A 72089-nucleotide genomic window follows, 5' to 3' on the forward strand; every position below is an offset into this window, starting at 1 on the left:
CTGGTGCTCATGGTAGTCTCTCGAGGTTAGATCATATATTATTGCCCTCGGCCCATGCATCCCTCATACGGGAAGTTAAACATCTGGCAAGGGGTATCTCGGACCATTCTCCGCTTTGGCTGGTGGTTGATGCACGGCGGGGTTCGGCGGGCCGAGTGGCTCCGATTAACCCCTGGTATTTGAAGGACCCCAGGGTCAGGGCTGAGCTGATCAAAACACACGATTGTTATTTTGCGGAAAATGTGGGCTCTGTTTCCTCCCCAAGTTTACTTTGGGAAGCTTACAAGACTGTCATTCGTGGCCAGGCCCTCTCGTTGTTTGGTAGCGTGAAGTTGGCCAACCGTGCTGAGATGGTTCGCCTGGAGGGGGAGGTCACAGCCCTGGAGGGGTGCTTGGAATCTGGGGTCACCGCTGAGGGGTTACATCTATTGGAGTTGAAACAACATGAATACAGGGCTCTGGTCACGGAAGCTGCTAAGGAAATGGGAAGGGAACAGCAGGGCCGCCTGTATGATGTGGGTGATAAGGCTGGGAAATTACTTGCTTGGCTGGATAAGAGGGAGAATGCAAGTCGTGTCGTCCCTGTGATTGTTGCGGAGAATGGAGAGTGTTGTACTGACCCTGCTGATATTGTTACATGTTTTGCCGATTACTTCCGCGAGGTGTATTCCCAGGTGTCTGATCGATCTGAGCAGGACTCCCACCTGCTATTGCGGGATATTGCACTTCCCCGATTGCCTGACATTGATAGGGATGCTCTGGATGTGCCGCCTACTGTGGACGAGATTGCCGCTGCTGTCCGTTCGGTCCGATCCGGCAAGGCTTCGGGCCCTAATGGGCTCCCCATTGAGCTATATAAACTACGCCCGGACACGCTAGCTCCGCATCTGCGCTCTATGTTTCTCGAGTCTTTGGAGGTGGGCTCCCTCCCACCAGACCAGAGACTGGCCACTATAGTCGTCATCCACAAAGATGGTAAACCTCGGGATCGCTGTGCCTCTTTTAGACCCATTTTGTTGATTAATGCGGAGCCTAAAATCTTGGCCAGGCTGCTGGCGACACGTTTGGCGACTGTCATTGGGGACCTGGTTCACCCTGATCAATCCGGCTTTATACCGCATCGCAACACGGCGCTTAACCTCCGACGGTTGCATGGCGTCTTGGCACGAGCCGAGACGCTGCGTGAGCCTGCCATCTTGGCGTCCTTGGACGCTACGATGGCGTTTGATACAATAGAATGGCCGTATTTGTGGGCGGTTCTTGCCAAGTTTGGTTTCGGTCCGGAGTTCGTTCGGTGGGTCAAATTGCTTTACGCCGGTCCCATGGCTCAGGTGGTGGTCAATGGTCGGGTCTCTGCACCCTTTGCACTGGGCAGGGGCACGCGACAGGGCTGTCCCCTGTCCCCCTTGTTGTTTGCTCTCGCCTTGGAACCGCTGGCGGCCTGGTTGAGGTGGGAGCCGTCCCTGAAGGGCATTAGATGGAATTCGGAGTTTGAGGACCGTGTATCTCGCTATGCTGATGATATTCTGCTGTATCTCACATCTCCCCGTAAATCCCTCATTGTATTGTTCGATGTCTTAACGTCCTTTCGCAAAAACTCGGGTCTTGTCATCAATTGGTCGAAGTCCTGTGTATACGTCCTGTCGGGAGACGCCCCTCTTCGGCCAAGTGGTTGTCCTATTGCGATTGTGAGAGATGTATTTAAATACCTAGGCATTTTTATCACTCTGAAACCTGAACTGCGGTTTGACCGGAACTTGCTGCCCCCTCTTCAGCGCCTTCAGGCAGATGTTGTTGCTTGGGGGAAACTCCCTCTCTCTCCCCTGGGTAGAGCGGCATTGTTTAAGATGATGTCACTGCCCCGCTTCCTCTACGCATTGCAAAACACACTTGACGTTGTCCCGGCTAAATATTTCCGTGAGGTTGAGAGTTTACAGAGACAACTGGTGTGGGGGGGTAGGCCCCGGATCGCCATCGCTAAACTGTCGCTCCCGTGGTACGACGGTGGAATTGCTTTGCCTGATATCCATCGCTATTATTGGGCGTCTCAATTGGGGGCAATAAATCATTGCATGTATGGCCCTTGGCCGAATCCGGCCTTCGAGATGGACAAATGGTTGTTGCCGGGGGGTGACTATAATAGAGCCCTCTACTCGAGACTCACCCCTCGAAACGTAACGGGCCCCACTAGGACGGCTGTCCAGGTGTGGAGACATGCTTCCATGGCGCTTGGGTGGACTGATAAATTAACTCGTGCCACCCCACTGTATGCATCCGATAGACTTGGCTCTCTCTGGCAGTCAAAGGGGTTTGATAGGTGGGACTTGATAGGTATCAGCAGGATTGATGATGTTTGGACTAAGGGGAGAATGAAGACGTTTGAGGAATTGAAAACTGAGTACGCTCTGAGCGATCGCGAATTTTTTCGCTATGCGCAGGTCCGCCACGCGGTGCTCTCGGTCTTCCCTTCGGGTGTGGAGATTCCGGAGTCGTCCCCGCTTGAAGACAGGGTACTGGACGGACATGTTCCTGATAGTACGATTTCGCTTATTTATAAAAAGTTGATCAACTCCAGGTCTGATCTCCTGTTTCGCCTTAGAGAGGTCTGGATTGGTGATGGGCTGGAGCTGGACGATGAGGACTGGCAGGCGGCGATCTCCTCCCCTAAAGAGGTGGCCATCCAGGCGCGCCTTAGATTTGTGCAACTTAAAATCCTGCATAGAGTGTATGTGACTGGTCCCCGTTTGGTGCACATGGGCTTTTCTGTGGATGGTTTGTGTCGGCGTGGATGCGGTCTCCTGGGCACCTTTTTCCATATCATTTGGGAGTGCCCTGAGGTAGTGCGATTCTGGACCCGTGTGCACGAGGTGATGAGTGAGGTTACGGGGGTGCGATCGATGCCGGAGGCTAGGAGATGCTTGCTGAATGTATGGGAACCGAACGACTACTCCGTTTTGCAGCTTCGATGGGTGACCTTGGGCAATATGATCGCCAAAAGAGACATTGCGCAACTGTGGGGCGCTCAGGGACCACCCGGGATTCGGAAATGGAAACAAAACATGGACTGGTGCATGTTCAGGGAAAAAACTGTATATATCTCTCGGGGTACCCCCAGAAAATGGGGGAAGATATGGACTCAGTGGAACACTTACCGTGGCGATATATGTTCCCCCCCTCTCCCTGACCCAGATGTTGCACCTACGTCCCCGTAACCCGAGGGTTCCTCCACTTACTACTGTGTATTGGATACATTTTGTTCCTTCTGCCCCCCCCCCCCATGCGAGGCTCTTTCTTGATAGAACATACGCTCATTGGTTGACCTTCCCGCTCCCACACCATGTAATGCAACGTTGTTTATATTGCTGTCTTCTCTTTCTCTTTTCCTTGCAAATTGTTTGTGTTTGTATTTATAAAATTAATAAAAAGTTTCAAAAAAAAAAAAAAAAGAAACCACTGAGTACGGAACCAAAATAGTCAAAGGCAACAGAAGCACCAACCTGAAGCCGGCAACAAGAAAAGAAGGCATGAGGTGAAGCCCAAGGGGCCGTCCTGCAAACACCCATGGAAACAACCTGAAAGGCGGTCCAAGAAACAGCAACAAAATGAGGAGAACGCCCCGAATCGGACAAGAGGGAACCACCTACTGAAACAGACACCAAAAAGAGAGCCGCCCAAATCCATCGACTGAGAGCAGAAGAGATGGCAACAGACCCAACGGGGCAGCCAAAAAGACAAACAATAGGCCACCACAGAAAAAGCAGCTGTGCGTGGCAAATAATACACCAAGGCACGCTACACAACCAAAAATGTGCAAAGAGGTCAACAGAAAGCATCACCTCCGCCAACCGACTAAAAAAGAGCACAAGCAGGCACAAAAGAAGGAAGAGCACGCAAGAGCACCCAAACCTTCATAACGTCAAAAACAGCAAGTCCCCCTACATCAACTGACCAAAGGGAACCCTGTGCAACGCACTCAACACCACGGAAGGTTCCCCAGGGAGGAGACAACACAGGACAAGGGTGTATAAGTGCCAGAGATGCGAAAAGATGAGTCTTCAAAGGCCCCACAAACACAAAAGGGAGACCAAGAAAAAAACACCAAAGGCAGTCCCCCCGAACATGGAGGTCAGAAAGGGCCAAGCCCAACCAACACCGACCCCCTAAAAAATATCCAGGACCCGATCATGAGCCAAACCCTAGCGCAGGCACTAAATAGCAAAAGAGACCCAATGCATAGTGACAACAAAGCAGAGGGGCGCCCGCACAGCAGGATAAGACCCGCAACCCCAAATAAACAATCATTCAGGAACAGGGAAGACAGCACAAGAGCCAACCCAGAAGGAACACAGACCGAAAAACTGGAAGAGGAACCAGAGGGCCCATGAAATGGATACAAAAGGAATGGCAACGTCCAACCTGGACGCAATGCCGCCACCAACAACAGAGGAAACCACGGGGGGTGATGTCAACCCGGAACCACCAGAGGCACCAATGCCCCATCACACCTAAACCCCAGCACAATCGCCGGAATCAGGGGAACCAGAGGAAGGCAGCCAACAGGCCCCTCGGCCACTGGAAAGACATCGCATCCATCTCCAAGCCCATGGAAAAGGCATAAAAGAGTAGAAACAACGGAACGTGCCAAGGACCGAAGAAGCAAACAAGCCCACCACCGGACACTTAAAACACCACATCAATGGCTGGAATATCATCTGGAACAGATAAAAAGACCCCAAGGAGGGAAAGATCCGACACAGATAGTCCGCCAACACATTCCCCCGGTTCGGGAGAGAAACTGTAGACAGTGAGGCCAACCACGACCCTGGCCTGGAACCCTGGAGTCGAAGAAGGAAACGGAGGGAACGAAAAACGTAACCCTCCCTATGGAGAAAAGCAGAACATGATAACATGAGAGTCTGTCCGGACACCAACGCGCCGAACCTCCAACAAGGCCGGGAAACATCCAGCGACCCAACTGAACAGCCTTCAGTGCCATGCAGCGGGGAACAAGAAAGCAGAGCCACCGACCAGCAGCCCGCATCAAAGATCCATCCAGACTAGCCCCCCCCCCCAGGTTAACAGACAGGCACTCGCAGTGACCATTCGAGAGGGAACAAACAAAAACAGACGACATCGTAACAGATGACTGACACCCAGCCACCAACACCAACTGCCCTCACTAGGGCAGGCACATGAACCCCCAAATCGAAATCCAGACCATAGGGGTTAATGAGAAAAACAATACAACTTACCATAAGAGACAAAGGGAGAGGAGCCCAAGGCACCACCAACAAGTAGGCGGACAGAATACCCGGACCCCCAACCAAAGTCACACTGGAGGGCAAGACCCCGACACCAGGGACCGAAAACAGATGTCAGAGGCAATGTCAGTGCATGATGCATGAACACCAAACCAACAGCCACCCAAGTGAGCCCCAACGAACATTTGATCCAGAGAAGGAACCAGGAATCAAGAGAATCTGTGACCCACAAGGACTAGGCAACCCTCACGGACATGGAGCATTGCCCCAGATAAAAAAATAAGAAGACTCAACCAAACAACCATGAGGAGGAAGAGCACAAACCCCCTCTCATGGAAAAGCCCAACCAGAGGTGCGAGAACCGTAGCAAAGACACGGGGGAGGAACACAGGCCAAAGGGCAAATCAATACGAGAGGTCAAAAGGACAGGGAAATGGAGAGAAGCATCCCGCAGACCGAAGGAATACATAAACCCATTAAATGAGCAGAGGCAGGAACACCTGCAAGGACACCAACAGGAATTTGACGGGATCAAAACATCAAACCATCCAAGGCAGATCCACCACCGGACACAGGTCCTGTGAGATATCCCACCAGGAAGAGAACAAAGAATACACCTAGCCCCCGCTGACCTACAGGCATCGGAACAAAGAGCCATATTCCACAAGGCAGCGTAGGCCCCCAACAGTGCCACCAAACATAGAGTGACCCGGGGGCAAGGGGTGACTGGAACCCGTCTGGGGGAGACAGTAGGAAAACAAGGAAAAAACCTGTCAACACCAACAGGAGAGCTCAGTGGACCGACACAGTCTGCATCCAGCCGACCACAAGCGAGACAGCGACCACCCACAGGACCCACATCTGAAGCTACCCGAGGCAGCAGAAGAGGAGGAATAGGTGGCAGGGAACGGGGACCAGACAGAGTAAGAACTACCCCGGCCACGCCCAAGACCACGAAAAGGTCGGAGGAGCCCGCCCATGACGAGCAGGAGCAAGTGCAGAATTACTCATCAGAACCACCAAGTGAGCACCAAAAGGCAAACACCAGAAAGAGAAATGCACAGAATCAAAACTCCCAGCGCAGCAATGGCCCCCAAGACCAGAATCACAACAGGCGTTAGCCCACAGCACCTGGTACCACCAGGAGGCCGCCCGACCAGGCACTAACGCGGCGCGACCAGTAACTTCCGAGAGCAATCTAGATCAGGTGTGGATAAGGGCAGATGGGGCATAGGCCTAAGGTATGAAAGAAAGAAACTGCCCCCATTATTGCATCAGGGTGAGAGTGGGAAAACGACCACACCCAGTGAACAGAAGCAGGAAAATCAGCTGCAAAGTCCTGCAAGGGATAAAGTGTACTCAGAAACCGGGGTAAAATAACATTAACAACATCATTCCATTCAGCCTCCAACACCCTTAAAACAGATGAGTAGAGAGGCAACGACACTGGCTCTGTACATCGAAATTGCGCAAAGAAAGAGAGACAATCACATCCACTACGGACTCGGGAAACAACAGTGTGGAACGAATGTGCAGAAGAATATCTCCAAAACCTGACCCCCCCCACACAAAACGACCCATAAGAACCACATCCTCGCCCTTATAAGTCAAGTGAGAAACCAGGGTCACATCCGGCCGCAGTAGAGGGAGAAACCCAGGCCACATCATTCAAAACGGCAGTCACCGCAGAATGAAACAGTAGCCAGAGCAAGGCAAGCAAAGGGGCCGCATCCAGAGACCTAGAAGACCCTTGAGCGGCAGCAGAATCCAACACGGCACCTGCCACCATTAAAGCACACACAAAAATGACATGCAAAACACCCACGGTAAGCAAGAGCGCTGAAAAAACGCTTTATATCCAAGGAAACTGGGGAAAACAAATAAACAAATAAAGAAATGCCAATGGCCGGCCATCGGCTCGCCCAAAGTAATGACGCCACATCCTTTAAAGAAGGTACAGACAGACTAGTATTCAATGACTCAAACAAGACAACTCTGCAAAAATGTGTAACAGGACTACACATCCATCGGATCCTGAAATGATTATGCAATAGGAGTACATTTCCATAAACCAAGTTGCCTGAACAGGGACTCAAACCCTGGGACCTCAGAATAAAAGTCGGACGCACGACTGACTGAGCAAACCAGGCTCTACCATGAACCCCCTGAATTGCGTCTAAACCAGTGCGCCCATCTGTATCCAGACGGCACGAAGCCACACCCCCTCCCAGTCGACAAACGCGACTCCAGAGTGAAGCTGCTGGAGACGCGGAAGCTGACAACCACCGGGAAGGAGGGAGATCGCGAGCGACCCAGCCTCACCGGGAGGCAGGAATCAAGTAAGACATGCCGAGTCTGCTAAAGCAGGACTCTGCAATGCATCAGTCACACCAGGAGGCAGCAAAAATAGCACACGCCGAGTCTGCTAAGCAGGACTAGGCAGCACAAACAAGTGAGACACCACGATGGAGGAGGAAGCCCGCCTGCATAGGGCCAGCCCCCACCCCGGGATTCAGGAAAACAAGGAAGACACGCCGAGTCCGGTAATCAGGACTCGGTGGCAAAATCAAACCCAGACACGCATGTAAACTCCCATGGTCCGCAAGTGCAGGACAGAGGAGAACACCCAAACAAGAGGGGGGAGTAACAATAACACACGCAGTTAGGAATAATCTCCCCCCCCCCCCCCCCCCCGGAACAGGGCCCATGAGTTCGCAAAGCAAGACTCGGCGGGACAAATTCAGAGAGGCACAGCAACACCTAAAAGTCTGCTAGAGCAGGACAAAGGAGAATGCACTAAAGTGCCCAATAAAGGGGGGGGGACACTGTGAAACACACATCTAGATAACAATAACCCCCCCGTCATGGAACGGGGCACAAGAGTCCGCTAAAGCAGGACCGCCGCTCCCAACTTACCTGAACAAACAGGAACATGAACAGCACTCGGAGTAGTGCAGAAACAAAAAAACAGGTCGTGGTGAAGATCTTGTATCCTTTTATGTGAGTGGTGGTTGCCACTGGGGGCCATATTGGAGGGATAGGGAGACTAGTATGTTAACTTTTGCTTGGAGTGTCTGTAGGAGCAGAATGCTCATTAGTAATTACATTGGCGAGGAAGACGGACAAGGAGGTAATGCATATACAATGCCGCATAGATACCTGCTGAAGTTAATCCTAAATCCTCCCCTGTCTGCAGCCAGTGAAGTATGGTTCAACTTAAATAACACAGCCACCTCAACCAGCTTCTGTACTGGCCATGCCAATCTCTGTAAATTCTCCCAGAACTCCACAATATTTTGGTTGCATTGAGGGCCTCATCTCTTACTTTGCTTTCCTTTATAATCTCTGTGCTGATGACAGACAGATCATTCTTCTTATCTTCTCACCTCTCTACCAAACAAAAGACTGTGAACCTAGGACCTGCCTATATCAACCATCGACTGAACTCCCACCAGCCCTCCAGACACCTTTGCTCCTCTTCACTTGTGCTCCCACACACTCCCCGCATCTGTTGCAGCCGCAGCGGTGGCCGCTCGTTCCCCTATATCGCTGCCAAGACATGGAACAAACAACCTTCCCTTTAAACTCCAAACAGCCTTCTCGCTGGCAGACTTTGGAAGGAGACTCAAGACCTGGCTCTTTGATGGAGAAACAGCACCCAGATACCCCCAGGGCCACAGTGCTGCTCTTTAAAAATGGCTGATTGATTGACTATTTACCTCCAGTTTCAAACTGCTACCAGCGCAAGTCTTCAAAAACTGAAATGATGTCTCTGCAGTGCTACTCTGGCCGTATGGTCATCTTCTCTCTGATCACTTTACGGCCAGACACCATGTCACCTTCCACATGAGCCAAAACTTGGGGTAAACTTGAACTGCAAGATGTGCCTCAAATCCTTCACTTTCTCTACTGGCTATGCAACTCTGACAGAACTCCTCGCCCCTGACAGTAGATTCCTAATTCAAAAAACTGGTCATCAGTAAGATGGACCTCAACAAAGGTGTATTCATTTGTGCTCCCCTGAATACACTCTCATTTTGAAAAAGATTTACTGGCAGATGCATCAAAGTTATGTTTTGCGAGTCCTTAATAGCGAATCTTAAGGAATCGCTATTAAAGACTCGCAAAACGGGATGCATGTAGGAATCGCAATGTTATTAGCGATTCCTACAGATTCCTAAAGGCCCATAGGAATGAATGGGAAAGCCATTCCTTATTAGTGATTAGCTATTACCGAATCGCTAATGTTCCGCTATTTCAAGGGTGCCAGAGTGTCCAAAGGACACCCTGTTACACCCCTGCCCTAAGGGCATGTGTGTGCGCAACATGTAACTTTGAAAAATGCACTAAAGTGCATTTTTCCAAGTTTTAACAAATTACCACGAAGTTCAACTTCATGGTAATTTTCTCCCCCTATTAGCGAATTCGCTATTTATTTGGGTTTCATGCATTGCATTTAAGGAATCTCATTTTGGGATTCCTTAAATGCAAGAGCAATTTAAGGAATCGCTATTTAGAGATTCCTTAAATTGCGATTTCTGCATTTGGGATGATGCATCCCAAATGCAAAAATACCGGGAGCAAACGGCCAGATTCTCAGAATCTGGCCGTTTGCTCCCGGTATTTTCTTTGATGCATCTGCCTTACAGCCTGATTCATGTACGGGCCGTTTTGCGTGGCCCTAATAGCGAATCATAGCGACTCGCTATTGAGGACACGCAAAACGGCATTCATGTAGGAATTGCTAAATCAATAGCGATTCCTACATGTTCTCTATTTGCGAGTAGCAATTTGCTACTCGCAAAAAAAGGAATGACTCCCCATTCATTCCTATGGGCCAAAAGGCCCATAGGAATGAATGGGGAGTATCCCTCATTTGCGAGTAGCAATTTGCTACTCGCAAATCAGATAGCGATTGGAAGGGTGCCAGGGGTGTCCAAAGGACACCCTGTAGCACCCCTAAAATGCACATTTGAACAGGTGTTGCGCACACACATGTCCAAAGGACATGTGTGTGTGCAACATGCAACTTAGAAAAATGCTTTTAAAAGCATTTTTCTGAGTTTTTGCTATTTACCGAGAGGTCTGACCTCTCGGTAAATAGCGGCCCAAAAGTGTAAAATCGCAATTTTTTTTTGTGTCATGAATAGCATTTGAGGAATCTCTATTAGAGATTCCTTAAATGCCATTCCTCGCAAATATGCGAATTCTTAAATAGCGATTTTTGCATTTGGGATTGTGAATACCAAATGCAAAAATCGCACTCGCAAAGGGCCAGATTCTCAGAATCTGGCCCTTTTGCGAGCGCTATTAGCTATATGAATCAGGCTGTTAGTTCACAACAAAGACGCTATTCCCCCACCACTTTAAACTGGCAGAGTCCTCTAACAAACTTATGGTATCCTTGGGCAATGAGGTCACTCAATATTCTGATATTAAGTAAATGGAAAAGATAATAGTTTTTCAGAAGAGCAATTCCTCAAACTCTAAGCTAGCAACATTAAAAAGGGTGCGTGGGAAACTTTTCTGACCACTGAATGAAAGATCATATGGATTTAGATAGGTTTTCACTTGGTAATTTCTAATACTACTTTGAATCTTGTTATGGCCGTTGCTTGCAAATTGTATATATTTATTTAGTATGTTAAATGTTTGAGAGACAAACGCTCGGGTGCAAAAAAATGAAAGGGGACACTTGCTTTTATTTTACTTCAACGAACATATGATCACCTGTACGCCACTAGATGGTGGTGTTGCTGTAACTTTGAAACCTAACTCAGTTAATTATTACATTATTACATTTATTTGAACCTGTTTCAGGTCTGGTCTGGTCAGAGACAGTTTTAGCTGTTTTGAAGGGCTTCTGTACAAGGGCCGTAGCCACGGGAGTAGGGGGGGGGGTCCCACCGTCTCAGAGTGGCAGGGCCCCTCTTTATTTCTCATTCACCCCTAAACTATCAGGCTTCCTGTTGTGTAATTTGGAAAGTGGACCGAACTAAAAATTTACTTTCTGAACAGTTTCAGCCACCTCGCGGCACCCACATTATCTGATAGAAACAATTAAACTGTTGCATCGGGCTGTGTATTTATCATACCCCAGCCGCTGCCGTATATTAAATGCGTGTCGTTTCCGTCCTTCTTTACTTGATTTAACTGCGCAAGCACAGCATGTTTACTATAAGAAGACAAGTGCATCCAAGTGTCTGGGCGGCTCTTCTGCTAAGGCAAGGTAGTTGTGGTGGTCACCGGGGGGGGGGAGGAGGAGGGACAGGGGGGAGGGGGGGAGGGGGGAGGGACAAGGAAGATCTAGGCCGCAGGTTTGGGCCTTTATTAAATCAATGGACACACGGAGACACAGTTAGCTATTCTGGGCCGAAGACCCGGAGCGGTCTCGCGCCCATTTATTTATACCCTTCGGCGAGCCTGCCCTCGGGGTGTGTGTGTGCGTGTTGTGTGAGTGGACAGGCCGGGTGGCTCCGTCATTACATCCTTCCAATCTTTCGGATGCATAAACTCTCCTCCTGGGGGAACTCAGATCTTGCGCGCACACCATGCAAAGTCTTTCAGTCTCTGGCTTGGGGTCGGATTCGGCCAGAGGCCTTACTTCTGGCTCTGGGTGTTCTTGCTTGCTTCCGACCCTGCCGGGTCCTCTGCGGGTGCGGTCTCACACTCCGCGGGACCTTTCCTGGGTGCTGTTGTTTCTGGTTCTCTTGAAGGTTGCGTTTGCGTTTCCTCCTGTTGGCTCGGTGAGGTCTCTGCGGAGATCGTTTCTTCTCCCCACCCTTGCTCTTCGGTCGGTAAGTCAACAGCCCCCCCGATCCCTGGGGACTCTCTTGAACCAGGATGTATTCCGTGTGACCACCCGGGTGCCTCTCCTCGCCGACGCCATGGTTCCTTGGGTGTTGACCACTTCCCACACTTCCGGCTCATATGCAGTGCGATATTTCCAGTTTGGGTGACGATCCTTCATTATTACTCTGTCCCCAACTACAATGTTCATTGGTTGAGCCCTTCGAGCCTGACTCGCTTTGTCGTTAGACTGCTACCTTCTTCCTTGTGTGGCATTCTGGTCTAGTTCCGGGGGACTCCAGGACAGGTCAGCCGGTATACAGTCTCTGGGGGCTTTTCGGAACAACAGGTGTGCTGGGGCACAACGGGTGGTACAATGTGGAGTTTGGCGATAGGCACTGAGGAATTGTGAGAGGCATTGTTCGGCGGCGTCTCCCTTCTCCACCCCGATTCGGAGGGCCCGGTTCAAAGTTTGCATGAACCGCTCCACCTCTCCATTTGCCTATGGCCACCCTGGGGTAATCTTCCTGTGCTTGATGCCATGGGAGGCCAGATAGGTCTGGAAGTCTCGCCCCTGGAAGGGTGGCCCATTGTCTGACCAGATTTCTTCGGACAGACCCATCATTGCGAATGTGCGATCCAGTATCGCTTAGACATGGGTGAACACCGTCGAGGGCACCACTTCCACCACAGGAAATCGTGAGTGAGAGTCGATGAGCACCAGGGTGTTCCGTCCATCTGGGAATGATCCGAAATCAATAATCAGTTTGGACCATGGGTCCGGACACGAGTCTTCGGTGATTACTGGGTGTGGCACTGGGTCTCCGCTTGTGATGTTGCACGAGTGGCAGTTGCGCACCACCTCCTCCACCATGGCGTCCATCCCGGGGAACCACAATTTGCATCTGAGTCTGGCTTTGGTTTTGGATGCATCTTGGTGGCCCTGATGCGCCAGACGGATCACTTCTTCCTGCAGGCTAGTCGGGATCACGAGGGAGGTTCCTCGGAGTATCACCCCGTGAGGGCCTTCGCTGAGCTCACTCTGAGCTTTCCATACTTGCTGTTGAAAGCATTGTTCCTTTGCTGTGAGGGAGCTGAAGCCATCCAGGAAATGTCTCCAGTTTTGGTTGGTCAGCGTACTCTTTACTCTTGTGAGACATTCATCGGACTCTGTGGCCTTCCCTACGTCTTCTAGCATGAGAGCGACAGGACGGGCTTCCTGTGAGATCATCTGCACGAACTCTTCGACCTCGTCAACATCAAGCTACGTGAGAGATGGCATGGGCGCGCCCGGATGATGCAACAGGAAATCAGCCGGATTGTTGGCCCCTGGTCGGAAGTGTACCTCGAAACGGTACGTCTGCAGCTGTACAGCCCATCTCTCAATCCGGGGGGGGGGGTGCAAGTCTGGCGGTTCCAGCGAATAGCAGGACAAGGGGATTGTGGTCCGTGATCACCCGAAACTCATGGCCGTAGAGGTATAGATGGAAGTGTTGGCACGCCCACTTTATGGCCAGTGTCTCTCGCTCTATTTGAGCATACCGCATTTTTGTGGCAGTCAGCACCCGACTGGCGTATGCAGTGGGTACCCAGTCTCTCGACTCCGTTTCTTGCATGAGGACAGCTCACAGGCTGACGGGGCTAGCGTCCACCACGACCTCTATGCGCCTGTTCGGGCAGAAGTATGCCATTACCCGATCGTCGATGAGGGCATCTTTGACCGCTTGAAACGCCGTGTCTTCCTTGGCTGATCAGGTCCATGGTTGTCTTGCCTTAGTTAGGACCCGAAGTGGTTCGGAGAGGGACGCGAGGTTGGGGATGAACCGGCCACAATATGTGGCCATCCCCAAGAAACTTCAGACTTCAGTAGCTGTCGTCGGTCTTGGTGCTGTACGGATGGCCTCCGCCTTTCTTGGGTCGATGCGCAAACCAACCCCGGAGAAGATGTAGCCGAAGAAGTCTACCGACTCCTGGTAAAAGGAGCACTTTGCTCGTTGCAGGGTAAGTCGATTGTCCGCCAGATGTTGCAGGGTCACCCTGAGGTGTGTGTGGTGGTCCTCGAGGGTCTTGGAGAATACGAGTATGTCGTCGCTTAAGTTGATTACACCAGACAGTCCGAAGAGCGTCTCCCTTTTGGCATTTTGGAACACCTCCGCTGCCGATGAGATGCAGAAACTTAGCCTTTTGTAGCAACATTGGCCGACGTGTGTGGAAAACGTGGTGATGTTGTGGCTGTCGGGGTGGAGTTCCAGTTGGTGGTATCCCTCATTGAGGTCCAACTTGGTGAACCATCTGGCACCATTTAAGTCTGCGACGATGTCATCCATTGTAGGTGTGATATGACGCTCTCGTTTCACGGCCTTGTTTGGTAGGCGCACGTCGACGCACAGTCGAATGGCTCCTGGTTGTTTAGGTTTTGGGGTGACGACGAGGGGTGAGACCTACGGGGTAGGCCCGACACATTTTCAATGACCCCCAAGTCGTCAAGCTTTCGGAGTTCTTCTTCCACCTGCGGCCGCAGGTGGAACGGCACCCTCCGGTGCCTCAACGCCATGGGCCTGACCGTGTGGTCCACATGCAGTTTGAAAGTCTTCCCCTTGAGGCAGCCTAAGCCCTGAAACAGCATGGGGAAATCCTTGAGCATTTCTTGTGCGTGCAACTCATGTACTTGGTTGGCGAAGAACACCAGCTCTAAGTCTTCTGCCATGTGGCAACTGAGGAGGGTCCCTCTCTTCCCTTCCGTGACGTGGAATCTCGTTTTCAGGCTCTGGCCATTGCTGGTGACCTCCATCTCCATGACCCCTCGCAGAGGGAGTGGCTCATCGCTGTCGTACGTGTATATCTTCGCTCTGGACGGTTGGAGGGGTGGGCGAGGTGCCAGCTACTCATATTGGATGATGTCCATCACATTGATGTCGCACATTGGAGGTGGTCGTCTTCTGGAACCTTCTCTGCCAACAAACGACATGAAGAATACATTATCGTCATCCTCTTCGAGGTTGAAATTTGATCATGAGTTGTCGCTGCAGGGGCCTGGATCCTCCAAAGTCAATTGTCGCCCTCCTTGTGCAAGTCCGCGCGGGCCTGGGGCTTTGCGCCGCCCACCACCGCTCTGGCAAACTTTAGCAAAATGGTTGAGCTTGCCGCACTGTGAGCACGTTTTTCCTCTCGCAAGATATTTTCCACCCGGGGGATGATCCATAGTTGCCGCACATGGAGGTCTACGGAGCCCTCGCTCCTCCTCTGGACTGTTGAGGCCGCCTGCGGATCACATCTACCTTCTCCTCCTTGATTGTGGGTGTCCGTGGCGCCGCTGAAGGACAATTCAGGGCCACCTCATCTCGTCAGCCCGAGCGTTGGACAGCTCGTGAGACCTGGCGAGAACTAGTATTTCGTCGAGGGAAATGCGTGGCTGCCGGAGAATGAGACGTCTCAGCTGGACTGAGCAGCAGCCTTGAATGAGTCTCTGATCAGGCAGTTCACATGAGGTGGCAAGTTTCCTCAAGCGGGCATAGTAGACATCCACGGTTTCCGCTTTCCCCTGCCGCGCTTGCTGTAGTTTAAACCACTCGTAGTTCGGGTTGATCTGGGGATCAAAGTGACGATTCAGAGCTGCAACCGCCCGGCGTAGTCGTTATCTTCGCCTCTGTCCGCCAATGTCTCAAACAGATCATATAGTTCTGCTCCGCCATAGCACATGAGGACCGACCTCTTCACCCTTCCATCTGTCTCCCTGATGCCTACGAAATAGTGATCGAGGCGACTGATCCAGGAGCGCCATCTCGCCGCACTGGTGGATGGGTCCGAGAGCTCACTGAATGGCGGCAGCGGGGCGGCTATTCAGTGGCCGGGGGGGTGTGAACGTGTTGGGTTGCCTGAGCTGGAGCAGAAGCTTAGTGGGCTGCATGTTGTGGAGCGGGGGCCTTGAGCGCGGCCTGTGGAGGCACTAGCGCTGTCGAAGGGGCACTGACAGTGGCCGGACCACTCATCTTTCTTGGTTGCAGGCGGTGCTGGCGCAGTCCCCACGATGTTGCAGGTGTCGGCTGCGCGCGGGCGTGCACATGTGAGACCTTCCCCCTTCAGTGGTTACTCCTGGGCTGGGCCACGTGTCTGTGCGCGGCTGCCGGCACGTCTGGGCCCCAGCCGGGTGAGGACCACCAGAGCAGGACTTGCTGTGCCCTCTGGGACCCACGAGTCCTTGGGTCAGAGGGGCCTTGGTGCAGAGCCCAATGTCTTGGGAGGAGGGGCTCAAACTAGCCGAGCGGCGTGGACCCACCTGCAGATTTGGTAGGCCAGGAGCTACAGCACAAGAGTCTTCACCCCTGCGTCGAGGCGAGTGGTGCTGGCCAGCAGGGGGCTTCACGTGAGGGGCGGTGGGGGCGCACGCTGTTAGGCAGGCCCTAGCTCGCGGGGGTCGACTACTCCCCCCGTGCGAGCGCACCGAGTGAAGCACGTACGCTCGACCGCCGGCACCACCACGTGGGGCGGGAGTGCGATCGACCGCAGAGTAGAGCGGACCCCACAGCCTGATGCGGCGCAGCGTGGGGAGAGCAGCGTGCTCGGCCGACCGTCTCCGCCTGTGTAGGCCTCACCTCAGCGCCGGTCCTGGCGCGATGGGCTGCTCTTCACTTCGCCTTGCACCCGGCGGGGCGCAGGCAGCGGCTGCAAGCGGGGTAGGCACCCGCGACCGTGTCCCGGTAGCAGATCAAGCGCAGACAGCGCGAGCACGAGCCTCCTTGCTTTTCTGTAAAAATGAATATATTTGGATGAAGTAATTCAGATAAAATGCAAAGTGGATATGCATACATTGTGTTGTTGGGATTATTCTACATAACATTTCTTATGTGTCTAGGCGTGTGTATCTTTCAGGCCCTGTGAATATTTGGGTCAAGCGCTTTTTGTTGATAAGAGGGTTCTGGGCTCCTGCCGCCCTGTTTGGCCTCCTTCCCCCCCCGAGACCTGGGGACTGCTAAATGGTGACCTCCACTGCGTCCCGTCCATGGGCCTGACGTCTCTGCCCCAACGGCCCGCTGGTCCTGCGTCCCTCCCTGCTGAAAGATCACAGTTGTGGCTGGACTGGACCTGCTTGCTGCCTTTCCCGACTATGGTCCGTCCTAGGGTTGCGGCCTCCCCCGGCACCTCCTTCCTGCGGCACGCCGCAGCTGGGGAGCGCGAAAGCCTGCTCCCTTCCCCCTCCTGACCAGCCCGAGAAGAGACGAGTGGAAGGTGAGGTCTGGCCGCCTTGGAAATTCCCTTTTGGACCCCAGGCGGAGACTTAAGCGATGACCTGCTGACTCCCAGAGAGGCCCGGTCCTGAGTCTGTGCGGAAGCGACTACCCGGTGAGTGGGGCTGTGCAGGGATTGGCTACCATTGTCGGGTAGCAGTGCGGGGGACCGATGGCGGCCCTCCCGCCCCTCCCTCCCCCTCACTGACCTGTTCCTCCCACCATCATGCTGGCGATCCTCCTCCGGGACAGACCATTCCCTGTGGCTGGAGGCGAGGACTCCGGGGACCTGTGGAGTCGCCCTGGCCCCCCAGACGTTGTGTCCCACCTCCCGCTGTGCTGAGGCAGTGAAAACTAACCTCACCGCAGCCTATCGCTGCACATGGCATCTTCCTTTAAGGCCTGTCGGAGCCACACCATTAATGCAGCGACAGCGAGCCCAGCCCTGCCTAGGCCTCTACCCATCGAAGGCCGCTCTGGTGCTGTATCTCACCTCAGCGCTTATACCTCGCCATCAGGGGACAACAGGGGTGGCTGCCGTGTCAGGTGGCAGTGCGTGGGGCCGGTGTTGGCACTCCCGCCTCCCCTCTCTACCCTCGCTGACCTGCCCTGCTTTCCCCCATGCCACAGATCCTACCTGGAGACGCCTGCTTGTTTATGATTGACTGTCGGCGCGAGGAGGGCCTATCTAGCCACCCTGCCAGCATTGGGATCCACGTGGGACTGGGATTTTGAACTGCGGCTTCGCCCCCTTTCACTATCCGGGGGTGCCTTCCTTCCCCCCCTTTGTACTCCTGCATTGGTCGGCAGGACTCTCCGGCTAGGGGGGTGATTTCGGCCACCTCTGTCGGGCGGCGCGGGACCTTGGTCACGGCCTCCCCCCCATTGCTCACCTGCCTGGGTCCCTGATCTGCCCTTGTGACCGAGGCTCTTTGTCCGCCTTCGGCCGCAGCCATCGAGCGGCTCCGGTGCCCGGTACTCTGCGGGTTCGGGGTGGAGAGAGTTGGTCTTGGCTGGCTGCGACAAGGAGCCGCAGACTGGCTCCCCCTGCTCTCCCCCTCTGCGACCCAGTGACACCCATTCCAGGCCGGAAGGTGATGCTTCCCTACCATCAGCCGTCATATCGGACGGAGGAGAGAAAGGTTTTGGTTGGTCCATCTGGACCGAGGGGACCTGGGAGGGGCGGCCTTGGCACCCGGGCCCGAGTATTGAAGACTTGAGTGCTGGCCCCCTCCCTGCCTGCTGACCGCGTGATCACCCCCCTGCCAACTGGATGCAAGGGACCTGTATCCATGGTCGAGATGGGCAGGGAGCGTGCCCTGAAGACACCGGCTCCACAGACCCAAACCAAAATGGACCAATACACCACCAACGACTGAGATCCTGGAAGGGAGGCGTCGGGTTCCCCTCTCTCATGCTGGAGGGGACCTCTCCACCATTCTCCAGGCAATTGGCACCTCACAGGCTTCGGTGGAGGGCAAGATTGGCGAGGTACGGGTGGATATGGCCCTTATCTGCCAGGACCTGCGTAATGCCGCAGCCCGGATCTCGGACGCAGAATCGCGCTTCACCACAGCCGAGGATGAGAAAGGCCAACCGAAGACCCACGTGGCCCACCTCCAGACTCAGACCTCGGAACTGCACCATCGGGCCGAGGACGCAGAAAGAAGAGCTAGGCAGAATAACCTGCGCCTCATAGGCTTCCCTCAGGAGGTCAAACAATGCCGGGCAGACACATTCGTAGAGACCTGGGTGAGATCCTGGATACCCAAAGATGCTCTCTCTCCGTGGTTTGCGGTCGAGAGCGCCCACCGCTCCCTAGCGCCCAGGCCTCCCCCTGGGGCTCCACCTCGGCCCATCATTATAAAGATCCTCAATATCTGAGACAGGGATGCCATCCTCAAGGCGGCATGGATGCAAGGCCCTGTGAAATACCGAAACAACAAGATTATGCTTTTCCTGGACCATACAGTAGAAGTGCAGGCCCAACGGCGAACATACGATGACGTCAAGCAGAAGCTCTGTAACGTAGGTCTGCGCTATGGTCTCCTTTTTCCGGCCCGTCTCAGAGTTGTATCCCAGGACAAAACAATCTTTTTTGACACCCCACAGGCGGCCTGGACTTGGCTCACGGAAGAGCGCCCCCTTAAGACTCGTCCCAGTTCTCCCCCTGACTAACGGGTATCTATACAACCGCAGCCATCTCTTCCCAAGCCACAGCAGCGCTGCACTCGGTCACGCAAGAAGGGTGACCGACAGAATGGGCAGTCACGATGACCTGATGCAGTGCCCCAGTTGCTAATTTCATCGGAACTTCCCCGGGTCTCTGGGAACCACAGCGGGACTGGTTCCCTGATCGATCTGAGCTGCGTCCCTGGCCCCTCCGAGACACTGTGCCCTGCCATATCTGATTCTGACTTATCTAGGAGTCCCGCACTTCGGGGATCCAGAGAGGATGATGGAGTCTGACCCTGCTAAACGTTTTAGCTTAGCACTTAGACTAGTTTTTCGTGATTGTTATTATTTTTTTTTAAACTTTTCCTTTTCAGGGCGACAGATGCTTAATTTCCGGATGTATAGGGTGGCGATGTTGGTGGGATTGGGGGGGTTGGGAGAGCCATTGCCTTCTGGACTCATTTCTTCTTGGCCTCGTTCGGGCCACAGTTTTTTGTTTTCCATGACAGCTCATTGCATGCATACGCCATTGCCGGTGACATGAAACCTACCACAACATGCAAGCCATACCCTTATATTCTAGCTCTGGCTTGTCACCTCCCCTGGGACCCGGGGCCCTTCGCACTTGCCCACCCGTGCGCCACCCAATCCTCTGATGCCGCCTACTGGTAGACCCCTCCACATTCTGTCGTGGAATGTCAATGGCTTACTAGTCCATATTAAACAAGCCTCAGTCCTTCGGATTGTTCAATGCCAAGCGCCCGACATCCTTCTCCTACAGGAAATGCACCTCCTAGGAACTCATTGCACCTTTCTCGCTTGATACGGGTTTGACAGGGTCTGGCACTCTGGTGTCACGCGGGGCTCCCAGGGAAAAGCCATACTGATTCGTAGGGGTCTCCCCTTCACTCTGGTGCACGTGGTGACTGATGCACAGGGACAATGCTTGGCCTTGACTGGTAGGATCGAGAGTCAACTTCTCAGTCTTCTATGTGCATACATCCCTACCCCCACATTGCCCTCTGCCCTTCAACACCTCACGGCGATAATTTCTACTTTCCCTCAGGGTCAGAAGATAATTGGGGGTGATTTTAATGCGGTTATGCAGCCTTCTCTTGACACAACAGGTGTTCCCTCCGAGTCCCGCCTTACCTCTGCCAAACGCCTTTTTGACTGGTCTCCTGCCCTGGGTCTATGCGACGCTTGGAGGGTCTGGAACACTCCCTCCCTCCCCCCCCCCGAGAACAAAACACAATCACACCTCCGCGGCCCATCATACCCACTCCTATATTGCCCCCGGTGGGGTAACCACGATCTGGCGAATGAACGCATGGTTCTTACAAGATGTTGAGATCAATGAGGCCCGCGGGAGGGAACTGAAGCAATACTTATTAATCAACAAGGGATCGGTCCCCTCCCCAGGAACACTGTGGGCGGCTTGCAAGGCTACCATGTAGGGTGTGGCTAGAGGTGTGGTCCATGCGAAACGAGCGTCTCAAACCACCCGCCTGATGCAGTTCGAGGCTCAGGCCAAACAGTTGAAATCGATTCCTGCCGCTGCAGAGGGTGCTCACTCCAAGGGACAGCTTGCGCTGCTCCGAGAGGAGATCTGTCAGATCTACCTAGACTCGGCTAAAATGTTATGGCATTCCTCGGTGGCATGTGTATACGAATGGGGGGATATGAACGGAAAACTGCTCCATAATTTGGTCTCCAATCTCAAAGCCAACCCCATAATCCCCGAGGTCTGCGACGCGGCCGACACCCCCATTATTTATTTATTTATTTATTTATAGTATTTATAAAGCGCTCTGCATCCCTACGGGCATCCTGGCGCTGTGATAGTATAGCTGGAACGATGTGCATCATGGGTAGAATGGGTGGTCATTTGATTCTGGGGCAGTTAGACTTTAGGGAAGAGCCATGTCTTTACCTTTTTTCGAAATGCCATCAGTTCGTCTGTTTTCCTGATAGCAATAGGGAGGCTATTCCAGAGATGGGCTGCCGCTATACTAAAGGCTCTGCCGCCATGCGTAGCTTTCCTGATCCTGGGTATGCTAATGAGGTTAGTGGAGGAGGATCGGAGGGTCCGAGTGGGTTCATACCATTTAAATTTGTTTTGTAGTGGTAAGGGGCCCATCCCATGCACTGCCTTAAAGACAGTGCATAGGGATTTGAAAAGGAACCTCTGTTGTACGGGCAGGCAGTGTAGTTCGGCCAGTGCAAAAGTGGTGGAGGATCTTCGTCCTCGGGAAAGTGCCATTTTGGCTGCTGCCGCCTGGATGCTCTGAAGTCTGGAGATCAAGTAAGCAGGAGATTCCAGTAACAGAGCGTTACAATAGTCCAGGCGGCTGAGAATAGTGCTCCTGACTATGGTGGCTCTAACCTGTGCTGGTAAAAGGGGCAGCAGCTTTCGAAGGCCTCGCATTAAGGCGAAGCAGCTGCTTACCTGCTTGTTGACATTGGTCTCTAGACTCAGACTGTCATTAAAGTTGAACCCTAAGTTCCTCACTGATTTTACTGGAGTTAGTAGCTCCCCTGGCTCCAGAGGCCAAAAGTCGGCAGGCAGGCTTCTAGTGACTCTACCTACTTTGCAGTGCATTATCTCGGTTTTGTCACTATTAAACTGTAGTGAGTTCTTATTTAACCAAGATGCCATTTCCAGCATGCAGGTGTGGAAGGTCTCGAGTGAATCTGCCTGAACACCATCAAGAGAAATCATCAGCTGTGTGTCATCCGCATAGTTGATCACGCTAATGCCGTGAGCCTTGATGATGCCCATCAGGGGTTGCATGTATACATTAAAAAGTATCGTACTGATTGCAGACCCCTGTGGGACCCCGTGTGGGACAGTAGCAAACTCATACTGGTATGGAGGGAGTGCTACTGCCTGCCATCTGTCCATCAGATAAGAGCGGAACCACTCGAGCGCAACTCCCCCAACTCCAAGGCTTTTCAGTCTTGTCAGCAGAATGTCGTGACTCACCGTATCGAATGCGGCGGACAGGTCCAGCAGAATTAAGATTGCTGATTCTCCCATGTCCGCCCTCATTCGCAGGTTGTCCAGGACCATCAGCAGAGCTGACTCGGTTCCATGGGCTGGTCTGAAACCGAATTGCTCCTCTTCAAGGATGTTGTTAGTTTCCAGGAAGAGGGACAATGATCTGCTGACCAGCCGTTCCATGATCTTGATTGGATACGGCAGGAGCGATATAGGTCGGTAGTTTTTATGGCAATTGGGGTCCAAATATGATTTCTTCAATAGGGGGGTGACAACTGCCAATTTCCAATCTTTTGGTACAATACCTGTTTCGAGGGATTGATTACACAGCTGACGAAGTACTGGAAAGAGTTCATCCCCAAACTCCTTTACTATTTTGTGGGGTAGAGAGTCCAGTGGGGATCCCGATGTTATATTGAGGGCTATTTGAGCAAACTCTTGTTCTGTCGGAGTCTCGAATTTATCCAAGATAGCCTTTGGTATGGAGTGTCTTTCCTTTCCTTCGCTCTTCTTCCCGTTCTCTATGTTGCTATTACGCTGCGCTAGGGAGGTGGGGGCATCCTTCATGCCCTCAATGATCTTGGTAATTTTTTCCTGGAAAAAGGATGCCAGACTGTCGCATAGTTCCTGTGAGGGCTTGATTTTGCTATTAGCACATTCAGGATGGGACAGCTCTTTTACTATCCTAAAGATGTCGCGTGACTTGTTGGAGCTTTTTAAGATTAAGTCTGCAAAATAGTTTTCTTTGGCTGTGGTAATCTCTTTCTTGTACTGAATAATTGTCTGCCTCCAGAGTAGTCTATCCTGCTCTAAATAGTTTTTCCTCCAGTGCCTCTCCGCCTTTTTACAGACGTTTTTCAGCTCTTTCAATGTTTCCGTGTACCAGGGCGCGGAAGGGTTGCCTCTTTTTCTGATTGCTTTCAGCGGTGCAATGTGATCCAGTTTTCTAGTTCCCTCATTACATAGTAGGCGATAGTTCGTGGTAATATCGTTCTCTGGGTTAAACAAGTTTCCCACTTGAAAGAGGTCAGACTTCTCTTCCTCTTTTCTTTTTAGTAGACCCTTCCAGTCGCGGCTAGTGAAGGTCCTGGTCTGCGTGTTTGCCAGTCCTATATTAACCAGAGTGTGGATATTGAATGTTAGGAGATGGTGATCTGACCATCCTACTGGTTGTATTGTTCCCACGGTTATAAGATCTTCTGCAGCGAATATTAGATCCAGAATGTTTCCTTCCCTATGTGTGGGGGTAGTTATCCATTGTTTTAATCCTAAATTGGTACAGGATTGTGTGATGTTATGAAAGGCCGTGTCCAGTTGGCCGTTGGTCCACAGGTTAAAATCTCCCAGTACCAATAGTCTGCTATGTGAGATTGACAGGTTGTTAATAACAGCGATCAGTTCCTGCTGTTGTATGGCAGTGATGTGCCCCGGTGGCCTGTAGCAGATTAGGCCCGTGAGGCAATGGTTGAGTCATGCCTGATTGATATCCCGAGAACTTCAGCACATGAGATCGTATCAATGTCCAACGTTACAATATTCAAATCTTCCCTGAAAATGATTCCTGTTCCTCCCCCTCGTCCCACGGTCCTAGGTTTGTGGACAATCTTATACCCTACTGGGCATGCCGGCCCCAGCTCTGACTCTAGTCCGGCCACCGTCCATGTTTCGGTTAGAAACAGAATATCCAGGTTACTGGATTCGATCAGTAGCTGTATCTCGGTGGCATGTTTTGGGAGGGATCTAACATTTAGTAACCCACTGATTAACTCTCCCTTAGGTGTATGTCTTTGTTCTGCATACAATGTCTTGTTTAGCGGGATATGCCTGTTGCCTGAGGTCTGATCAGATTTAGATAGTAGGTCGAGTGGGAGGGGGTTGATATGTGGCAGGCAAATTAGGCAGTTAGGGCAGAGATTCTTGTCCTTGGATGTTGTATTAGGGGCTAGTCGTGGGCAGGTTGCTTTGCCGGTCAGTGGATTCAGCATTATCAGGGCTTCCCTACTATATCTATGGGTCTCAATATCTGGTGTGAGTCGGGCAAGGGGGGTTACCCTATGCCCGGTCTCGGCGCGGACGAGCGCAGACGAGCTTGCCTTAAGTGCGCCTTCGGCGCGCAAACGACGCGCCTGCTGCGCTCGTCCGCTGTGCTTCCGGTAAATACACATCCTTTATGGAAGTGGGGTAGATGTAAAGAGGGGGCGTGGCCAGTACAAGTGGACGTGTCTTGTAATTCCGGCAAATGGCGTCCGGACTGACAAAACACCCGCCCGCGTCAGCGATCAATCCGCTGTGCGGGGATGTTTGTGCCTGAGAGATTTAAGTGCCCAGGGTAGCGGTAAGTCTTGGATTTTTAAAAAACACAGTATTACAAAGTAAAATCACCAATTGTCACTACTCCCGGCTGTGCCTCAGGAGGTTCTAGCTATAACGCCGCGCTAGCATTCAGCGCGCGTTTTGTACCTGGTGAGGGGGCGTGGCCAGTACAAGTGGGCGTGTCTTGTAATTCCGGCAAATGGCGTCCGGACTGAAAAAAACACCCGCCCGCGTCAGCGATCAATCCGCTGTGCGGGGATGTTTGTGCCTGAGAGATTTAAGTGCCCAGGGTAGCGGTAAGTCTTGGATTTTTAAAAAACACAGTATTACAAAGTAAAATCACCAATTGTCACTACTCCCGGCTGTGCCTCAGGAGGTTCCAGCTATAACGCCGCGCTAGCATTCAGCGCGCGTTTTGTACCTGGTGAGGGGGCGTGGCCAGTACAAGTGGGCGTGTCTTGTAATTCCGGCAAATGGCGTCCGGACTGAAAAAACACCCGCCCGCGTCAGCGATCAATCCGCTGTGCGGGGATGTTTGTGCCTGAGAGATTTAAGTGCCCAGGGTAGTGGTAAGTCTTGGATTTTTAAAAAACACAGTATTACAAAGTAAAATCACCAATTGTCACTACTCCCGGCTGTGCCTCAGGAGGTTCCAGCTATAGCCATTACACCTCGCATGCCATTGCCCAAGCTTTTGCGGGCTATTATGCCCAGCTTTACACGGCTCGGCCTCCCGAGGCCTCTCTGGTGGGTCTGTTGGAGGGGGCTGAGTTTCAGTTACCCCATCTTGCCCAGACTGCCTCAAAGGATCTAGACCTCCCCCTTACCCCGGAGGAGATACATGGGGCCATTTCCCTCTGACAGTCCGGTAAGATGCCAGGGCCTGATTGCCTCCCACAGGAATAGTACCTGGCCTACCGTTACTTACTGGTTCCCCATCTAATCGATCTCTTCCGACACGTGGTAGCGATGGGGTCTATGCCCCGGAGACTGACGTGGCCACTATCGTGGTTATCGGTATGACCCAGCCACCCTCCCTCTCCTGCGCGTACTACCTCCCAATCTCGCTCATCAACACCGAGATGAAAATCTTTGTCACTGCCTTGGCCCAACGCCTCCGCCCCTCCTGCATGAATTGGTCCACCTGGACAAATGTGGTTTTCATGCCAGCCCGCGGTACCCGGCACTGCATACGCTGCCTCCATCTCGCCCTCGCACACCGCCACCAGCTCACCCCGTACCTGCCCTTTTTTTTTTCAGCGACTTTGAAAAGGCCTTCAATATGGATGACTGGAGTCATTTGGAGGCTGTGCTTGATACGATGGGATTTGGCCTCCCATTCAGGCATTTTATTTGAGCCCTGTACTCCAGCCCTAAGGCACGTGTGCTGACCAATGGTGCACTCTCGGAGGCGTTTTTGATCCGGAGGGGCACCTGTCAGGGTTGTGCCCTCTCACCGCTCTTATTTACGCTGGCGAAGGAGCCCCTGGCCTGCCTCATTAGCAATGATCCCCTCATCGGTGGATGGACTTGGGACCCTTATCACGTAGACAAAGTCACCCTATACGCGGACGATATCCTCCTTTTCCTGACGGACCCCGAGGACTCTGACCCACGTTATTTGAAGTCCTCCATGCCTTTGAGTGGGTCTCCAGCCTGCGGCTCAAACCGGCAAAATCTACCCTGGTCCCCCTCCACCCATTTTTGACTGGGAGACAACCATCCCTTTGCGCAGACAATCATTGAGATATTTAGGAGTTTGGGTGACCTTGCTCCCGGAGCTTGAATGGGCCCTCAACCTTACACCGAGGGTTACAAAGGCTAAGACAGACCTCAAATGTTGGCAATCCCTTCCTCTCAATCCTCTTAGCAGAAGTGCGCTCTTTAAGATGATGATTCGCCCCCGCTTTCTATACATTCTCCAACACATAACCTTTCATCTCCCAGGGAGTTGGTTCCGCGAAATTGATGGTCTGCTCACCCGGTTCTTGTGGAAGGGTGGGAGGCCACGTATGGCCCTGGCTCACTGTCAGATACCCCCCTATGACGGTGGCATGGGTGTGACTAATCTCCATCTTTATTATTTGGCCACTAGATTTATTGTTGTTCATGACTGGTTTGCTGTCGGCTGGTCCGATCCGGCGTACCGGGTTGAACTCCGGACTATGGACTTTCCAAAGCTCCAGGCCTATTTGTACGGGGCCCCCATACCACAAGTCCTCCCCCCTGTCACTAAGACAGTCTTACTGGCTTGGCGCACTGTCTTGCATCACACGAGATGGGATAGGAAGCTCACCCAACACACACCCTTATGGCATGGTACCTGGCTGTGCGAGACTTCGACCCTCCAAGACTTTTGTCAGTGGGACCAAATCGGGATTTCGCTCCTTGGTGACGTCTGGGTTGGGGACCATATCAGAGCCTTTTCGGACTTGCAGCAGCGCTACTCCCTTCATGCCTCCCAGTTCCACAAGTATGTGCAGCTTCGTCACGCCCTCACTGTGCACATTCCGTCAGCCACCTCCCTTCCCGAATTCAGTCCCCTAGATGCCCAGGGTAGGATGGGGAACTTAGGTAGAGGTGGGGTGTCACGGATCTATCGCTCCCTTGTGAACAATGGCCCTGCAACCCTGGACTCACTGCACGCTCTCTGGGAGGGTTGGCATGGTCCCCTGGAGGATGCAGACTGGCGGGACGCTCTCATGGCTCCCAAAACTTTGACGACCTCCTCCAAATTACGCCTAATCCAACTCTTCTATCTACACACGGCATATCTTACTCCTGTGCATCTGTACAGAGCTCGGTTGTGCCCCTCCCCACCTTGTGCACGGTGCAAACATGCCCCAGCTGATTTTTATCATGTGGTCTGGCAGTGCCCTGCCCTTGAGTCATTATGGGCGGGTGTGGAACTGGAGCTTACACAGACCTTGGGTTGGGCGGTCTCTCATAACCCACTACGTCTCCTCCTGGGAGTGTTCGATGGATTGGATGGCTCTCAGGACGATAAACGTTTCCTTGGGACCGTGGTTGTGGTGGCTAAACGAGACATTGTGGCGGCCTGGTCTCAGGCCAAACCTCCTACTATACGGAAATGGCGAAGGGGGGTGGATTGGTGCGCGACCCAGGAGGACCCCTCTTTGAGGCCCGAGGATGCCCTAAAATTGTTTGAAAGGATCTGGAGTAAATGGCTCAACCTGTTGTTTTAATCACTGTGTGTACCCATGTTTATCCTGTTAGACTCATACAGTGACCTACTTTAGGGCCCGGTGCTCAGGTTGATGTCATCACCTTTATTGTTAATGGTCTCGGATATACTATGCATGATTTTACTGTCATTGTGAATTTCTGTTCTCACTTAAAAATCAGTAAACTTGATTATCCCCCCCAAAAAATATTCAGAAGCTTCCCATGTTGAACGAAGCGGGACGCTAGGTATAAACAGCTTTGTGTTCGTTTGCAAGTTGTGCCTGCCACTGAGAAAAGACAAGCATAAGTCCCTAAGTACATAACTTGTGTGTTGCCGTTGTTTGTACGCATGAAAGATATTTAAATATTCTTCTTGGAAGAGCTGAATGACTATATATTGTTTTTTTCCAGCAGTGCACAGTAAACAATTTAGTGATGTTTTGCATAGTTCTATTTTGCCAGTGTATCCACATTTAATTAAAATGTATTACTGGTGGATCATGTCAACACTGTAATATAGTTTTGTTATCACTGATTTTTTTCGGAAAATTGCTACTCTTATGTTTCCTGACAGAAATGTATAGGTGAAGTTTGTTTAAAAAACATGATTTGTTTTGTGACGCCACTTTTATTTTAAAGAAACTTCACTATTACTGTCATATAACTCGAGGATGATAAAAAATTCCAGAGATAGCAAACCTTGTTGCAGCCTAGACACACATCAAATAAACAGTTTAATTCAATGTGAAGGCAGCTTTTTGAGACCCCCAAGTAATAAGCTTCAATCTTGCATGCCAACTCATCCTTCCATCTTTATGAGGTCAGTTAGTTTATTATATATAAATTGGGTACCATGCCTACCTTCCTGAACGTATTTCCTACAACTTTACTTTAGAATAGTGTTGAACAAAACCCCTGTTTGGCTTATTTTTTCAAAACTGTGTGGGGGTTGGGGGAAGATATCCTGATACACAGTACTGGCAATCAGTTGCATGTGATTTCATACAAAAACGATCTCAAGGAATACCATTACTGTGAAACCATTTCAGCTAAACTTTAATGGAATATTTTTGGCTGCAGCGTTCCGTGACTTTTTTGTAAATCTGGGCCTGAGTCTCACATGCCTCCTGTGCTTGCACTGGGCTGCAGACTGACACACCCAAAGTGCATTATAACAGCACAAAATAGCGATAGCTACCGGATAACACTTTCTTTGGTGTATCTTGTTTGCAGTATGGGGTTGTTCAGGGAAACCTTGCGAATGACATTAGTGGCTGGCTGGCTGCCTGACGTCTTACAGGAAGAGTCAGTCCAAGGACTGGCTCTCCTTAAAATAGCAAAGTGACTGATGGTAAATGTACCTGAGCTTCTAGTCTGTGCAGGTCCACACCGCTGGAGTGACATGGACAAAAACAGTAGATCTGATGGGCAGCAGTCTAGATGATCACACATTCAGGATTTGTGTTGTTTGGAGTGCTGATGCACTGGTGCTCTGTAAAAGACAGGGGCCCAAAAACATGGCACTTTAAAGCCAGTGACAGACTTTTGGCACGCTTGCAGTGTGTTGCACAGGTCAGAGCCTGTAACAAGCAGTCATTTTGCTGCTAACTCCACATGGCGATAGACTGTGTTTCCGGCACTGAGCTGCCAATCACAGTGTAACCATGACAAAACGTCTGCCAAGCAGTAGGAAGTGAATGTAAGGGAACGAACCAGTTGACTTTCACAGTGGGGTTTGGTGATTGAGTATATAAAAAGCCCTGAACGCTGTTGGTGTGTGTGCTTGTAAGAGCATACGTGCATGTATCCATGGGTACATGCAGAATTTATGATGTGCCCACCCTTCTAAGGCCAGTTGATGCTCACCCGTATAATATTATTGACCCTAACATAATGACACAGATCCCCACACACACACAGAGCCCCACAGACACACACAGAGCCCCACACGCACACACACAGAGCCCCACACACACACACAGAGCCCCACACACACACACAGAGCCCCCCACACACAGAGCCCCCCACACACAGAGCCCCCCACACACAGAGTCCCCCACACACAGAGCCCCCCACACACAGAGCCCCCCACACACAGAGCCCCCCACACACAGAGCCCCCCACACACCCAGAGCCACACATGCACAGGAGAACAAGCACAGATAGGGGGCAGGGGAGCAAGCACAGCCAGGGGGCAGGGGAGCAAGCACGGCCAGGAGGCAGGGGAGCAAGCACAGCCAGGAGACAGGGGAGCAAGCACAGCCAGGGGGCAGGGGAGCAAGCACAGCCAGGGGGCAGGGAAGCAAGCAAAGCCAGAGGCAGGGAAGCAAGCACAGCCAGAGGGCAGGGGAGCAAGTACAGGCAGGGGGCAGGGGAGCAAGCACAGCCAGGGGGCAGGGGAGCAAGCACAGCCAGGGGGCAGGGGAGCAAGCACAGCCAGGGGGCAGGGAAGCAAGCACAGCCAGGGGGCAGGGATGCAAGCACAGCCAGGGAGCAGGGGAGCAAGCACAGCCAGGGGGCAGGGGAGCAAGCACAGCCAGGGGGCAGGGGGGCAGGGGAGCAAGCACAGCCAGGGGGCAGGGGAGCAAGCACAGCCAGGGGAGCAAGCACAGGGCATGGGGTACTGCTGTTTCTAACGGGGTCTTGTACTTCGGGTTGGGAAGGCAAATGAACTTAGGTGCCGCTAGCACCTTAGTGTAGCCTAGATGAACTGTGGTGCCACTAGCACCTTAGTGTAGCCTATCTCTGTAGATAGATGGTGCCATGAGGATTCAGTCAGTGTTGATGAGAAAGCTATCTGCTTTGAGTCTGTTTAGTTGCGATTTTCCACTAGGAACTGTTGAAGACCTTTGAGGAGGGCGGGGTGACGCTGAGGTCTCCGTGCCAGATATGGAGCACTTTTTTTTACGAATTCTTTTGGGATCGTGGTGTGGATCGATAACAGGAGGCTATGGAAGCGATTGCTGAAGAGTAAGGTGATTGGGGCGGAGGGAGGGTGGTTGTGGCAGTGGCGGTTACTCCGGGAATTTGGGATCTGGGTTAAGAGATGTCCTAAGGGAGCATCGGTTCTCTGTTTCGAACGAGAAGACGGAGGGAACTCTAAACTATGGTCAAAATGTCCAAGGCTGGATAAGTTGTACAGCTTACACATACCTTTAGCTCCGCAGTTGGCACACGTCCAATTTTCTTCCTCCTGTAATAGGGTGGTACCTCTCCACGTCCCGCCCGCATTTTCCAGTCATGGCTGTACAAATAGGGCACGGCAACCTCCAGTCACGGGTGTCCTTTCACTGTCTTACTCTTTAAACTGAAACTGGTGTCTTCGGACTAACTGCGCCTAAAGTCCTCCCGGCGCTCTTGTCTTCAAACGATAAAGGATTAAGCTCCACTCCAGCAGCTGACACCTCTACTTCCTGCATCCGGGTCCCGTTTCCCTCAGCTCACTGACTGCAGGAGATGAACGTTAGTAGTGCGCGTTCGAAGCCCAGTGTATGTGTACAGACAGCTGAGGGCACAATCGGAGAGGGGGCAAGATCGATCAGCAGAACGCACTGACTGGCACTGGGATTTCTCGGTTCTAACCCGCATGCTTTGAAAAGAAAAAAGAAAAAAATGCCGAGGCAGCATGGCCGCTGGAGAAGGAGGGAGGGGTGGGGGCCCGGGGAGCGGCAGAGGGAAGGGGGGACGAGCCGAGAGCGGGATGCCGGAGAGCTGCAGCAGAGGGTGTGGGGGCGAGAGCGGGACGGAGGAGAGCTGCACAGTCTTAATTAAATGAAAAGTGCAACCCTACCTCAGCAGAAGGGAAGGGGGGGGAGGCGAGCGGAGCCGAGCAGCTCCAGAAACACCACCACGTTTCTCCGAGGCATTAGCAGGAATGCCTCGGAGAAAGCACGGTCATTTTCGCATTCGGGGGCGTGGTTTGCTTTCGCTCCTCTTCCCATTGGCTGGAAGGTAAAATTACAGCCAATGGGAAGAGGAGAGAAAGAAAGTAAAAACACACCCCCGAATCTGAAAAAGACGGGGCTTGAACGGAGTGACGCCCCTCTCCTCCAATGGCTGGCCTCCGTTTAGGAAGCCAGCCCATGGAGAAGAGGGGCGGGTTCAAGCCCCTACTAAGAAACATTAAATCTCGGAGCTCCGCCCACACTGCTACGCAGTGCGATGCAGCCCTTGACCTAAAAAGGGAGGTACTTTAAAAAACATATAGAGCATGGTCAGGTAGTGTGACGCAAAGTTGACCGCAAGATGACCAGCTTGCCTATGGTGGATCTAATCTACCTTCTTTTGAGAGGTTCTCCCAGAGCAACAGTATAATCTTACTGAAGAGCTCATAACGAACGTCAATACAGTGGGGAGCCCTTCAGACAGATTCTGCGGGGGATCTGACTGTTAGCTAAAATAGCCATTCAGCAGCTAAGTTAGGCACACATCTATACTTTTTAAAAAAAATAACATTTCAGCAAATTAGTCTTATTAAGCAATTAAATAATTCCATCCAAAAAAGGGCTTACAAAATATGGCTATTAAACAGTTTTGAATATATAAATGAGCAAAAAGCATACATATCGGGACATCTCCTACAGACAATGCAAAGGGTAAATGCAAATAAAGATGAATGACAGAAGCATGACCCATTTTCTTTAAACTCATAATCTACCCTCTCTAGTATTATACAAGATTTCATAAAAAATACCCACAAGTATCCTAGCATTTAACACACTGATCTTATGTGCAGTGATATGCTTTTTCTTTTGACACAGTTTGCTTTTTTTTTTTAGCTGACAACTCTCACCTTGGAGTGTACTGTGGGTTTCAATTTTGAACCAAGATTAAGTGGAGAGCGAGAGAAATAAAAAAATAATAAATTCTCACAAGGACACCCATAAACTGATGTTACTCCCAACTACAACCAAGCTGAGCTACACACGGGTCTGGCTTGATCTAACTCACGAAGAATTGAAAATACAATAGACTAAAACCATTGCAACTTGTGGCAGCTCCAAGGGACATATACCTAATCCATTGCTCCCTAACACCATCTAATACTTTTATTAGTTTTCTTTAAACCTACACTATACGAATTTGGGCCGCTCAGAACAACAAAAATGCAAATATCCTGTAAATAATATTTATGAAACACCTTTCATTTGTACCCCTGAAGTCAATTGTGTGGTTAAGGGCATTCATATACTGATGTCTATAATTCCAAAAATAATTCCACTCCTTCAAACTTATCATTGGGTAGATTTCACAAGCACCTTAGACATGGTCCACTTGGACTACTGCAATATAACCTACAACAGGTTCCTCAAAAACGTTCCTGCAAAGATACTGAAACCTGGAGGCCAGAATGTGCTGAAACACAGAAATGAGCATTCATGTAAGACCAGCCCAGAAGGACAGTTCAGTGGTTCCCAGAGGAGTTAAGATGGAGCAATTGTAGATTTTGTTTCCAAATGGTAATATGAGGAAATTAGTGGTCTTCTACCCTAGATTGATCTGACATAATTGCTGGCCACTACTCATTCACTGATGGTTTCAGGCGGTCTTATCTCGGATGTGTCTTCAATGTACCATCAGTCCATCCACTACATACACATGTTGTGTATTTATGATATGACCTGCCTATGAATGGAATGTCCAACTATTCCACACCCCACATGACCCCTGGAGACCACTAAGGAAGTTCCAAATGGCTGCCCTCATTACATGAGCAACAAAAAAGACTAGGGTCCATATTTACTAAGATTTTCCTTCAGGGTTTCATCACTTACTTGACACAGCCCTACCACAAAATTAATTTTGCTATTTACTAAGACACTCAAAGCCTGATTTGTGTGGCTTCGTAAAAAAAAAAAGAAAAATAGATAAAGCAGAGCATTGCGCTGCCTTGCATTACCTAGCATAAGGCGTGGTACCTCATTCGTGGAGCATGGGCATTCCCACGCATCCACCAATGTATTTTGATGAAACCCATTTTTACTAAAGTCAGTTAATATGGGTTTGAGCCATAAGGGTGAACTTTCCCAAGACTGGCATAACGAAGAGAAATATCTCTATTTCGCCTCATTAGTTCCTCTTTGCATATGTCCTGCAGTCTGTTAAAAAGAAGGAAAAGTCCTCAAAGAATGGGTTTTCTGGAGGAAGGTATCCCTTCTGGCACAAAAACTATTCTGAACTTAATGCAGGTGCCTTTGTTCTATGGCGCAGGGGTACATGCATTGGCGCTAGGCAGCTCAAAGTGCACTGTGATGTATTCCTATAGGTTCTGTATCGATCCCCCTATTCCTGACCCTATTCTGGTTAACGAGTTAACTAGCAGCCATCCCATGATGCAGAAACCGTTATCTGATTACGCCAGACCACGGCACAGGAGCGCGTTATCTGATTAGGTCATAACGCTTGCCATCTAATTAGGCAAGCAATATTCCTCCAGCCCCTGATAAGGCATACGGAGTTCTCAAAACAAATCAAACCTATGACAACCTGGGAAAAACCCTGCGGCCATTGTTTTCATTTCACCGAGAACTTCAGTAAAAGAATGCGCTAACGACCAGCTCGTATGACATCCTTATTGACGTATCTATGTCCATCCTTACGTCAATCTCGGCACCTTACAGGTATAAATATTACCGATATTGCCTTAAGCAAACACACGCGGTGGTGACGAGATCGGAGCAGCGAGACTTCCCGAAGCCCAGCAGAGAGCGAAGCCCACTAGCTGCCCCGCCTTCCTGACGCGCTGAGAACGAGACGCTGCCTTTCTCCTGCCGAGAAATCCAGCTCCGGCGCTTCCGAGCAGCCCTTGCAGGCAGCTTGGAATATCGAGACCTCAGACGAGAGATACTATCCCTCAACCATCCTAGACCTCAGGTACGGAACTGAATAACCCCTTGCAGAGAATTCTTGAATCAGTCACTTGGCAAAACAAACTTAACTTAGACTGCTACTTTCTATCCCCGCCCACGTATTAGGCTTAGGTCAGGTACACTGGGGTAGGCGTGGTTAGAAGCACCAGTTGAGTACGATTAGTCAAATGTTTATATGTATGTATCTATTTTATCCATTTTAAACCACCATATGGCTTAGAAACCATATAAATGTTTTTACAGTATTATGTTATACTTCTGCTTTTATTGTATGCACTTTACTTAACCATAAGTATTGCAATAATATCGATTCATTTCTCTTGTACGAGAAAAGAGACTGATCAATAAATAACATCTTTTATTGAACACGCCCGTCTCTTCTTTTTCTCTACAATCTGGTGAAACTAAGAATGCACGTACTCACTGAGGAAAATAAGTTGTCTTTTGTTTTCACACGACTCTAGAGATACACTCTTGATTAGGGGAGAGCAAAGTTGTCATGTTCTATGGTTGTCAGAAAATAAATCCCTTCTTGTCTATCCAGGGAGGTTCAACTCCTCCTTGTCTATTCGAGAAAGTTTCTAGTGAACTCTGAGCTAGCTGGCAAACCCAAAACTTTAAGTCTAATATCGACAGTAGAAGACCTAGTTAACGTCTGGTCTAGGTCTATACTATTGGAGGTATTATTCCAATGCGCAGAGCCTATTGGGATAATAGGAACTACACTACATGGCGCCCAACGTATTTGGATAGGCGATAAAACTAACGCAAGACTTTAGAGTAACTCAGTCGTGCTTTTTCACTCAGACCCCTTTTTCCCATAATACTCCAAAGACGTCTGGAGTGGGTGAGAGGTAAAATCCGCCAAACCTCGCAGGAGGGAACTCCTATGTATGGTTCTTGGTTTAATCAACGTTGAAGGATACACTGTTCCAAAATATTGTGCATCTCATCTTTGTTTCCATAAGAAACCTGATCTGCAAACAAACAGAATAACCATCCTGACAGTAAAATGCCAGACAGTGATGATGAAAGAGAGAGAGCTAGAGTAGCAGCTGAAGTAATAGCAGCTGATAATACTATGCAAGAAGCAGACCCGGATATAATACTCATCCCGGTCAACATAAGAAGATCTATAACGTTAAAACTTATAGAAAATGGACTGACACCAAGAGGTGGTACAGTCATATTCGTAATTGAGGCACACGAATATCGGCAGACAGAGGTATTCTATTCATGGATAAACTTTCCAGCAGCAAATGCTGTAACAAAGGAGTTCCACTGTTATAAAATAGAGGAACCTCCGGATACCTACACTCCTTTCGAGGAAGTGGAAGTACCACTCAAATTCCAAGAGCATCTGCTCTTGTTTAATGGCGCCTGTTAGATCTGGGGGTCTCTAGTTGGCAGAGGTAGGTACCACTGTCCAAATAGGGACCCTTGCTTCTAGTCAGGGCAAGGAGATAACCTTCTGAGATAACCCCTGCTCACCCTCTAGGTAGCTTGGCACGAGCAGTCTAGGCTAACCAGAGGCAATGCGTAAAGTATTTGTACCAACACTCACAGTAACACAGTGAAAACACCACAAACTGACTCCACAACAGTTTAGAAAAATAAAGGTATTTTAATCTAAACTACACAAGACCAAAACGACAAAAATCCAACATACACAGTTCAAGAATATGGTTTCAAAAAGAGTTCTTAAGGTTGCGTTAGAATTCTCTACGTTGCGATCGAATTCTCTACTGATGCGTGAAAAGTTCACAGTTGCGTCACGTTTACTCACAGTACCTTTAGTTGCAACAAAGTTCCAAAAGCAGAAGCTGGTGCAGTGGAAAACAAGCGATGCGTTGCTCCTGAGACCCTGGGGAGGCGATGCGACAGCCCCGCTGCAGCAGCGGGCGTGTTGCGACGAATCCGGTCTGTATGGGGAGGAAGGCCACTTGTATGGATTCCGGTGCGTAGGTTCCGTAGGAAGTCTGTTCTCGCAAAGGCACGATGCGACGATCTCGTAGGGGCTGCGACGATCTCCGGGGCGACGATGCGCGGTCCAGCGGGGATCCTCTCTCTCGCAGTTCCTCGATGCGTTGATTCTGCGACGACACTCGCAGCGACGTGATGCGACCCGCAAGCAAGCGGTGCGGCGATCTCACCCAGCGACGACAGGCTCTGCGACGATACTCGCAGCGATGTTCGATTCTCCCGCACCGGTCTGGTGCGTCCCGCAAACGAAAGATGCGACGTCTCTGGCAGCGGCGTCAGGCGCTGCGACGATCTCGACCTCCGTAGCGGCGGGAAACTTCTCGCACTGTCGGGGATGCGCTCCGCAAGCGAGCGATGCGACACTTTTCAGATTCAGAAAGTCTCTCAAGCTTAGTTTCAAGCTTCCCAGCACAGGTACAACCTCCAGAGGCCCCACAACTGGATCAAGCACTCTAGGAGGGACAGAACTCTTTCAGCAGAGTTCAGGGAAGCTGGGGGTGAAGTCCTTTTGTTCCTGGGACTTCAAAACAGGGAGCCAGCTCTTCTCAGGCCCTTGGAGATTCCTTCAAGCAAGGGGACACAGCACAGCAGCAAAGTCCTTCCCCTCTACTTGGCAGCAAAGCAACAGGTCAGTCCAGCAGAGCAACAGCAGGACAATCTTCCTTCTTCAGTTTCAGCTTTCTCCTTGGCAGAGGTTCCTTCTTGATTTCCAGGATGATCTAATTTTCTGTTGTCAGGGGTCCTGTACTTATACCCCTAAAGTCTTTGTTCTCTCTGTGCATGTGGGCCCTGAGCCCGGTCTGAACCAGTTCAGGGTGTTTCCTGAGTACTTTGTTTTGCTGGCTGCTTCTTTCCTTTCAGAGTGAGGGGCAGGGTCCTCAGCCGCCCAGCAGGAGGTGGAGCCAGCATTGTGGGGGGAAAGCCCAGCCCTGGAGCACTTTGTTGACATGATTCCTTCTCTCCTTTCACAGTGCAGGGCAGAGACATCAGACGCACCACAGGGGGTGGAGCCAGCACTGTGGGGGGCGGGCACAGTCCTATTCAGGCCCAGGTGCTAACTCCTCCCACCACTCAAGTTGCAAATGCAGTCATTCAGCTTAGGGCTGACTCAGCCAGCCTTCTGGGGAATTCCCCAGCCCCTGTCACTCTCAATCCAGACAGTCAATACACAAACAGGCCCAGGCACACAGAAGGGTCAGACAAGAGAACAGCAACTTTCTAAAAGTGCTGTTCTCAAACACAGGATTTAAAAACAACCTTTCCTAAAAGATGTGTTATTAAATTCTGAGTTCAGGGATACTAGATACTTATGTCCTATCTTGTTCCTATGGGAAGAAATGCTGTTAGCCACTGTAGCCAGCGTCCCCCATGTTAATCTATGGAGCAAGATAGCCTTACAATAGTGAAAAACGAAAATGGCTGTAATTCACTACCAGAACATGTTACCTGCACCAGTACATGCTCTACCTTTCACATACACTGCACCCTGCCCAGGGGGGTACCTTGGGCCTTCCTTAGGGGTGACTGATGTGCACAAAAAGGGAAGGGTTAGGCCTGGTCAGTGGGGACACTGACCAGGAGGACATGGCAGTTCTAAACTGCACACAGGCACTGCAGTGTCAGGCCTGAGACATCATTTTAGGGCTACTCCTGTGGGTGGCACAATCAGTGCTGCAGGCCCACTAGTAGCATTTGTCATCACCAGCCCTGGCACACCCAGTGCACTTTACTAGGGACTTCATGGTGATACAAATATGCCAAACATGTATATCCAATTAGAATAACACTTTACATAGAGAGCATATGCACTTTAGCACTGATCAGCAGTGGTAAAGTGTGCAGAGTCCTATTGCCAACAGCCACCGGTCAGGAAAAATAAGGGAGGAAGAAGCAAAAAGTTTGGGGATGACCCTGCAAGAAGGGCCAGTTCCAACACAACCCCCTTCCAGCCTAAAGCCAGGGTAGACCAAACGATACCTCGATGGGATTCCCTGCTTAAGGCGATAGAACACGGAAACTGGCCCACACAGCAGGGCAGTCCTGTTCTACGCCGTCCTAAACCCAGTTGGATCACTCTATCCATACTCTCAGAGTCCACCATGCCAATCCATGTGGAAACCTTCTCTTCACCTGTGGACACCACCTGTACAGCACCTAACCTTAATTTACTCACAGGTGTGTCCCAACAGACCGACAGCAAGCCACAGTGACCACCAACAGTGATCAGGGATGAGACCCAGGCCTCATGCCTCTCATGGCTCTCAAACCCCTGTGGCATCAGACGGTGGGGGGCAGTAGCCCCAGGTGCTTGGCACCCTTTGTCCACTCCCTCTGACATCTGACATCCTGGCACTGACCCACCAGTCCCGGACCAGTATCCGGCGGCTGGGCAAGAGGCTGAGGTGGGCTTCCCCACACCAGGTCCTCCTCTTCCTTGGGGCTCTGTACCCTCCCACCTGGAGCGGTACCCCCTTCTAGAATAGCCAGGGCACCTGTGGCAGGTGTCCCGCACCATTCATCCACCAGTTCAGGGGTGCTATCCTGCAACTGGTTTTCCAGGTCAGGGGGGATACCCCGGGCCTGGCCCTCAAACCTAGGCTCCCAAGCCTCCAGGTCAGACAACACCTGAACCTGGCTTACCCACCTAGGGTTTAACACCTCAGGTTGTACCGGGGTCAGAGGCGAGGACTCCCTCCCTCTGTACCCCCTTCCAGAGCGCTGCACCCTCCCTACTGGAGGGGTACCTCTGGGAACCATATTGGTCAGGTCACTGGTTACAGATGTCCTTCCTTCCAGGTCAGGCAAATCCTGAACCTGGTCTCCCAACCCAGGGACCAAAACCTGCGGTTGTGCATTTGCCTGGCACGCCAGGACTTCTGGGGACTCACATAGTACCCCCTTGAAGGTGACACACAACTCATGTGTCCTGTGACAGTCTGCCTGGCGCAGATCTCCCGACCCCTGTCCACCTGACAGCGCGGGAAGATCCCCCAGGACAGAAGTGAGGTCACCATGGTCACTCACTGGGGACTCAGCCCTTCTGACTGGTCCCTGACCCACTGGTTCTCCCACTGGGGACTCCTTCCCCTTCTCACCCCTCAGTCTGGACTTCTGTACCCTCCCAAGTGGAGCGGCACTGCCAGACACCAGAACTGATGGAGGCCTGGTTACAGGCACTCCCCGCTCCCCAGACACTAGGAGATCCTCCTCAAATGGCCTACAAGTACAGTCTAGGTCCCCAACCTGGTGTTCCCTTAAGGAACCCTCCAGGCCCTGAGACTGGGTTTCGGGCACCATGAGACACACCGTCCCACACTCACTCCTTCTCCACTGAGACCGGACATGAGCCCCTACACCCCTCCCACTACGCTGGGACCTAACTGGGCTACACTGAACCTCTTCCACCTCACAGGTCTGGAAGATATCTAAGCCACTCCTTTTGGGATCACTCCCCAATGCCTCTTCAGACTCTCTGGAATCCACCAAGAGGTCTGCCTCCAACGCAAGCTCTCTGGGATCAGGGAACTCACACTCCACCGGGTGTTGGCATAGCTCTGGAAAATAGGGACTTAAAATATGCTCTCCAACAAATGAATCACACAGCCCCCCACAGTTGTTAACCAAGCTACCCTTTGCCTCACCCTCCAGTGCCTCACACAAGTACCCCACACCACTCTCCTGAGACTGGCAAGACAGTATCTGACTGTCTCTGTCACACAACTCACACTCTTCTGGCTGGTCTTCACACACACACACCAAGGTTTCTACCACGGGGGAACTCCTCTCCCTGTACCTCTCTTCTAGAGTCAGTAGAGTGTCCCTCCCACCACTAGGAATATGGTCCCCTGTGCCAGTCCCCCAATCTACTTCAGGGACACTGCACTCCACTGGAACTACATCATAAACCTGAACCCCCTGGTGTATGTCGACCCCCTCCCTCAAGTCAGGCGCCACATCTCTGGGTGTTTGTACCTCTCTCTCCGCACTAGTTATCATAATCATGCTGCCACCATCTGAGCTGGACTCCACCTCCAACTCAGCAAAGCTCCTTCCTTGAGCTACCCATGTTTCTTCTTCAGCTGAGACCCTCATTGCCTCACGCTTCCTGAGCTCCAACTCAAGCTTCCTCATTCTTAATTCATGGGCCAAGGTCAATTTTAATTCCTCCAGGGCACGGGCATTTTTGCTCTCCTCCGCCGCCCTTTCTCTTTCCATTTGCTTCAGCTCCATTTCAAGCCTCAACATTTCTAACTTATGATCTCTAGCCCTTTGGTTTTCCTCCAACTCCTCTGGGGAAAAACTTTCAGCTGAATGGTTGCTGCCAGCCCTTGAGGCTGCTCTGGACACAGGCATATCCTGTGGCCTGAAACCATCCCTTTGTGCATCCTCATCCACTTCTGCATCATCTGTCTCCCCAGCCTCTTTGGTCTCCCACCAGGCCCTTAAGGCCTCCTGTAGTTCCTCCTTCTTGGAGCGGCGCTTCATGGGGCATCCAAAGTTCCTGCAGAACTGCCTGAGTTGACCTACTTTGTAATCACTTAACATTTCAATGTCAAACTCCAGTTCTGCAACATCACTTGCTGGTTTACCATTCAGAGACATGATGCTTGGATTCCTTCAGGGTTACGATCAAAAATAGAACAAAAAAAACAGTAGTATGCGGTGGCGTAGGGGTCTGCACTCACTAGTGATGTACACCAATTACTGTGGGTCATGTACAAATACAAGTTCGAATCCCACCGCCTGACCACCAATGTTAGATCTGGGGGTCTCTAGTTGGCAGAGGTGGGTACCACTGTCCAAATAGGGACCCTTGCTTCTAGTCAGGGCAAGGAGATAACCTTCTGAGATAACCCCTGCTCACCCTCTAGGTAGCTTGGCACGAGCAGTCTAGGCTAACCAGAGGCAATGCGTAAAGTATTTGTACCAACACTCACAGTAACACAGTGAAAACACCACAAACTGACTCCACAACAGTTTAGAAAAATAAAGGTATTTTAATCTAAACTACACAAGACCAAAACGACAAAAATCCAACATACACAGTTCAAGAATATGGTTTCAAAAAGAGTTCTTAAGGTTGCGTTAGAATTCTCTACGTTGCGATAGAATTCTCTACTGATGCGTGAAAAGTTCACAGTTGCGTCACGTTTACTCACAGTACCTTTAGTTGGAACAAAGTTCCAAAAGCAGAAGCTGGTGCGGTGGAAAACAAGCGATGCGTTGCTCCTGAGACCCTGGGGAGGCGATGCGACAGCCCCGCTGCAGCAGCGGGCGTGTTGCGACGAATCCGGTCTGTATGGGGAGGAAGGCCACTTGTATGGATTCCGGTGCGTAGGTTCCGTAGGAAGTCTGTTCTCGCAAAGGCACGATGCGACGATCTCGTAGGGGCTGCGACGATCTCCGGGGCGACGATGCGCGGTCCAGCGGGGATCCTCTCTCTCGCAGTTCCTCGATGCGTTGATTCTGCGACGACACTCGCAGCGACGTGATGCGACCCGCAAGCAAGCGGTGCGGCGATCTCACCCAGCGATGACAGGCTCTGCGACGATACTCGCAGCGATGTTCGATTCTCCCGCACCGGTCTGGTGCGTCCCGCAAACGAAGGATGCGACGTCTCTGGCAGCGGCGTCAGGCGCTGCGACGATCTCGACCTCCGTAGCGGTGGGAAACTTCTCGCACTGTCGGGGATGCGCTCCGCAAGCGAGCGATGCGACACTTTTCAGATTCAGAAAGTCTCTCAAGCTTAGTTTCAAGCTTCCCAGCACAGGTACAACCTCCAGAGGCCCCACAACTGGATCAAGCACTCTAGGAGGGACAGAACTCTTTCAGCAGAGTTCAGGGAAGCTGGGGGTGAAGTCCTTTTGTTCCTGGGACTTCAAAACAGGGAGCCAGCTCTTCTCAGGCCCTTGGAGATTCCTTCAAGCAAGGGGACACAGCACAGCAGCAAAGTCCTTCCCCTCTCCTTGGCAGCAAAGCAACAGGTCAGTCCAGCAGAGCAACAGCAGGACAATCTTCCGAGTCAGTTTCAGCTTTCTCCTTGGCAGAGGTTCCTTCTTGATTTCCAGGATGATCGAATTTTCTGTTGTCAGGGGTCCTGTACTTATACCCCTAAAGTCTTTGTTCTCTCTGTGCATGTGGGCCCTGAGCCCGGTCTGAACCAGTTCTGGGTGTTTCCTGAGTACTTTGTTTTGCTGGCTGCTTCTTTCCTTTCAGAGTGAGGGGCAGGGTCCTCAGCCGCCCAGCAGGAGGTGGAGCCAGCATTGTGGGGGGGGAAGCCCAGCCCTGGAGCACTTTGTTGACATGATTCCTTCTCTCCTTTCACAGTGCAGGGCAGAGACATCAGACGCACCACAGGGGGTGGAACCAGCACTGTGGGGGGCGGGCACAGTCCTATTCAGGCCCAGGTGCTAACTCCTCCCACCACTCAAGTTGCAAATGCAGTCATTCAGCTTAGGGCTGACTCAGCCAGCCTTCTGGGGAATTCCCCAGCCCCTGTCACTCTCAATCCAGACAGTCAATACACAAACAGGCCCAGGCACACAGAAGGGTCAGACAAGAGAACAGCAACTTTCTAAAAGTGCTGTTCTCAAACACAGGATTTAAAAACAACCTTTCCTAAAAGATGTGTTATTAAATTCTGAGTTCAGGGATACTAAATACTTATGTCCTATCTTGTTCCTATGGGAAGAAATGCTGTTAACCACTGTAGCCAGCGTCCCCCATGTTAATCTATGGAGCAAGATAGCCTTACAATAGTGAAAAACGAAAATGGCTGTAATTCACTACCAGAACATGTTACCTGCACCAGTACATGCTCTACCTTTCACATACACTGCACCCTGCCCAGGGGGGTACCTTGGGCCTTCCTTAGGGGTGACTGATGTGCACAAAAAGGGAAGGGTTAGGCCTGGTCAGTGGGGACACTGACCAGGAGGACATGGCAGTTCTAAACTGCACACAGGCACTGCAGTGTCAGGCCTGAGACATCATTTTAGGGCTACTCCTGTGGGTGGCACAATCAGTGCTGCAGGCCCACTAGTAGCATTTGTCATCACCAGCCCTGGCACACCCAGTGCACTTTACTAGGGACTTCATGGTGATACAAATATGCCAAACATGTATATCCAATTAGAATAACACTTTACATAGAGAGCATATGCACTTTAGCACTGATCAGCAGTGGTAAAGTGTGCGGAGTCCTATTGCCAACAGCCACCGGTCAGGAAAAATAAGGGAGGAAGAAGCAAAAAGTTTGGGGATGACCCTGCAAGAAGGGCCAGTTCCAACAGCGCCCTAAAACATAATAATCACATCACCAGGCTCGGTCCACTAGGTAGACCAGGAGCAACGTGGCCGGTCCTAGCCGGATACACACCACATCCAGACATCGAAAGAATGTCTGCAGCAGATGTTTTAGTACAACTAAAACAATTAATTAAAATATATAGACAACTAGTCCAATATGTAATGCGGACTTCAACCATCCAACCTGTAGTTAAAATCCCACAGCTGACCCCTCATCCGGGGAACACAAATAAAATTACACCACAGAACATACAGTCCTGCCTAGGTAAAGTACCAGCTAAACGGGAACAAATACCATTCTGGTTAGCACAAAAAATCACCCAAATAGAGGCGGTGTTTCCAGACAGAATTATAGAAAAATCCTATGAAGAACTAGGTAGAGATAGTTTGGGTGGAATACCAGTAAAGCCCCAACTAATTGAAAGTCCTGAAAAAATATTTATTAAAAATAATCTAAACAGTCAAAAGAAGAACTGGGATGGAAACAAACAATACAATCCAAAAGAAAAGAGATTCCAGTCCAGAGGAAGGTCTCCTCGGCGGAGAGAAAGATCTCCGGACCAAGGACCCAAATCTCCCCAAAGGGAGCCCTCTGTGAAAAAATACAACCTTAGAAATAGGGATAACATAAAGAAACCGGATAGATATCAAGATTTTGATACACGTCCCTCTCAATCTTTTCAGACTTCCTCGCAGAAATCGGAAAGAAGAGGACGATCGGAACCCAGGGAAGGGCACGTCAAGTCCAAAGACAAGGAACCTGCTCATCCAAATAAAAAATTACAGTTTCCAAAAAAGAAGGTAGCCAGTATTAAAGTATTCAACAATGCCGAGAATACTGAGGACACAGCTGAAAAACGGAGAGTGGGCTCAGACAATGCTAGACAGCGCAGCAGAAGTGAGCATAGCACGCAAAGTCCTTATGAATCATCTGGAGACAGTGGACACGAATAAATACATTCAGTTGGAAACTGCAGACACCAGAGTTAGCAAACCTCACAAAATATATGAAATAACTTTACGTATAGAAGGGGATAAGACTAGGAAAATAAGGGGCCTTTTTTGGGATAATCTCTCCAAGGGCTATGACATCCTTCTAGCTGAAAAAGATTGGCCACCAGAGTTCGTCAGGGAGTGCCCACATGGCGAAGAAATAATTATGCCTGCCTTCTCAAATCATATTCCAATTCATAAAAAATACACACTTGCAAGAAAGTGGGCAGTAGCTCAAGCTCCTGCTTTATATAGAAATCATGTAGGATGGGATGAGGACTCTCCTCCTCACAAAATCCAGTTAAAATCACAACCTACTGCACAAAGGCAGTATCCAATCAAGCAAGAAGCTAAAAAACAGGTAAAAGAAATTCTAGATCAACTAGAATACCAGGGGGTGATTGAAACTTGCACCTCACAAATGAACAACCCTTTGTTTCCTGTCTCCAAACCAGACAATTCATATCGTCTAGTTTTGGATTACAGACACCTTAACTCGTGTTGCAAAACTTTTGCAGTACAAAACTCGCATAGTGCTGCACTAATTAATAACATAGTGCGCAAAAAATATAAAACAACATTAGACATCTCTAATGGATTCTTTTGTCAAAATATAGCACCAGAGAGCAGATACTTATCAGCGTTCTCAATAAATGGCGCTCAAAAAGAATTCTGTCGGTTACCCCAGGGGTACAAGAACAGCCCAGGAGTATTCTCAGCGAGGGTAACAGAGTTACTACAAACATATGATGACGAAGCATTATCTTATGTCGACGACATATACCTAACAGATGATGACTTGGATACTCACTTGAAGAGAGTGAACACCATAATACTTGGGTTCGCAGCAGAGGGTTACAAATTCAACTTTAAAAAATCTAGAATTGCCCATCTAACAGTCCTGTTCTTAGGATATGAATTATCAAGTGAAGGCAAAAGCCTGGCTGACAATTTCCTAGAGAAATGTGCCGTACTCCAAGCACCTAGAACACTAAAAAACCTACAGTCAATTCTAGGCTTCCTAAATTTCGGAAGAACATACATTGCAAATTACGCAGATAGGGTCAAACCCCTTTATGATCTAATAAAACCAGATTTAAAAAAATCAAATTGGACTCAAAAACACACAGAAATTCTGAGATCCTTACAAACAGATATGTTAATTAAAACAAAATTAGAAACACGTGATAACACATGCAACCTTGTGATTCGAGTCATCCCAGGAAGATGCGGATTCACATACCTGACCTCTAACGAGGGAGAAAAGGTACCAATTGCATTCAAATCGCACTTGTACACTAAAGCTGAAATGAAATTTAGCCCAACGGAAAAAATTCTTACTGCAACACAGACAGCTATAGCAAAAGAACGAGCCCTTTCACAAGGTAAACGAATAATAATCGTTACACCGATACCAGCCCTAGAGGCTGTAACAAAAGCAAGCATACCGAATGCTAAAGCGCTCCATCCGAGATGGATACAATGGGCTAATTCTCTTGCTGCAACAGACGTGGCATACGAATTTGATCCTAACTTAAAAACACAAGAGTTTCTCCAATACGAATTCGAATGTCCGACGCCGACCGAAATTCTGACTCTAGAACATTACGGCTGTATAATATATACATACGGATCAGCACAACCCGCAGTAGGAGGTAAACAAGCTTACAGTGCTGCGTGTGCGATTGTAAAAGGTCGCTGGCACGATGGGAAATTCAAACCAGCGGTCACTAAAACACAATCTCTAGGAGATTGTACAGCTCAGCGAGCAGAACTACTAGCATTCAAGATGGCGCTTGAAAATACCGATCGAGAATTCCCCACACTCATAGTGTGTGATTCGTATTATTGCGTTCAGTCTTACAATGAATACTTACAGATCTGGCTTCAGAATGGTTTTAAGGATGCAAAAGGAGGCACAATCAAGCATAAAATGCTTTGGGAACAAGTAGTTCTTTTACAAAAGGAACTACCAAAGACTCACGTGATACATACACTGAGTCATCAACGTGATGGCGTTCACGTTGCAGGGAATTCATTGGCTGATGAGGCCGCGAAGGCAGCTGTGCAAACGGCTTCCGTAGCTGCCATCACTCGGTCAAAAACAAAAATAGATAGCGATATATTACAAGCTGTCAGCGCTACAGTAAAAGATGCAATAGAAACACTCCCGAAAGGCTTTCCAGTAAAGTACTCATACATAACTGATGCAAATAACGTTCCATTTGCTCGAATCCCTGGAGTGGGGGATAGAGTAATTCCAAACATGGAACATAGGTTAGGACTCATCATAGCGGCACACGAAGGACTTGCTTCTGTACATGCTGGCGTCTCAGCCACAGTATCGTTATTAAAACAGAGATACTGGTGGCCACAAATGAGAAGACAAACCAGGAACTATGTTCTAGAATGTGAAATATGTCAAAAAATGAAAGTATCAACAGTGAGACGACCAGCACAGACGCCCCTTCTAATCTCGGATAAACCATTAGCCTGTGTTTACCTGGACCACTGTGGTCCCTTACAAAGGGATGGTAACTATAAATATATCTTGGTCGCAGTGGATTCATGCACGAGATTCATATGGATGTGGCCCCAGCGAACGGCTGACGCCAGAACTGTTATAAAAGATTTGCGAGTCTTTATCGGCACATACGCAATTGGCATGCTGCATTCCGACCAGGGTCCTGCTTTTAGCTCTAGAGCTTATAAGGAGGCCATGGTCAGCATGGGCGTTACATTGCGGTATACTTGTCCATTTCATCCGAGGGAAACGGAATTGTTGAAAGAAAAAACCGTGACATAAAGCAATCTATAACAGCAAAGGTATTAGGTTCGGGAGCTGGGTGGGTCAAACATCTAATAAGTGTCCAACGTAGTCTAAACAACTTGCCAAGAAATTCTCTGAGGGGATTCAGTCCGTACGAATTACTGTTTGGAACTAGGATGCTAGTCTTAGATCTTGACAGTCAGACTTCAGTGGTAAAAGAAAAAAGCTTTGATATCAAAGATCGTTTGGCTATTTTACAGGACTTAAACGAAACAAGAAAAGACCTGAGCAACATAAAGTTGAAACAGCAGCCAACAACCACTGAAGAACCACCACCTGTCCCAGCAAGACCTGTCTGGATTCCAAAAGTCGGGGATCTAGTAAGAGAAAAGATCGCGGTAAAGAAGGAATTTGGGCCTTCTTACAGAAAAGCAGTTCCTGTCTTGTCCATCAACGGGACAAGATCAGTTGTACTACCGCCGCTTGCTGGTAAAAAGGAGAACCGAGTTGTATCCATCGACCTGGTAAAACCACAATCATGTGGCCGATAACAAACAGTAGGCCAAGTGGACTCCCGATAAGTAGTAGAACACCAAGGTTTGCTACAAGTACAGAGGTGCTAACTAAAAGGCTAATCACATTCGAAACGCCTACAGAACAACGACAAGGACTATGCAACAATGCAATGGAACTCACACCTCTGAAAACCCAAATAAAAACATTTAGTAGAGACACACCAACCTACAATGAAGTAACAAATGAATATGCTGAAGCTGCAAGAAACAGTAATCCTGAAGCAATTGGAACAATAGACAGAACGGCATCCGGCTACTTCATCAACTTTGAAGATTCTTCTGAAGATCTAAGTGAATCAAAGACACAGCCATCAACAAAAACTTTTAAAGATAAAGCTAAGGAACTTTTGAAACAGCTGAAAGAAACCTATCTGATTTCTCCGTGGATTGAATTTTGGGTGTCATTTGGTGTATTTATCCTGATACTTTGGCTCATCATGATACTATGTTTGGGACGCTTCATTGAGGGAAAATATGCTAAAATGGACACAGCAAGCCAGAAAATCAACTTGATCCTCAAGCCACACACGTCTTCACACGTCAAGAAAAGAGAACTTTCTTCAGTCAATTTCACAGCCATTCCTATACCGGGTGGGGTAGCATGGGACAATACTGACTATGAAATTTATGGTCCGGTAGAGATCCTCAAATATCCACACCAAATCAAGATCTCGTTGAGTGACTTTGTAAAAACAAACTCATTTGCTGATGATTGGGACTTTGAAAGTATTAATAACATGATGTCTGATCTAGTGTTGTCTGCTAAATTTACCAAACATGATTATTTGCAGGGTTCGTCTAATTATGATAGTATGTACTGCTACAACCACTATGGTAACCATTTTTTACATAAATCAGCACAACCTAGAAATGTTTTAAATTATAATCAATGGGAACATTGTGCAACCCCTCCAAAAGGAAGCTCAAGAACCTTTTATGACAAATATTCATACTTTTCAGGGTTCAATACAAGTAATGCTGAAACATTTTATTTCAAATTGTCAAATAAGACAGGAACAAAAACCATGCTTACAAACACAAAATTGATATATTCGGACTCATTTTTTGAACAAATGAATACATTTGGTTTTGATTATTGGGACAAAAATGTTGAAGTAAAAAGTGTTTGGGGTACAAAAGAATGGCAAGTACAAGGTATAGAATCATTGTTTAGAGCCTGCATGATCCCAGAACAAATTATATTCTTGAATGAAACTATTCAACAAACTACCTGTCTTGGATTAGCCAAAATCAAAGACTTAAATAAACCGTCTATTCCAAAACCCACAATGAACAGCAATAACTCTGCAGATGAAGAAATAGACGTAAACTATGTATTAAACCAAAACAGAACAAATCCTGATTGGAAACAATGGTTAATCTGGCCCACAGATACTAATAACTGTCAAGACAGATTCCTGAACAAAACACAGGGGTTCACATTGACCAGGCCAGACCCTAGATATTCCCAAAGACAACACCCAGGGATAATCACCACCTACAGTGTGGGCAAACTATGCCTTCATTGGCTAAAAACTTCCACACTGACAGAAATTAAGCAACACCTAACTTTACTTACTGATGGTGCTGACTTGCGTGATTTCATTATGGGACCACGCAAACAGCGTCAAAAACGCTTCATAGCAGCCTCTATATATGCAGCTTACAACGAGGCCTGGAAGATAACTCAAATTGAGACAGCAGAAAGTATACGGGAAATTGACCGTATTAATTTGGAAAAATCGCTTTCTGTAGTGGACAATGGGTTAATGACTCTGTCCTCCAGAATCTTTTCATTGGACAGCATTGTGTCATCAGCAATCGACATAATATCGCAAGACTTACTGTTGTTACAACACAGTCAGTCTCAATTGCGTTCTATTGTACAGCTTGGCTGGACGTTACAAAACCTGCGTTCAGGCTATGTGCCTTGGCGTTTAATCAACACAACGTCACTATTCACTATCTTTAACCTTACTGATAAACAGATCAGTATGGCACAAAAGGGTGCTGATTATACAATCCTGAGCATTGAGAAACTCGAGAGATTACCATTGACAATGTCAGAACGACCTGTCATTGAATGGATAATACATGGGATAATTAATATTCCGATATCTACTTTCAGGTTTCAATACTGCCAAAAATATATACAGGCTGGCATGTACGAAAAATTGGGAAAAGGGTACATTAAAACAACATGGAACTTGCCCTATTCACATGCATGTGTCAGTAATAAAGGACAGAAAGTGTTTCTTAGTGGCAATAATTGTGCGATGTCACTAAGCGGTACACTTCTGTGTAATGGAATTAGTTTGCATGGAGCCTGTGAAGGGAACTCAAATAACCTTTCATGTCACCAGCTAGGCACACCTGCAACAGAGATAGAACCATTCTTTAAAAGACTCTATAACGGGAGTTACATTCTAATTGTGGATCGCAGATGTTGTAGTCTACTGCCCGGGGTTCCTTATCTCGTTAGTACGACTGCGAAGGTCATGTGCTGTGGACGCTTATTGTTCCCCAGCTCCTTTCCAGACAGGGAGGCAAGGGCATGGCCTCACTTGAAAATTACTTCTATTCGAGTTGATACTTTAAGCAGAATGAAAACAGTGCTTCTTCAGACGCCGACCAGGCTCACGTCATCAAAAGAAACGTATGATCTCCTAGTCGCAAGGACGACTGCAGAGATTCACTCATTGTTATCAACTAATTCCCCCATACATTTCGCAGAAATCCTGAATGAAATCTTAAATATTTCTGATACCAGTGGAGTCTCAAATGTATTTAAGACAGTATTTTCGATGGCATTAACACAATTCAAAGCCATACTGGGTATTTTTCCAGACTTCGTCCATTCGATTTTTGGAGGAGTTCCCCTCATTTTGGGACTAATTGCAGGAATCCTATTCTTAGTCCTTATATTTCGTTATGGCAAACCGTGTCACAGACAAAACACCTGCGACAAGGGAAGAAACAATCCGAGCCATTGGATACCGGGACCGGATATCAAAAATCCTGGGACTAACCCGGCTTAGAGACCTGAACATGACTTGGTTTCTTTCATTTCGGCCGATATGGCAAAGATGTGTTTTACCTGTATTAAGGTGCATGCTGTGCGGAGAAGAATGCGTGTTGGACACCTGTCTGACGCTACAATCGGATGCGCCAATGGATGCAGAAACATTGTTGGGTCCGGTAAAGGCTCATGCATTGTGCTGCCCTCAACGGCTGCCAATCCTGATGACGGCATTCGTGGAAACTTCACCACTACGATTAAGGGGTAGTGAAGATCAAGATGAAAGCAGCATCGATCAGGTACAACCTTCTGTCAGCAATACTAATCAAAACGTCAATGGAGACAATCATGCACATGAATGCATGGTTACATCCTTTTCCGAGTTAGTGGAACTCTCACAGGAAGCTGTTGACAGCTTTTTCAGCAGTCTCAACGATATGATGTTCTCACCAGAGCAGAAATAATGACTCTTGAACAAACTAGCACACGGCGTTCCCGACACCTTGAATTTGGCCTTCAACTTTAATAATAAAGTAGCAAGATCGACTTTTCCTCCAGTTCACGGACAGCAATTTTTTAGCAGCCCCAAAATATTTTTGTTAAATTTTACGGGACACTTTTCTTCTGCTTAAAGTAAGAACTATTCTTAGAGAACTAATTTCTATTTTTAGAAACTTCATAGACATTAGCTGCCCGCTGGTATGTTTATAAATATTTTTGAACTGTGATGAAGTGGTCTCGAACTTTTCTTCTGTATTAAGAGCCATTTCATGTGTAATTCTAATATTCAATTACTAATAATGTATACATATGCGTGATTATTTTAGCATTATTCTACTGCTTGAGTGCATATAGTACATATGACTATTTTTTTCCCCGTATGTTACATAATTTCAAAATGCATTATGTGTATTTTGGGGTGGTAAGGTATACACGATACTCTACAGTATGTTTTACTATGCCTAGATTCGTAAATATGGCCATAGTTAGCGTGGAGTGGGTGTGATGTATTCCTATAGGTTCTGTATCGATCCCCCTATTCCTGACCCTATTCTGGTTAACGAGTTAACTAGCAGCCATCCCATGATGCAGAAACCGTTATCTGATTACGCCAGACCACGGCACAGGAGCGCGTTATCTGATTAGGTCATAACGCTTGCCATCTAATTAGGCAAGCAATATTCCTCCAGCCCCTGATAAGGCATACGGAGTTCTCAAAACAAATCAAACCTATGACAACCTGGGAAAAACCCTGCGGCCATTGTTTTGATTTCACCGAGAACTTCAGTAAAAGAATGCGCTAACGACCAGCTCGTATGACATCCTTATTGACGTATCTATGTCCATCCTTACGTCAATCTCGGCACCTTACAGGTATAAATATTACCGATATTGCCTTAAGCAAACACACACGGTGGTGACGAGATCGGAGCAGCGAGACTTCCCGAAGCCCAGCAGAGAGCGAAGCCCACTAGCTGCCCCGCCTTCCTGACGCGCTGAGAACGAGACGCTGCCTTTCTCCTGCCGAGAAATCCAGCTCCGGCGCTTCCGAGCAGCCCTTGCAGGCAGCTTGGAATATCGAGACCTCAGACGAGAGATACTATCCCTCAACCATCCTAGACCTCAGGTACGGAACTGAATAACCCCTTGCAGAGAATTCTTGAATCAGTCACTTGGCAAAACAAACTTAACTTAGACTGCTACTTTCTATCCCCGCCCACGTATTAGGCTTAGGTCAGGTACACTGGGGTAGGCGTGGTTAGAAGCACCAGTTGAGTACGATTAGTCAAATGTTTATATGTATGTATCTATTTTATTCATTTTAAACCACCATATGGCTTAGAAACCATATAAATGTTTTTACAGTATTATTTTATACTTCTGCTTTTATTGTATGCACTTTACTTAACCATAAGTATTGCAATAATATCGATTCATTTCTCTTGTACGAGAAAAGAGACTGATCAATAAATAACATCTTTTATTGAACACGCCCGTCTCTTCTTTTTCTCTACAATCTGGTGAAACTAAGAATGCACGTACTGACTGAGTAAAATAAGTTGTCTTTTGTTTTCACACGACTCTAGAGATACACTCTTGATTAGGGGAGAGCAAAGTTGTCATGTTCTATGGTTGTCAGAAACTAAATCCCTTCTTGTCTATCCAGGGAGGTTCAACTCCTCCTTGTCTATTCGAGAAAGTTTCTAGTGAAGTCTGAGCTAGCTGGCAAACCCAAAACTTTAAGTCTAAAATCCCTAAGATCCTCGAGAAGCACGTGCATAAGGTGCTCTCTGAGTACCTGGAGGCGCATGATTTACTCCACCCTACTCAATCTGGCTTCCGTACGAATCTAAGCACTGAGACAGCGCTTTTGGAAGTCTCGGAGGCTATTAAGGAGGTGCTGGATCCAGGCGGAAAGGCGATGCTAGTGATGCTCGACTTGTCGGCGGCCTTCGACACCGTCCTTCATGAGGCTCTTTTGGCTAGACTTTATAAGATCGGTCTGAGGGGGACGGTGTTCAGCTGGTTTCGATCTTTCCTTGCTGGCCGCCGACAAACGGTCTGGGCCTCCTCTGGCTCCGCTGAGATGCCGCCATTGGGTGTCGGAGTCCCTCAGGGCTCAGTATTGAGCCCAACGCTCTTTAACATCTTCATGACTCCTCTGGCGGCACTGGCGGAGTCTTTCGGGGCTCAGATCGTGTCCTACGCCGATGATACCCAGCTCCTCTTTACATGCCCAAAGGGTGTGGAGTTTGACGGAGAGAGTATCCAGGGTTGCCTTGGGGCCGTTTTTAACTGGTTCCATTTGAACGGCCTCAAGTGCAACTCGGATAAATCTGAGGTACTCTTTTTCGGATGCAGCTCGGATCCAGAGTGGCAGGAATGGTGGCCGGAGAACATGTTTCCACCTTCAGGTTCATCTCAGGTGGCCAAGAACCTGGGTATTAAGATCGACAAGGACCTGTCTTTGCGTTCTCAGGTAATTGGTCTCACTGGCACCTGTTTCGGTTTGCTTCGGATGCTCCGTAAGTTTCTTCCCATTCTATCAGAAGACCATAGGAAGGTAACGGTACAGGCGATAATCGGCTCTAGACTAGATTACGCCAACATCTTGTATCTCGGCCTACCGGAGTATCTGTTACAACGATTACAGGTGGTCCAGAATTCGGCAGCTCGGGCCATCTTTGGTCTGTCAGGCCGGGCTCGAACCTCCGGTCTCCTGCAGGCTCTACACTGGCTCCCTATCCGGAAGCGGATAACTTTTAAAGCCCTGACCTTGGCTCATAAAGCTCTCTATATGTCAGGAGCCAAATACCTCCGAAAAAGGGTAGCTTTCTATCACCCTACAAGATCTTTGAGGTCTGGATCTTTGTTTCTTGCGGTGGTCCCTCGGATTAAGAGGGCTCGCATAGGTGGCCGCTCTTTCAGACTGCTGGCGCCCCAGCTCTGGAATTCTTTACCACTGGCGTTGCGCAGCACATCTAACTTATTGATGTTCAGAAAGGGCCTCAAAACTTGGCTTTTTTCTACTTAGTTTGGTTTCTCAGGCGAGTTTGTATCCTTCTGTTTTTCCATTTTTTTGCCCTGCTTCTTTTAAACTGTGTTGTGTTTTCAGTATGTAGTGAAAAGCGCCGGGACACTCTTTGAGTAGCCGTGCGCTATATAAAACAATTATAACATAACATAACATAATATCGACAGTAGAAGACCTAGTTAACGTCTGGTCTAGGTCTATACTATTGGAGGTATTATTCCAATGCACAGAGCCTATTGGGATAATAGGAACTACACTACAGCACTAGCACAAGAAGAGAGCTGACCATCAACATATCTTTGGAAATATGACACAGCACAGCTCTCTCCCTTTAATGCAGTGCAGTGGGAAACAACCTTTAGAAAGCAACCATTACATTTCACTACATTTACAGCACAGGCATTACATCGCAACATCCTTTACAATAATGTCACTACAACGCATCAATTACATTGCATGTCACTACAACGCATGACACTACATCGCAGGTCACTACAATGCAGGCATTACATCGCATGTCATTAGAACGCATACCATTACAACGCATAGTACCCCTACACTATCCAATACTGACCCTACTGTTACACCCCCTGGAGTTAGAATCGTAATTTTTACCCCTACACTATCCAACACTTAGCTTAAACGCAATGTAATGATATGCGTTGTAAAGGTATAATTCGATGTAATGGAATGTGTTGTAAGTGTAGTTTAAAAAAATCATTGTAGTGGTATGCGATGTAAATGTATGCGTTGTAAAGGAGGTTGCGATGTAAAAACTGCCTTGTAAAGGCATGCATTGTAAATATATGCGTTGTAACATCATACTTTCTAGTGTAGTAGGGTAACTTCCCTTGCTGCAATGTGTTTCATGCATTGTTAGTAAATATGCTCCTAAATCACTACTAAAATCAGAGACAATGTGCATAACAAGCAAAAAACTGATTACATTCTGCCAGTATCCCCTTTGAGCCAGTACAATGCCTATTAAAATAGGAGCCGTACAAACAGGTGTGGCAACTTCTGTAATACAAATGAATGGAAATGAAGATTGTTTTGGGAGGGCTGAATTCGGCTGAAATGCCCAGTGCCCTGCCTCGAGGATTGTTGTATTATATGACTTTTAATCCACTGGCAATTACAGAGCACCTTTTTTTTTTACAGTACACAGAGGCCTCGAAGTCAGGGAAATTTGGGCCCATATTTACTAAAAGGGCTCGTAGTACACAGTGCAATTTAGCGCTGTACACGTAGACGTTTAAAATGGGAAGTAATTTGGCGCTATCTTTTTGCATCGCATTGCACATAACTTTAGTATATGTAGGCCTTGCTGCCAATTTCAGGAAGAAGAAGCTTCCTAACCAATCATAGGTTCAGGATCCTAAATTTAGCACCCTATATCCCCATTGCTATGACAAGCTCCTTTATCCTGACGTTATATTATGCTGACGTACCTTCACCCAGTCACTGGTGCAGTGTAAACACGTGAAGTCGACAAGTCTTCTAATTATGTTTCATTTTTAAACCTTAAATTAATAACCATGGGGTATTTCCACACCCACTCTTCTCCACAGTGTGCGCAGTTCCTCTTTTGATTTCACACTTGTGCTGCTGTTCTTGTTCTAGTTTTCTCTCAGATTCCAAACTGGCAGATAGAAGCTCTGCTTTTGGATACTAGCACAGGTGAGATACATTGTGTTTTCGGCAGATTTTGCTGTACTATTTAGTATGATAAAGATATGCGTTGAAAAACATATGTCAGAAGATATGTTTAAAATATATCACATGAAAAAGGTGCACAAGTGAATGGACACATGTGAATACAAAGTCCTGCAGCTATTGACTAATACAAAAGTGAAAGAGCCAGGGCAAGTAGTCCATTTCAACATAAAACAGTGGATGGAGCCTGGGGCAAGAACGAATCAGTGCTTGTTATTTTATCAAATAACTCTTTCTTTCAAGCATCATAGTTATAATACACTGCATAATGTACTCCACATACTAGATCACAAGCTCAGGCTCGAGAACTAACCACCCACTGGACAAGAGCACCCTGAATCCGTAAAATGGCAGGTTAAATACCTGGACCCGGTCTTCGCTGCAGAGACAAGTGAATCATATCAGTGGAATTTAAAGGGCCATCTCTTATGTGACTGTTTGGGAGCGTGGGTGATGGGGGTTGACTGATTATGATTTAAGTAACCAACATGCCTTTCTTATAGGTGACGATCAACTATCAACTGAGATACACTTTAACAAGGAAGAAGGATGAGGGGGTAAGAAGGTCTTGTATTGTCTTCAGAAAGGGATACAAGAGGCAGACTTTATTTCACCAAACTCAGCTGAAACAACTGGGCTACTATTGAGGTACGATAGACGGCTGGAGAGAACCCTTAAGGCAGGTGGTGGAGCGGATGTTGGGAACCCCCAGGGGCGATGCCAGGCTGTACTTATTGAGCAATGATGCACATGCTGAGGAGAGTTTAGCAGTCGCATGAATGTGCTAGTGCAGCTACAGATAGTTCTTTATTTATGCACACAAGGAAACCACTGGAATGCAATCCACTGACTGCGCCTGCCCAACCCTGTCAATGAATCTTATGGTTCAGTTCTTCTTTTCATAACCACCTACTAATCCCTGAGATTTCGGCGTAACTTGCACTTTACTTACACCGACTTCAACTTGGTTTTCTTTTTGCGACGGAGCAGTTTATTAAATTTAGATTTTTATTGCTTCTCTTGTCTTGAACAAGTTTAATTCAGGCTGGGAAAAGTCTTTGTTTTCTACTCGTGCCTGCATTTCAGTGTGTTTGTGTTCCTTTACATTATACAAATAGTCTTTGCACGTGTGTACTTACATATTTCAAAAGCAACACTTCCTCGGTTGTCTATTGAAAGCTGCCTCGGTGTTGCCCGTGCAGAAGGAAATGCTTGATGTGAAAGAAAGTTTTTAATAAAATGCCAGATTGATATGGCTACTGTGAGTATCTGAGCAAATTTCAAAGGACAAAATAAAAACCCATAAAAAGATTTAAACTATTTTGAATATGCATAATTACTTATGAATTGACTTTATCCAAAGCCATTGAACATAGATTGTACAATACAATAAAATGCCAACGATGAACCAAACAGAGAATATTTTAGCACAGACCATAACAATGACAAGTTGAAAGAGGCAAATGTTTTATTAACGGAAAGAAGTCGAAAATAAATAGTTTTCAAGCAATTGTAAAACAAATCCTATGTAGATTTACTGATAAATATATAAATTAAAACTTGAAGAGAGAACAGAGTCGAAAAGGACGTGTGAGCAGAAAAAGACAACAGATTTCAAGGTGATTAATAAACAGCAATTAAATAAGTGATAGGCCAGAAAACATAAGACAATTGTGTGTCGTATATGTGCTCTCTATGAATGAATGGAATGCAGCTGTGGGACAGTGGTATAGGTGCATGCTAGAATGTGGTTGGTTGGAAGAAAATGTAAGCAGGGGATGGTTGGGCTGATTAAAGCAAAGAGATGTTCAGCTGCGGATAAGATTGACAAAAGTAAATGGCACATCGGAAGAATGTACAAGAGTTAGAACAGTGCGTGACTGATGGCGTAGAGGATAAAATAGGGGGATGATGTAGTTTTGTGTTTAGGTGGCGGCGAGGGTGGAGGCGAGGGTAAGAAAAAAGAAGAGCTTAGGGTTACCATGCTGTGATCTAATTATAGAAGATGTATGCATGAATACCTTGGTAGATTCATGCACTTGGAATACCATTGTATGGAAGGAATTGTTCAAGAAATTGTGGACAGGCAGGCAATGATTGCTCCCTGCCGTGCATTGAGGTGATTGCATGGGCCATAAAATTGAGTTGTAAGGCTTTTCTGGGCAAAATAGGAGTTTAAGAAGAGAATAATAAGAGGAAAGCTATATGTGGCTGTGAGTGGTGAAACGATTTTGTGATTTTTCACATCAGGAGGAGCCAGTATGGCCATTTCTGAGGGGCACTATCCCACCTCTTGGAAAACTGCTGTTGTCAAACCGCTTTTAAAAAAGCCTTCTCTGGATCCTACGGAATTAAAAAACTTTCGACTAATTTCTCTGCTACCGGTCTCAGCCAAGATCATGGAAAGGTACCTGAACTCACACCTTAGCTTCTATCTATTGGACCACCAGTTGCTTGATGGCTCGCAGCATGGCTTTAGGAGCTATCACAGCACTGAGTCAGCGTTAACAGCGGTTTTCGATAACATGCGAGTCCAGGTCGACGCAGGGCATACTACCCTACTGATTCTTCTTGACCTCACCACAGCTTTTGATACCCTGTCTCCTTTGAGGCTGGTGAAGCGCCTCAAGGAGATAGGGATTGGGGGCACTGCCCTTGATCTTCTTGCCTCCTTCCTTAGTGAATGGGTACATATAGTGAAAATAGGCATATATTGTTCAGCTTCTAACCTGTTGATATGTGGAGTTCTGCAGGGTTCCTCCTTAAGCCCAACACTTTTTAATGTCTACGTTGCCCCATTGGACAAGGTTGTGAGATCCTTTAGATTTGAGGTACTGTCTTACGCTGACGATACTCACATCATGGTGTCCATTTCTAACAGCATTAGGGAATCTGCCTCAGATTTCAAAAATTGCATGAAGGCAGTCACATCCTGGATGGTGGAAAACTACCTCAAATTGAATGGGGAAAAGATTGAGATCTTGATTTTTGGCAATCAGCATGACATCTGGTCTTATGACTGGTGACCTGATACTCTGGGCAGCTGCCCATCCCCTGCACCTCAGAGAAGAGTCTGGGGGTTATAGTGGACACTTCTCTGTCTCTTAACCTTCAGATAAGCAGAGCAGTGTTCATTTGTTTTAGATTAATCAGGCTTCTTAGGAAAATCTCTCAGTTCCTCTCATTTGGATCACGAAAGCAAGCAGTGATTGCATTGGTAATGTCAAGACTTGATATTGTAATGCCCTCTATCTGGGCATTAACAGAGGCCGGCGGCGACGGCTACAGTTAGTACAGAATGCTGCAGCGAACTTGGTGATGGATCTGACAAAGTACCACTCAGTTTCGGCCTCTCTCACTTCGCTGCACTGGCTACCTCTGGATCGAATAATTCGCTTTAAGACTCTATGCCTGCCCCATAATGCCTACTACGGCCTAGGCCCTGAGGCCATTAGAGCAATGTTCCAGCGCTATACCCCTACCAGCATCTCAGGTCTGCCCGCAAGAATTTGCTGGTAGTTCCCAGGTATAAAAAGGTTAGACTGGGAGGCAGGACTTTTTCCACTACTGCTGATAGGTGTGGAACTCTCTTCCTGATGATCTATATGGTCTTGAGTCACATTCTCTGTTCCATAAAGCCTTGAAAACCTGGCTTTTTACACAGACCTCAGTGTGAGCATTTTATTCGGTTGTGCATCAGTCCTCTGTAGCACCTTGACGCCCTTGGCTAAGTTAGCGCTTTATAAATTTAATATTCATTCATTCAAGTGATAAGATTAGATCCAATGGAAAATCCTCCTGTGTAGGTGTGCATTGTCGGTAAGGCTGGTGAAGGAGATGATGAAAATGATGGGTACATGAACTTGTAAAATATATTCCTTGAAGTGTTCAAAAGTTAATTAGAGATGTTACAGGATTTTATGCACAAGATTAAACTCAATGAGGATGCTATTCCAGAGAAGCATGGTATGAAAAACGTATCTTTGTATTATAGAAACAAATTGAAGGCAATGGCAGGCACGGCCCATGCAGGGCGTTATACCGGGGCGGTGACATCAGATGGGGGGTTGTAAAATGCGGGATATGGACCATTACAGGCAAGTACCGAAAAAAATGAATAAAATAAATGTCGTTACCTGCGCTGCATCGCCAAATGTGATGCAGCGCGGGCAACAAATTATTATTTGTTTTTTTTTTCGGTACTTACCTGTAATGGTCCATATCCCGCACTTTACAATCCCCCATCCTGAGCCTCCCCCGCCTGACGTCACCGCCCCGGTATAACGCCCTGCACGGGCCGTGCCTGGGCAATAGTAATGAGCTTCTGTAGGAAAGGTATAACTAAACCCATCAAACGTTGGATTTGTTGTCTCTTGTAGTGATTTCCCTCGACGAGCCCATGATTTAAGGTAATGCAGACACGTTATACAGGCAGATGCATCAAAGAAAATACCGGGAGCAAAAGGGCATATTCTCAGAATCTGGCCGTTTGCTCCCGGTATTTTTGCATTTGGGATGCATCATCCCAAATGCAGAAATCGCAATTTAAGGAATCTCTAAATAGCGATTCCTTAAATTGATCTTGCATTTAAGGAATCCCAAAATGAGATTCCTTAAATGCAATGCTTGAAACCCTAAAAAATAGCGAATTCGCTAATAGGGGGAGCAAATTACCATGAAGTTGAACTTCGTGGTAATTTGCTAAAACTTTGGAAAAAGCACTTTTGTGCATTTTTCAAATTTACATGTTGCGCACACACATGCCCTTAGGGCATGTGTGTGCGTAACATTTGTGCACAGGTCCATTTCAGGGGTGTAACAGGGTGTCCTTTGGACACCCTGGCACCCTTGAAATAGCAGAACATTAGTGGTTCAGTAATAGCTCCATAGGAATGAATGGGAAAGCCAGTCCTTATTAGCGATTAGCTATTACCGAATCGCTAATAAGGAATCTGTAGGAATCGCTAATAACATTGCGATTCCTACATGCATCTCGTTTTGCGAGTCTTTAATAGCGATTCCTTAAAATTCTCTATTAAGGACTCGCAAAACATAACTTTGATGCATCTGCCAGACAGATGGTTAAATGTTGCGACTTTGGTTGATAACATCCCCCTCTCTAAACTAAACGAAATAGTCCCTCCCTCTGTTAGAGGATGACATGTTTTCTACCATAGATCACACTGGTGCCTATCATCCAACTAATGTTGATGAGGCTTCCAAACATTGTGCATTACTCCAAAAGGTGCTTCCAATACACAAGAATGTAATTTGGGTTGGTGAGCACTTCTCTTTTCCAAAGACCTAGGACAAAAGTCTGGAAGCAGCAAAGGCCTTACAGGAAGACATTTAAATATTCTCAGATAACAGCATGGAGCACAACTAAAAGCTTAAGGAGGTTTTGACAGTGTTACAGAAGGTGGGTTTAGCAGTCCAAAGCAATAAGTGCGTGTTTGGGTAAAATACTCCAGGCACAAGATTTCCAAGAAAGAGGGACCGCTCCAGAATGATCATATTGAGGGAATCCTCAAAGCACCGGACCCAGACTCGAAAGAACAGTTCTTGTCATTCTTGGGTCTTGATGAGTTTTGCTCCAGATTCATAGAAAATTACGCCGGTAAGAAGGAACCATTACAGAAACTGCTAAAAAAAAGTTACGTTGCTTGTGATCAGGATGACAAGAATGTTTTTAATTAATCAAAAAAGAAACAGTACATGCACCTTGTTTTGTAATATGAAGAAGTGTGTGACAGCAGTTGATGGGAGCGGTTAAGGAGTGACTGCAGTTTTAATAAATAGGGAAAAAAAGTGAGGATGGCTGGTGTCATATGCATCAAGGGCGTTACATTCAGTAGAAAGGAATTATTCCTTAAAATACTGCAGATTTTTGGAAAGCACGTGGTTGACTGGGCACAGTAGAATGTATGTGTGAGGCAAGGAGTTTGTGATTAGAACCGACCACAAATCATTGATGAATGATGGGATTGACACGAGGGGAGATACGTTTGTACCTCCTGTTGGAATTTGCAGCAATAACACTGTGAAGTTCAGAGTTCAAGCACAAGAAAAGCAAAGGAAATATTTTGGTGGCCCGGCATTTACCTCATGGGCAGTGGCGGCTGGTGGCTGCAAAAAGTGGTGGGCGGAAGCCCACAGACAGGATTGCACTACGCAATTTAGCATAGTGAGCAACCTGATCCCTGATTTTCTCAGGGAAAGTGCATGGAAACTGCTGGAAATACATATTGATTTGACTCAGTAGCGTATTTGCTGTATCTTACTACCCCGATCAGCAGTCAAAAATGCCATTTTCATTTCTCGCACCAGGGCTCGCCTCATGTGCCATCCAAACTACGCTACTCGGTCAAATCAATATGTATTCCAGCAGTTTCCATGTACTTCAGCCGCAAGGAAGCACTCGCGAACCCACGCCCTTAGTGGTCATATATTTTAACACTTGAATGTGAGGTACAAGGAGAGGGGTGCTTTGACTGGTAGCGGGTAGAAGAAGATTCTGACTTTCTTCTTAGAAGAAAGTCTTTTTTACGTGCCTTCGCTTGTTTTTCATATAAATCTGAATGCCGACCTTTTTGCACTCCAAACCCTCGCTCGCAGGTCACTTGAAAGCCCAAGATTTCCTTGCAAGTGGTGAATAGAAACTGCAGTCTGTCCTTCAGGGCATGAATGCACGTTTTTTTCAGCTCCGTCCACAAAATCCTTCTCTGATTTGCCCAAAGACTTTGAGGCTTTTCATATAAATAATATCATAAGGCGTACGGGGAATGGCAGGGAAACAACAGTGGAAAACGAGAGTTCAAAATGCGAACTCGAGCCCGGGCCACAAACGTAGCAAAGTATTCCGGAGACACGCGATGCCGGCTTGCTTCTTTTTAAGTAATTTAAATTCTCTGTTCAGCAGTCGGGTGGTGGGGGGGGTTGGAAATGGGGTCGCACTCGTGGGATGAGGGGGAGGCGGGAGGGGTTTGGAAAGTGGAAACAAAACAAATATTATATATAAAATAAAATAAAATAAACTTACCGTCCGTGGAGACTCTGTCCCGACTCCCGCGTCCTGGAACCGTTCAAGTCCTGCAGGCAGCACGTCATCAGGAAGGCGGCGCGGCAGGCAGCCTCCCTCTCCACCGCCGCGTTTTTGATTGGTGCGGCCGGCTGCCCCAGGCTACGTCATTTTCTCTCTTACTCGAGGGCAAGGGGAGTGGCTTGGGGGAGTGGCTTTCAATCTGTTGTTAATACTGTCTGTTTGGGCGGCCTCAGGCTGCCCAAACAGTCAGTATTAACAACAGTGGGTAAGCCACTCCCCCAAGCCACTCCCCCCTGCCCTCGAGTAACACCCCCCACTCTAAACCAGGAAGTTCTGCTTTCTCGCCTTGCGAGAAGGCAGAAACAAATCACAAATGGTAGTTATATTACGGCAATAACTACCATTTGTTTCTGCCTTCTCGCACGGCAAGAAAGCAGGGGGGGGCGGCGCCCAAACGCCCCCATGGAGAAACCGCTGATAGATGGGTAAGGAATTTTACGGTTTTTGCATGGCATGCAGTATCCTGGGTATTCCAGAAGGACTATGGAGGTAAGTGGCACCTGATTTGATGGGTCATTTTACAGTTCTCAGTGTTTCATTTGTAAAAAGAATAAGTGCAAGGTCCCTCATCAGAAGGCCACCGCGGCTCGTACCACACCTTGCCCCTGACAGCACTGCCAATGACAGTTCCGAAACAACTACTAACCATCACACTCCTACGAGTATGACAATCCAGACTATTCCAGGCCACTGAAGCTCTAAGAGTGACTTGGACTCACAAACCCTTGTTATGGCTACTTGCTGATCATGAAAAAATGCTGTACTGGACTATGTGACATATACTTTGTAAAGGTACACAGTGCCTGTCTTTTTGCTATTGATCCATATAGTGACTGTTTATTCTACACGCCTGATTGTACTGTTTATGATCCCCATGCATAGTAATATTCACTACAGCATGCCTTATTCTATATACTCGCCAAAGGCTGCTAACATTTACTGTTTAAGTCATCTCTGTACTGTACGTTGACAACTCAAAATTCAATAAAAAAGTTTTAAGCAAAAAATAGTGACTTGGACAGCAGGTATTAGTCATTTTTAATGTGTATTAAATTAGTTAACTATTGTTATGCTCATCTCTAAATCAGACAAACAGCACACCGCCATGTAGGAGACTGTTATAAGTGCTGATGTTGACAATTAAGTGCTGGTGCTGAGCACCGGAAACCACCTGCTCAAATTAAGAACTGGTTCTTCCCCAAAAGGTATCATGTGCTGTTGTTTAGGTTGATGACTAATATAAGTGGTCAGAGTTGTGTATGGTTGAAAGTGTCACCCCTGAGGTTGTTACTGGGCTCTTGGAAGATATTTTTTGTAGAAATTTGCTATGGATAATGGAGTGCAAATCACATCAGAGAAATGTTTTTAAGAAGTTATAGAATTAAGTTAAGGATCTGTTGAAAAAAGTCTCTTCAGGCTGAGTTGTTGTTGCACAGAACTACTCTCAATCCGATGACTGGGAAACCCCTGTTTGAACTGCTGAGAGGATGTAAACTTGCCACCAAGTTGGTTCTTTGATGGTTACTCAACAAGCAGAATAACAAGCATTGGCAAAACCAATAGGTCTCGCCTTTGGAACCTATTTGTCAGGGTCTGACATTGTAGCGCCAACCTAACAAGCAGAGTCTAGGACTACGAATCCCAGAAGGCCTTCTGGGGGTGACGATTTCCTCTTAAGCACGCACAACGCATTGGAGCTTCGTACGTGATTCTGGATCTGTGTCCGTTAGCAGAGCGGCTGATCTGCTTCCTTCTTTGTTGTACCTGGGGGAGTTCCTCTTTGCCGGTCTCGGAGGGAGAGACCTATTCCCCTGATATCGCTGAGGTGCTCGGTCGGAGAGTGAGGACGCGATAGGAAAGTGGGGGCCAATCGGCCCTCATACACACATGGCTGGGCCCGGCCCCCCCCCTTTCTGCCTGTCCTGGTTGGTTCGTGCGTCCCGCCCTTGGCCCCGGAAGCAGTTTTGCGCCTCCGGGTCACGAGGGCGGGACCACGACATAGGAGGGGTTAAGAGCCTGGGGAGCGCGGGAAGCGGCCTCTTTGTGCCCGCGCTCCCCAGGCTCGCTCCTCGCCCCGCTGTAAGGGCCGTTAATTTTCTCTCCTTTTTCTTTCAGGATCAAGATCGCAGCCGTGTTGCTGTATTCCAGCGCTCAAAGATTATCCTGGGTCCGGCGTGGATGGCGTGAGGGTTCTCGGCGCCAACCCCCTTCGTGCGGAGCGGTCGGATCGCGATTGGGAGCGCAGCTGGGTCCGAGGAGCGAGCACGAGCGACCACGAGCGGAGGAGACCAGCGACAGTGTGCAGTGGGTTTGTTTGCCAGATGAAAAGGTACGAGGCGGTCTGGTAGGCGCGGCGCATGTTGGTGGGCCCCGTTATAGCGGCCGAGGAGCGGCAAACAACCCTGTGAGCCCTCGTTAGGCACAACGGTGCAAAGCAGGGTCGGCTCGGGCAGGAAGAGTATGGGAGACCTGTGCAGGGCGATTGGTTAGCATGCATCATTGCTGTTGAATTTCTTTGATTTCTTTATTGTGTGGCCAGTGTATTTAACGGTTTGGAGGGTGAGGCAGGAAACATAGAAAGCGATATACAAATCACTGAATACCATTGTACCAGGCTGATTTAGTCAAAAGATTTTATCTTTACTGTTTTTATTAATCGCTAGCACAGCTCTATTTTGCATGCAGGCTGATTTAGGCAACAGATGTTATCTTTACTGTTTGATTAATTGCTAGAACAGCTCTATTTGGCAGCTGGAAACATAGAAATTGATTATACTTTGCATTAAGTCTTTTGCTTAAGATTTAAGGTGTTCCCTAGTAGCGTCTCTGTAGGCTCACTCAGGGAGAATAGGCACTGTACTTTGCTGTGGCTCGATTTTGGGGCAAATCACTTAAATATCATTGTACCAGGCTGATTTATGCAACAAATTTTTTCTTCACTGTATTAGTAATTGCTAGAACAGCTCTATTACATGTACATACTGCTGCCTTTATATCAGTGGCAGTAATTTGTTGGGTAAGGGGAGCAGGGGTGAGTGAACATTCTCATTTCTGAATCGCCACAATTCGGTTTTAACGGTTTTCTCATCATTGGAGCTACAGACAAGGACCGCTGCGGACCGGGTAGCTGTGGAGCTCACGGTGGATGGCGGATCCTGAGGACGCGGGCAGGCCTGCATTTCACTGTTTCTGGTGGACCGCTGGGCTAGAGTTCGCTCGCCTAAACACTCCAGGCTAGCTGGGGTGTGCGGTCACAGTTGCATGGTGCCTACAGCCAGCTCGTGAGCCTCCAACTTGGTCAGGTACAGAGCACGGCGTGCTCATAAGTAACCTATTGCGTAGTGTAGGTTAAGAGCAACATGTCTGCCAGACGGGGTACAGGGAATGCGAGTGTGGAACTAATGTTTCAAACAATGATGCGCAGGATGTCAGCAATGGACAAACGATTGGGGAAGGTGGACAAGTTGGGCAAGACTGTGGCGGAATTGGGAGCGAGGGTGGATGCCCAGGCAGGCCCATCGGGAAGGCCTAAGCGGACCATAGTGCCCCCCAAACCAAGGGGGGAGTTTGAAACACCACCCAAACGGGCCAGAACTAAGAAAGCGGGTGGTAGCCCCCCCAGGTCCGGTGAGGGTGGGGGGTCCCCGAGTCCAACTCCTAATGTACCGCCTGTGGCTCCTACCCCTCAGCCCCCTGCGAGCGTTCTGGCTCCTGCCCCGCAACCACCAGTGAGTGTGCCAGTAGCGCCTGTCGTGCCACCCACTGACCCGGTCCCCCTTGGTATCCTGCCGCCAGTCGCGCCAGCGACTGGCCCTGTCCCGACAATTGTCCCGCCGGTCACTCCAGCTCCGGGACCAGTGCCGCCCGAACTGGCAGCACAGATAGCGGCGGTACTTCCTTGGTTCCGGATTGGGGGAGTGTTACCTGCTGCAGCAGACCCCTCGGCAGAGGCCCAAAAAATAGTTGCTCAAATATTGTTGGCTAGGGGGGGAGTGGCACTCCGGGTGCACCGTTTTCTCCCCAAACAGGTCCAGCGAGCGATGGTGATGCAGTCAAGACCGTGGACGCAAAACAACCCACCGAAAGTGGTAAGGAGGTAGCCCTGCCGGTGCTGGGCGAGGGCGCGATTCCCTCCAGGGGGGAGTGTTTAGCGCAGCATGTATCTCAAAGTGTGAAGGAGTTAATTTGGGCAGACAAATATGTTAATATTTTTTCATTACTGATTGACAACAGGGAGTGGGACTATGCAAAATCACAGAAGGATATGATGTTGCCTAGCAAATGGCGATCACAACTGTACAAATTTAGGGTGGAGGAGACACTCATCAATTGGATCAGGGCCTTTTCTGTGTATAGTGCAGTGATTGGAGAACGCTTCCCAGGTATGCAAACTGTGATGGCCTGCTATCAAAGCAGGATTACAATGTACCATGAGAATCATGGGGGGGACGCATGGAAGGAATACGACATAGCTTTCAGGAAATCGAGAGAGTTCAACAGGTCATTAGCCTGGGACAAGGTTGATTCTATTTCCTGGCATTCCCAGTTTGAGAAGGGCCAGGCCGCAAGTACTAGCGCTACCGGGAATAAAAGTTATTCTCCCAAGCCCAGCAGCCCTTTCAGCAGTCCTTTCGCCCTGCGCAGGGCGGGGAGATGGGCAACAAGACCAGAGGTAGTGCAGGCGGGAAAGGGGTATGCTGGGATTTCAATAGGCGGACGTGCAACAGGGCACCGGGCACTTGCAAATTCAGGCACGCGTGTAACCTATGCGGCCATCCTTCCCACCCAGAGACGACATGCCGGTCAAAGGGCAATGGGTCTGGTAACAGAGGGAGGAGGAAACCAGAATAGCAGGATACATCCCCTTATGGCGCATTCCCCTATTTGTTTGACGGCTATGATCCCCTGGCTCAATAGGTACCCTAACCACACTTCCGCAAGGATGTTGCAAGAGGGTTTCACACACGGTTTCCGGATTCCAGCCGGGGGTTATATTGGGACACCACAGTGTAGGAACCAGTTGTCAGTGCAGAACAACCCCAAGGTAGTGGCGAACAAAATAGAGAAGGAGCTGCGCCTAGGTAGGGTAGCGGGTCCTTTTCCTCACATCCCGGTACAGAATTTTGTTTGCTCACCTTTAGGAGTAGTACCAAAGAAGGAAAAGGGCGAGTATAGGCTCATACACAATTTGTTGGCACCAACGGGTTTATCTTTGAATGATGCAATTGATGAGTCAATTTGTAGTGTGAAATATGCTTCTTTTGACCAGGCGGTTGATATGTTGAGGTTTTTGGGCCCTGGGGCACTGATGGCAAAATCAGATATTGAGTCAGCTTTTAGACTGCTCCCAGTGCATCCCGCGGATCAGCACCTGTTGGGTTTCTCCTTCGAAGGTAAATACTATATGGATATGTGCATGCCCATGGGCTGCTCTATTTCATGTGCCTATTTTGAAAATTCCGCTCTTTTCTAGAGTGGGTACTGAGACAATCCACGGGCCACCAGTCTGTCATGCATTACCTAGACGATTTTCTTTTCCTGGGGTCGGCGGGCTCACAGGAGTGTGCGTGGGCATTGCAGGAGTTTTGCGTGCTCATGCGTGCTTTTGGGGTCCCGCTGGCGCAGGGAAAAACGGTAGGGCTACTGACGTGTCTCGAATTTTTGGGAATTGAGTTGGATTCCGTAGAAGGCTGTTTCAGGTTACCCACAGACAAAATCAAAAAGTTCAGTCCACCCTGGAAATATGCTTGCAGACAAAGAAAGTCACTTTACAGCTTTTGCAGCAAACAGTGGGTCAGCTGAACTTTGCATTGAGAGTGATTCCCATGGCACGCCCGTTTTCAATCAGCAGGCAGCGAGGTGTCCGTTCATACTGCGCCTCCTGAAGGAAATTGTGCTAAGCTGCATGAGACTGAATATACATTTCAGGGCCAAGCATGTCCCAGGGGTCTTAAATAACGCAGCTGACGCCCTTTCTCGCTTTAAGATGCAGGTTTTCAGGGAACACCTACCGGCTGCAGAGGCATCCCCAGCTCACTTCCCATCGACTCTCTGACAGATTGGTGCCCCCAACTACACGACCTCGTGGCAGCCAGCCTAGCGCCAAGGACAAGGACAGCTTACGAAGGGGCGTTCGGGTCTTACTGTAACTTTTTGGGTCATGATTGGGAGAGCAAATGGGATAAGGAGGCTAGTTTCAACGAGTACATGTGCACATTACACAAGGAAGGGTGCACGGCTGCGACAGCTAGCAGACACAAAACAGCAGTTTCCTTTTTCGCGCGCGCCAGGGGAGTCAGGGATCCGACAAACAGTTTCCTTTTTTATTTTTTATTTTTATTTTTATAAAGATATTTTTACAACATTTTTACCCCCCCCCCCCCATCCCCCCTGCACCTGACAATACAAACACAGGAAAAAGAAGAATGTTAGCAACACCTAAGTATACCTTACATAACTTTTACATATGATACCACTAAATAAATAATATACTAACAATCCACACCAAATAAGAACAAAAAAAGTAAGAAAAAATAAGAAATACATGTACATTTTTATCCTATTTCTACAAATCCTATACATTCACCATCCTATTTTTCCAGTCAACAATTGGCTTCCAAATCTGTAAACCTAGTGCTCTACCTTTCTTCCCCTCCTAGCATAGATAGCCTTTTCAAGATTATGCATATGTAATAGCCTAGCCAGCCATTGCTGCATCGAGGGTGGTAACTTATCTCCCCATGCTGAGGCTATGCATAAGCGAAGAACAGCCATGGCCACAAATATGAAACAGACAAATTGTTGTTATGATATGCCTTCCTCAACCCCTAATAGAATTACTTCAGGAGACAACTTCAATTTATAGTTCAGAGATTTATCAAAAAATACTACAATACTACTTATTAGAGGGAGAAGATTTGGGCACTCCGCAAACATATGTTTCATGTCAGCCTCTAAGCTATCACATCTTGGACACCTGATCCCCTGTGTCCCTTCCCACTGAGCAATTCTAACTGGGGTATAGTAGAGCTTAAACAGAGTTTTATAGTGTTGAGCTTGTAAAGTCGATGAGCAAAGAATATCCTGCCCTAACTGCAGTGATTTTTGCAAAGACACCCTCCGATATTCCTAATGCTTCCATCCATTTAGCTTCAAATTTTCCTCAGTCATCTCCTCTATGCTCTATAGGTTCTGCATAAAACCTTTTAATTGTACACGAATGTCCCCCTTCTATAATCTGTAGTATTGGGTTGTCCGTGAATCCCATTGGACCCCCTCTTTTACTACCCAGAAATCTTCTTGTCTGTAGGTATTTAAAAAAACTCCTTGTATTAACTCCGAATGTCTGCTGAATTTCTATAAATTGCCGTACCCCTGACTCCCCTATTAAGTCACCCATCCTTTTAATTCCCAGTCGGCCCCACTCCTTGAATATACTATCAGCAAAAATCTCTGGAGGCAGCATAGGGTCCTCTATAAACCTAGTATGTGCATGATACCTTCCCAGTCCAAAACTCTTTTTAAACGCCTTCCAACCGTTATATGCAGCTTCTAGCGTCTTGAATCTGGTCCGTTTAAAATAACTTGGTTCAGAATATCTAAGGAATGCATTATTTGTCTCATCACCTAGAATTAATCCGTACACCTCTGTAGATCCTTTAAAGTTTTCCCCTTCCCTCTCAGCACCTCCCAACAGGCCTGTCATCTGTTGTAATGCCGCTGCCCAATAATACATTCGTAAATCTGGAAGTGACCATCCTCCCCTGTCCCGTGGCAGGGACATGTATTTCAGAGCTCTTCTCGTCTTACCCTGTGACCAGATAAATCGATTCACCATGCTCTCTATCTTAGTTAGCCAAATCATATTTAAAAAAGTGGTATCGTTCTAAACAAATACAAAAATGTCGGCAATAAATTCATTTTTACATAATTAACCCTACCTACTATAGACATGTGCAAATTATGTACCCTATCTCAATCCTTCCTTGCTTTATTAATAATTGGATCAATATTGATTTCCACCAGCTTCTCCAATTCTGCCGTAATAGTGATACCCAAGTACACCCCCTCACGAGTCACCCGTACATCTGTGCAAACTGTGTGGGAATTCTTTATATTTTGAGACTTACTTTTATTCAGGGCATACCCTGCCACCCGCCCGAATAATTCTGCCTCTAATTCAATTTCTCCTATTGCCTCCGCCGGCCTGGGTGTAATAACCGCAATGTCGTCCGCGTAAGCAAGGACTTTAATATCCCCCATACGGGTA

This window comes from Lissotriton helveticus, chromosome 10 (assembly GCF_964261635.1).
Source record: "Lissotriton helveticus chromosome 10, aLisHel1.1, whole genome shotgun sequence".
Classification (NCBI taxonomy): Eukaryota; Metazoa; Chordata; class Amphibia; order Caudata; family Salamandridae; genus Lissotriton; species Lissotriton helveticus.